A 58241-nucleotide genomic window follows, 5' to 3' on the forward strand; every position below is an offset into this window, starting at 1 on the left:
TCAGGCACCAATGGGATTTGGGGGCCTCTTGAGTGAGGCTGTAAGGAGAAACTTAATATTATGATTTTGGATCTAGAAATCTAGATTTTAGAAATATTTCAGAAATTTAGGAATAGAATTCATGTGTCCATCTTTTTATGTGGGTCTAGTCTTTGAAGTATATGTTACACCATCCTTTAGCCTGCCACGCTTCCACACAGAGCTGATGATATTTGCCTCCTAAAAATTACATTCAAGGGACCCTTTATGAACTGACTGTGGGTTTATGTGTTGTTTAGTATCCAATAATTCCTGAGATCTAAGCCCAGATCTGTCATCTATCTGTTCCATTGCTCTGAAAGGAGTTCATAAAAATAGCACCCAGGAGCTCTGTATCTATTGGAATTCAATATTTCAGTCTGGCAGCCTTGAAACTGAGAGTGAAGCATTGCTCTTTTAGCCAGTACATTGTCACCAGCTTCTGGGTCAGCAACAGGGAATGGGCACATTCCGCATAATTCAGGTGGTGACCTGACTCTCCTAGGTCAGTACTGCTTCAGCAATGCAAGGAGAAAGTGTTATTGAAATCAGTGGAATAATGTGCAAGAATAAGAATAAGCAACTTTGCAGGATTTTACAATTTTTTTCCCTTTCTTTTTCTTTCTTATTGTACAGTCAAACATCCAGGAGACTAGTCACCATCCTGCTGAAGGTTACAGCCTGTCTGGTCTTTAATGTCTGTTTTCAAAGATGACCCCATCCACCTGTTCATTTTCCTACAATCCTCATTCTTCACTCTGAGTGCATCCTAGTCTTTTCCTTATGTCCTATATGACGCAAGGCAATAAAACCAACAGTGAGGCAAACTGGTTTATGGATCGGCCGGTGCGGATTGTGCTACTTCCAGCAAGCGCTGCTAGGTGGCAATATGTTACCTGGAAAACCACGAGCTTCCAGCCGCCGTCGCCTTCCTCTGCTCCCGACCGAGCTGGGACGTGCCTGGGCATCGCTCCGCTCCAAAGAGGGGACTGGCCCTTGGAGCAGGACCTGGTGAGAGCAGCTTCACTCACACAGATCTTTATTGAGATTTTCCAGACACAACTGCAGGGCTGAATCCTACTGGAAAATTTCTTTGTGAACTCAAGAGGAAAAACAAGAGGCGAGCCTGCTTGTTGCAGATAGTGTTGTAAAAAGGAAATGGATCCTTCTATTGTATAAAGATAGCACTGCCTGGGACTAGACTGTCATATTCTCGAGTCTCTGAATAATACAAAGTTGAAAGCACTTGTTCAGCATGTAAAACTTTTGTTTTCCCCACATAAATGAATAATTGAAATCCCTACATATTCAGTCATAATTTTTAATGAACTGGGCCAATTTTGGAACATTTTACTGACAGCTGGGTTGAAAAACAGCTTTAATAAAGATGGAGAAGATATATTTCCAGTTACATATTTCAGCTATGCTACAAATACTTGCAACTGAGTTGTCTTAGTATATGTCTCAACAAGGACACAGAAAGACTGGCTCATATTTGCACAATGTTTTGAATTTGCAAAGCACTAAGCGATCTTCATTGAAACCATTTATTTCCCTTGATCTGGCTGCTGGCAAAACCGAGGGCAGGGCCGTGTGTGACAGTGCCATTTTATGCCAGCCTCAAGTTTACACAATTCCAGTTTGATGCCAGGATAGCTTGCGGCATGCTCAGCACTTTGGCCCAGCTGCCAGAGCTTGGTACAGGTGAGCGGCACCTGGAGCCGGAGAAGCACAGCGGCCAGGAGCAGGACAGCTGGAAAGAGCTCCCACTTAGGCTGACAGGTAAAAGAGATGGATGTGAAAATGGGGAGCCCAGGTCTCTCCTTGTGGCGACGTGGACAGGGAGCTGACATCTCTGCTGCCTGCTGCGCACCCCAGGCACAGCAGGCGGGGGCCCCGCCGCTCCAGGCTGGATGCTCCCGGCAGGACAAGGCGAGACCTTGTCCTGAGCCAGCGGAGAAACGAGGATCTCCAATTCCCCTGACTAGGACAGAAACACAGGGCTTGGTTTTCAGAGATTGAGGCGATCGGTGCAGAAAACAACAATAATGACGACCTGCTTATGTACTATTTAGCAATTTTGGAGCTGACAAGTATCGTCTGCTTCAAAACTGCTTAAATTCAGGCAGAGTTCTCGCTGTTAGGGGTCACGCCTCTATGGACGCGGTGTGAAGCCCTCTCCTACCGGCCCCAAGTCAGCCCCAGCTCCCGGGACTGCCGGGCGCGGGGCTGCTCCGACACCGCCGGGCCCGGGGCTGCACCGACAGGCGGCGGCGGGCCCGGCCCGGAGGCCGCGGCCGCGGTTCCCGGCGGGGCCCTTTCCCCGCAGCACCGCCCGCCTCCGCTGCTCCGCCGGCGCCGGGGCCGGTCAGAGCCGGGCCCAGGTCAGAGCCGGGCCCAGGTCAGTGCCGGCCGCAGGGCTCCGCTGCCCCGGCCGGCCGCGGCCCTCGGGGGGAAAAGGGGCATTGCGGGGGAACGGGGCCGCCGAGGCGGCGCGGGGCCCCGGCAGCGTCCGGGGCGGGGCAGGCGCGGGGCGTCCCGGTCCCCGCGAGGCTTCGGGGCGCCCGCGGCTGGGGCGCGGTGGCTCCTTCGGTGCGGGAGAGGCCGCCGGTGTTTCTGCTCAGCCCTGACGCCTCGGGTCCCGCTTTGGGAACCGCCGGTCACCGCCCACTTCGGCCCTGCTCGGCACTGAGCCCTGCCTTGGCGGTTGATTTAACATAAAGTCATTTTGTAAAAAGAAAAAGTATCAGAAAAGCTTCCCTAGGTCAGACCGCGTGAACTGATCCCTAGGTCAGACTGCGATCCCAAAATCCCGGGATTTTGGCATCGCACGTTAGCAGCAAGAAATGTCCGCTGGGGAAGTAGCTTCCACCCCTCCGTCTCTTGAATCTTGACATCTTCCCAGGGTGCAGGGAGGTTGCCATTGCTTCCCGGGATTCAGTGTGTGGAGCCAAGGAAGCCGGGGACAGGCGGTCCCGGTGTGGTGCTGCTGGTCACCACTGCTGTGACAGGGGGACAGGAGAATCGTGGCTGCGTGGCCGGCTCGCACCTCGGTATATGGTTGTTTTGGAGTTGGCAGGAGCATTTATGGGTGGTGGTGGTAAGGTGAGAATAGTAAAGAACAGTGAATTAAGTGGAATTCAGAATACTTCTTGACTATAAAAGCTACAATTTTCAAGGCAACCATTGGGAAAGCATCAGTATTTGCAGTTACGGCAAGAATTGGATTCATGCATTTATGGTTCAGGATTTGGTGACTGAAAGGCAAATGATGTGTTGGTTGTGGTTGTTTCCGTTTGTGTGAAGTTGTGCATCTGCCCTTCCTAAAGGTGTCTAAAACACACCTAGTGGGCAGTGAACTTAAAAGACTTTTCTGTCATTGTTTAAAAAGCTCCTTTGATGACACATGTGAAGAGAACCTCTTTGGATCAAAGCATTAAAAAATAAAGGGCCCAACTGCTTTTTGCAGAAGATAACAGGTTGCTCTCTGCTATGAAACTCAAAATCTTTCACTCACCATGGGACCAAAATCAAATGTTTTTATGTAGTGTCATCTGTATTTATGGGAAGGCTTTCTTTGTCAGTGGTTTTGCATCCTTAAATACCATTGTTTTTCAGTATGTATCTTTGTGATTTGTTTACTATTCTTCAAAATTATTAAGATGTAATTAAGAAAGAATGTAATTGTTTAGATATGGAAGGACAATTCACATCTAAACTCTAGCCTACAGGGATCATTAAAAAACTAAACGAAGAACACATCGTTTGGAAAGCCGTAGCTTACTATGCCCAGAATTGAGCTGCTCAGAAACGATGAAATAATAAGAAAAAAAGAGAGAGAAAAACAGAAACGAGGTGCAAATGGTCAGCCAGCTTAAAACTGAATCTACAGGCAAGGGGGTTTTTTTACTTACAGAGTTAAAAGTTTTTTCTTCCTCCAGTTAATTTTTATTTCCCTTGTACATTATTTGATGCTATTTCAGTTAGTTAATTTGGACATGGTCTCATTTCTTGTTTCTTCAGCTTCTGGATGGATAAACTTTGTTTCTAATGCTGACATCTAGAAAGTAGCAGGCCCAAATCTTTTGTTCTCTCAACAGTAATACAGAGGATACAAAATTGTTCTTGAAAATACCAGCCTGTTTTTAGAGGAGTCATAAGGCTTTTCAAGTAACTTGATGAACTGGAGGGATTGTTGATCCCATCTAATTTGTCTACAGTGCAGGTACCAGAGACAATGTACTAAAATTTTGAACAGGGCTCAGCAAGTTTGAGAGCCATGACATTTTGAGAAAGGCATGAGGGTTCTGTTCCCTTGTTGGGGAGGCAGAATCTCCTCAGCTCCCCAGCTTTGTTTAGTTTCTGTATTTGCAAATTATGTTTTGTCAGTAGGTTTTCTGTGCTGATCCTTTAGCATGCTTATGATCTGCTCACTGATTGCTTTCAGCAGTGAGGAAGCCAGCTTTAGAAGTGACTGCCCTCAGCTTGCTTCGTCTGGTAATTATTAGAGTGGGAGAACCTGTTGGACAAGGTGTTTAAGTTAACTTAACCCACACATCGTGGAAGGAAAGCAGAGAGGTGGATAAGTGGGTGAGGTAGGTGGAGGGCTCTGTAACCTTCAGGTGAGGGGTGGTGACAAGCCACTGACAACAGAGGAATCCTGTGTGTGAGTCCTCCCTACTACACCTTTCTTGTGTCTGAAGGCAGGGTCTACTGACTCCTTGTCACTGTGAGACCAAGCTGGCCTCTTTTTGTGTTTGAATCTCTTCTCTTTGTCCAACACCATAATTTATTTTCTTTTTTTTTTTTATTCCATATAATCACCCACCAGCCTACTTCCTAGGGTTACAGACAGTTGTTATTTTCAGTCATTTTCAACTCACTTTTTTTCCCCTACAAATGGGCTATTTTCATGCTTTGTTTCTCCATCGCTCTGCCTTTTCATCTGCTTTCATGCTGCAGGGTCAGTTGTGCCAGCCCTCGGTACTGGGCCACCACTTGCTTTTCATTAATTGGCCATTACAGGAACCTGTTGAAGCATCTGCCAGTCATGATGACTGCTCTCTAGCACAGGTGAATGCCTTTTAAATGACTGGTAAGCCACCCACAGGGCTGAATTGTGAGTCATCTCATAATTAACCTCAATTCACATCTTCTAACCTCTCTTCCCTTCTTTGCACTTCTGTGCTTGTTGCTGAAATTGCAACTTCCAAAGGTCTTCATCAAGTCAGGATTTCTTCTTGACCAAGTGCCCTTGATGCCTTTGGTAGTCTCACAAAAGTGCCTAATTGTTTTTTTAATGCCATTTGAATATTTTTTCCCCCCTGAGATTTATTTTGTGGATTTTGTCTGTTGAATCCCTTTATTTCTGTTATGCTTAATCTCAGTATACCTTCATCCAAACCCAGAAATTCAGTTGATGGGGTTCTTTTTCCAGGGTCTATATCTGCTCATCACACCTGTCACATCCTGCCCCAGATGAAAGGGCATGCTTGTTTCTCTGATGTATTGAAAACACATCCCTGCATCTTTTTTTCCCCATTTTCTTTTTCCCTGACTTGTGTCAATAATTCAGGCACCGTTTTTAAACTGGAATTTTCCTTGCTCTGGAATTTAAAACTGGAATTTAAAACTTGCTGATTTAGCTTGCTGTGTAGTGCAGTGTTTCTTGTTTGAGCATACAGCTCCTAAGATTCAGTTCTCTGGTTTGTATTAGCTCTTCTGCCCTTTCTTCTAGAAACTTGCTACATACAGTCCTTACCTCTTACTTTGGCCAGGTGTCTTAATGTTCAGTGATAATTGCAACTGGCAGCATTGCTGGAGGCTGCTGTTTGGTACATCATGTGTTAGGAGACATTTGGGTTGCAACAGAGTAGTTGTAATGACTGGGCAAATACCCTTGTTCAAGACTTACAAATTTCCCAAAGAATCTACTCAGAGAGTATTGATGTTGGCGTTATCCCTAGTATTACTGTGTTTTATTAACATTGTAAGTCTGCATTTTACCCAGACAGTTGCCAGAGGCTGTCAGAAGGCCTCTGATAATCTGCATGCACAAAAATACATAGATTGTGAGTGCTTGCATGTAGATACATGTGCTGCTCTTACATAATGTGTGTTGGTCCTTTGTACTGAAGTGCTGGCACTGGATGTGTTTATATTAACCCACAGTCTGGTGCCCCACAGGCAAGGGTGTTACAATATCACTTGAGTGTCAAATGGGATTTAAACTGTTGGTTTGTGTAAGAGGTACAATAACTATGGAATGAACAACTATTGATGGCCATACTGTTGGCTTCTCTCTTAGTTGTCACCAGTGATATATAAAGCTGTAGCACTTAAAACATATGAAAGATGCTAATTGACCACTGTTATTCCTATACTGTCAGGTTGGGCTGTTTTTCATTGTAGGAACTGTGAATAAATTAGTTTTGCTACAGAGGCTAATGGGTATAGCGTGTTGCCTTTTTAAAATTAGACTAAGACTCCATTTCTGTAAGTATGTATAAATAGATGTGATTATGCTAAACTGAAAATCTGAAAATTTTAGTGTTAAGAATATCTCCTGGCTGGTCCTACAACATTGTAAGTGTTTCTGCAACATCTTTCTTTTGCTGCTTTCATGCAAAATACAGAAATAATCAATCTCAGTCATGCAATGGATTGTGAGCGCTCTGTACTGATTGAAATTCTGGGTGTTGTTTGTCAGATACCAGCAGAAATCCCTTTAGACTGAGAGAGCTCTAGCTCTTCCTGTCATACTTTTCTTGAGTGGTTAGCTCAGTCAGACTGAACTATTAAAATAATCTCATTTTTATTAAAAAATTACATTGGTCACTGACCGGTACTGTAGGAGATGGTTGTAAAGAAAATAATTCAAAGATTAAACCTTGCATGAGTCATTAATCATGAGTCATGATCAGCAGGCAGTGGTATCCAATTTGTTTTCTAATCCTGCACTTGCTGCTGTTCTTTATTACCATAGTGATAATATTAAAGAGCTGTTAATGCATATAACCACGCAGTTGAAAATGACAGACTGTTTTTTCATTGGAATAAAATTTCCATATCTTAAGTTTGTTTTGCTCACTATATTTCTTGTCATGAGAATTTCAGTAGTGTATAAAAGCCATAAAATAGTTCATGTCAGTAAGTGGTTAAGTTAGCAGAACAGCCTTTTCCCCCCCCTCCTTTTTGCTTTCAAGCCAGTCATTGGGGCTTCCTAGAGAATTCGATCTAGTCTGTTTTAGTATGAGAGCTGGGGACACCTTGTATTCATGAAAAATTGGGAGTTGGTTGTTCAAAGTACACTTTACAAGGATTGGCTGCACTGTCCATGTATTTCATGTTTGTTCTTTCCTGAGCAAAAGCTAGCGGCTGGATGGAAAGTTTTATTGCTTTAATATGCGGAGGAATGACTGCTGAGGTTTTAGAGAAAAGGGGAAGGCTGTCTCTCTCTTGAGAGACTGAATATAAAAAGAACCAATTAGGAGAAATGAGCTTTAGAAACCCATTTTCACTCTTTAAATAAAATTTTAAAAGCTCTGAAAGATGGTAGCAGAAGTGTTGCTGACTATTAGAATGTGCATAGATGGAGAGTGTTTGGGTGCAGCAGCAGTCAGGGCATGTTGTTTTATGAAGTAATGAATCTTGTATTCAATTTGATTTTAAACTTGATTAAATTTTGTAATTAGTTTTATTAATTTACATTTTGGAAAGGTTCATTGTGACAGATTAAAGCCTTGTTTGCCAACAGATATTAAAAAATCATCCCTTTAAGTTTTCTTGTGCAATGATTTTATAATGCATAGATTTGTGTAGGCCTTACTAGTTTCTTTGTGTTGAGCTTGTGAGAGCCTGTGGTATTGCTGGCTGCAGCTTGGCAGGACAGGTATGAATCTGCTGGCATAGATGGCTCTTCACAGTTGCGTGGTATTGCTGCATGTTCCTTCACATCCCATAGTGTGATTGCTCTGCAAACTCCTCCTCCCTTTGAATGACAACTATACCTGCACCAAGAGAAGCATTTTCAAGTTTAGTGTAGAATGGTGCAGCTAGTGACAAGATAAGTGTTCACCTGACAGGGCTGTTCGCTTGTTTCATTAGGAGCTAATTGTCTGGTTTTTAATGTGCATTTCCTTGATCATGTGTAAATAATAAAGGTTTTCAAAAATGTTGAGTCTGTAAGATACCCTGAACAGAGCATACAATGTAGCTGTCACCAAATTCTGTCTCAGTGAATGTGTTTGTGTTCTGAGTTCACCTGAGAAAAACTTACCAACAGCTGCTTGCTAATTTTGAAAGTATCTTGTTTCTGCCAAATACAATTCTGGAAGAAAGAAGGTCTTTTCCCAGTTATCAAAAAATGAGCATCTATCATGTCTTCTGAGTGGCCAAGCCCATTAAAAAGTAAGTTGGGGCAAAGGTAGGACTACTCTATCAAATTGCAAAATAGCAAGCATTTTTTTGCCATGTCCTGTGGGGATTCTTTTGATTCCCATTCTGATTCGTGTCTAAGACGACTTTTATTTCCAGATCAGCTGTTTTCAATTCAGGCTTTACCCAGTTTCTTTCAAGTCACTTGTAAACTGCTTTCTCCAGTACACCCATTTCCAGAGTAAATAAATTAAGGCAGAGATGCAGATCCAGTGATAATTACTTTCTTGTTATTTCCTGATCTACAGGCATACACTGTAGAGTGGAAATAGCAGAGGAATGGGCCATGGGTACACTGGTACACAGAAATACTTTACAAGTATTGTTACCTGTATAAAAGGCAAGTATGGCGCTCAATGCATAATACTGCTGCACACTTCTCATCCTTGGGAGCACTGCACAGACTCTGTGCCCAAATGAGATTAACTCAAAGTGCTACTGGGATGACTGGGAAAAGCACATAGCAATCAAAGGCTAGGCAGACTAATTAGTTTTAAGATAAGGTGTGATAATTGTGTTAATGGAATTAGGTGACAGGGAGCAGACTTCGATATAAGAATGATCTTCAGTTCTTAATTTTTAAGTTCCTCAGGTATTTCTCTGGGGAAGGTCTTGCTCTAATAGTTGCTTACAGAAAAGCAGGACATCCAGATCTTGAAAGTTGTGGGATTTGATAGGATTTTTCCTCCATTATAGGTGTGTTTAAAAGTGTTGGTATTTTCTTTGAGGGAAGGATGAGAGAGGGTTTGGAAGAGTAATACAGAGTAAATTGATCTAGTGGAATATGTAGATTTTTCTGTAGTTTTTGAGCCTCTTTTGCTTTCTGCACACAATAACTTTTTTGGTAAATTTTAAAACGAAATATTTTAAAAGGTGCTAATACCTGGCTTAACTACTAAAATCACTCCATAAAACAACTTCTGTTTACTTGTGATGGTAGATTCAAATGGAGAATTTTGCTAATATAGTTTGCAGTGATTTCTGCCAACTGTTATGATTGTATCACCTGTATATTAGTTGCTGCTGTCATACTTCCCTCTTTCTCAGAGGACTGAAGTGGATTTCAAAAGAAGTTTCCTAATTTTTTTTTCTCCTCACTCCCTGTATTTCCAGAAATGGCCCTTGCTCTGTGGAAGAACTTTCTTCAGATTACAATGAAAAGGATACTACAGCAAAGAAGGTTGTCACTGCATAATGGTGCTCATGGCTATGAGGAAGAATTGATAAAGAAGAAACTTCAGCAGTTTTCTGGTGGATCTGTCAACCTTGTGAAAGAAGACAATGGCATTGCAATACTTACTTTGAATAACCCCAAGTTCATGAATGCCTTCACAGGTATTAATTAGTTGAGGGGATTGCTGTTTGATTTTGGTCTTTCTCTTGTTCAGTTACCTATTTTGACATTTTGCCTGAAGAAAGACAAACACTCTGCTTTACCACACCTTAGTTAGAAGAGTAAATGTGTTTATTCTGATGTGCAGCAAATGTGTCCAGTGTTTTGTAGTAACTTTGCTATGCATGTCAAAAGAATCTAAGAAATTCTCAATGACACAAGGACTGTCTTGCAGAAGGTGCTTCTCCCCATGTTGTTTAAGTGTTAGAACAATTTTGCCCCTGAGCTCTTTCTTGCATCTCCTCTCATTTTGTCATCACTGCTCTGGAAATATGGAAGGCATTTCTGTGGGCATGAGACAATGCCACCTCCCTTTTGTAGGTGATAGAGAAAGAAAGATTGAGTTTATTGCTTGGTTCTTTAGCTAAAGCCTTCCCTGTACATTAAACTTCTGTAGTTTGGTCTTTTCCACTTACCCAAACTGGCTTTCATTTGTTCTTCATTTGCCTTATGTCTTAAATATCAGTGACTGGTTAATTAAAGATCAGATGAGCTGGGTATTCTCAGCTGTTGCAGGTCAGTGATCTATTTAATATGCTTTTACACTGGGGAATGCTTAGCTATCAAAACCAAGTGCCCTATTTTATTAATCTTGTATTATGAGAGGGTTTTGTTCTCCAAGTTGAGTATATTTGCTGTCTCTTCTTAATTATCTAGATTATTCCAATTTATGTCACTCTCTTCAGATATGAGTGGCACAGGTCCAGGGTGTGAACCTGCTTGAGCTGGAGCTGTGCATAAGCCTTTACTGTAAGAATTATTTTATCTGTTAATATTTTGATGTGGATGCATTTGTGTCATTTTGCTAATTTCTTTGTTGCTGTTCTGTCTTCCTGCCCAGTTCTCACTGTTCCTTTGCTGTGAGCAAACATTTTGCAACATACTAGCAAAGTGTGCCCTTTAGATGCAGAATGCCCGTCTGTTCTTTCCACTAGTGATTGTTAGCTGAAAGCAACCTAGGAGAACAGCAGAATTGGTGGAAATGCACCCAGATGTTTCTGCATTCTCTTTTGTTTTGCTTAAAAAACTCCTGTATAAAATCATTACCGAACTTAAGAAATTGTAGCTAAAAGATGTTAGCATAGGGATTGTCCTTCTGCATGCCTCTCTGTCAGCATACATGCTGTTATACAATCATAATTACATGGTTGTTTCTCCTTTTTCTACAGACTGGTTTCTATTTTTGACTCAAAACAAAACTGTGCAAAGTACACCCTGTAGACTGAGTGCTTTTAGTTTATTTGTTGTGGAAGTTGAAAGGGGCATGCAAAGTGAGCTGTAACAGCAAAAGGAGAGAGCAGACTGGGTTTTTCTGCTCTTTGAAGATCAGGAGTAATAAAAGTAAAATTGCTTAACCCAAACTTTCATAGAAACTGGCAAATAGGCTCTCTGTTTTCTATGTGCTTGCCAGGAGGGGCTCAGAAGTGATTGGTAGCCATGCTGAGCAGATGCAGCTGCCATTTAGGCAACTGATAGCTGTTCTTTGCCTATACAAGGTTCTGTGTAATGTTAATGTGCTGAAATCATATCACACATCTGGTGATGAGCACCCAAAATTAGCAGACATTTTCTCTCTGGCTCAGTTAGTTGTCTGTAAAATAATCTCTTCTCTCCTTACAGGACTGCTGTGAAAATAACTTATTAGTGTATGTCAATTAGATGTTCTAGTAGCAGAGAGCTACAAAAACCACTGAGGAAATTAATAGCTCTGTCTTTGTTACAGATCCTCATTAGCATATAACAAATGAGCCATGGGATCAGGCAGTTCTGTTTTAAAGCAGTTTGTAGAGAGCTGTACTCCATTTTGCTAGGCAATACCCACAAAAAATTGCTCAGGCAGATCTTAATGTCAGTTCAAGAGATGCTGCTTCTGTCTGCTGTATACCTCTGCTAGAGACTTTTGTTTTCAAGGGAGGGAGAGTAGAAGCAAAATCAGGCTGACCCCTTTGCTGCTGCAGTGAATGGTATGGCATCCTAATTTATACTGATCTTAATTTCATTTTTAACATTATTATTTGTAAAATGCAGTTGCTAAGAAACTACTAGGAACTTAATCCTTTGCCTTCAGTTGTGTATCAAGTAATGCTCTTCAAGGGGCAGGATGGGGTGTGCTACCCCTGAATTGCCTCAGCAGAAGCTGGTTCACTTCATCAGCCAGAGCCTGCAGATACAGCTACCTCCCTGTCAAATTCTGTTGATTCTGTGTCTCAGAGCTTCTGAATAGTGGCAGATGTGAATTCGTATATCCATGCACGGTCCCTCTGGAAAGCTGCAAAACATTATTAAACTGTTGAGGGAAATTCTATTTTCCAGGCATTTACTTTACACAGCAGTTTTTTATCTCAAAGGAATTATGTTTATTCTAAGCTTGAGCAACTCCTGAAATCAAAACCAGAACAAAATTGTTGGCAAATGGCTAATGGGCGATATGGAGATTGTTATGCCTTTTTTCTCTTCTTAATTGGAATCTAATAGCCACCTGTTTGAAATGGTCTCTCTGGAAACAAATGCTAATAATGTCAGTTTAAGCCTGGTAGAGCCAATTTCAGCAGCCCAGCCTCTCACTGAACTAAACTTGAATGTAGTTTAAAAGAGAAGAAAGCTGGCCTGTAGGAACTAGAAAATAATGATGATAGTTTTTATTTTTTAGAATTTACTTGAAAATATTTATGCTCAGATTATAGTTAAAATGCAAACAAACTATTTATTATTAATTCTGTAAAAAGCATGAACTTAGTGGTATCACATACTGAAAGACTAAGATTGGCAGAATGAGGATTTGCTTTAGTGTTGTGCCTTCTTCATTATGTCAAATATCAGGAAATATACCTGTTGGTAAAATAATAGTTCGGTGTTGTCAGGAACGGAAAAGAGCCTCTCACAGGAGGGTAGGACAGGCTCTGGCCAGTGTCTTTTATCCCCTGCTATTGCATGTAACAAACTCATATGGATCCTGCATTTTTTCAGTTAACTTGATTTTTTTCTTGGAATACTCTGTGGAAAGACTCTTCAATACCTCACTGCTTTGCCCATTAAAAGAACCACAAACAATGGTTCTGCTGTATTTGACTCTAGCAATGCTTGGATGCCATCCCAAATACCCTTCTGTTAAGAAGATTTAAGAAGGGAAATATGCAAGAAGTTAAATCCACAGGGTTAATGCACACCTGTTTGAATGGCAACATTTGCAGAAAAGTTAAGTGTGCCATCAGGCTGGAAAAGCATTTCCAGTGAAGACCCACAAAAATCTCATCTAGGCTCAGTTCTGCTCAGTATTTTCATTCTTGGCTTGGATGATGAAGCAGAAAGTGAACTGCTGAAATGGCACATGACCCCATATTAGGAGAGCTTGCAAGATTATTTTTTGGAGTAGAGGAGAGGCATTCAGTGATCTTGATTAGCTGCTGCAAAGAGCTCAAGATCAACAGGGTGAAATTCAGTGAAAACAAATGTAATGTGCAACATACAAAAAGCACGACCAAATTATAAATACAGAGGGAAAAGCAACTGGCAAAACTGCTGGGATTTTTTAGAGGATTATAGTAGGGACTTGACAGTGGGTACAGAAAAACCCAACTCTATGCTGTTCTGGTATATAATATGTAATATATATAATATGTAATGTCCACTTGATTATTGGCTACCTCAGAAACATTGTCAAACTGTATTATTGCAGTGTCTGACACCAAGCCTAAGGGATAAATACTTGACTGAGTGCTCACCCTTACTTCATAGTGTACTGTAAGGAAAAAAACCATAAGAAAGAAAACATAAATGTCCCCTGGACTATCTGCTAATGGGAAATTTCAGAAGAGGATGAGTCATGTGCATGCATGCATAGGGTTAAAAAAGCAGCACTGTTGGCAGAGGAGAGAGTCCTTGAAAGTATTAATCAAAAGCACATGTCTGTCTGAAGAATGTAGCCATGTCCATCTAAATTCTTGTCAAAGAAGGGTAAAGCTGAGAGTGTCATCAGCCTGTATGTACTCTGCTTTCCGAAATTAGTTTCTGTACATGTTTTCTCTTATGTATGTAACTGGACTTAGTCATGGGCATTCAGAGAGGAAGAGCTTTGGATTAATGCAGGTACATTCCATTGCTGTGGAAGATGCTGCTGTCTAGGTTGAGCTCTAGAAACAGGAGTTTGTAGAGTTCCATGTCAGGAGTGGTACTTAAGCAAATATGATGTTTATGACATTTTATGATGAGTTGGGTGTTTAAACAAGAAATAAAAAGCTATTACTGTATGATGATATACCTTATAAAGAGAGTCTTTTTAGAAGGGAACCTTTGTTAACATTGACTGGTTGTGCCTTGAATTGACTGGTTGTCCCACCCTGGACATGATTCTTTTCTATTCTCTGTCAATTGTTTGGGCAGAGAAGAGTATCAGTAACTTCAATATGACTAGTTGGACAGATCTGGATGCATATATATAAATTCATCTGTCCTGAATGTATGCAATTGCAAGCAGAAATAAATCAGGCACAGGATTTTGTTTGTTGGTTTTGTTTGGTTTTGTTTTGGAGCTTTCTTGAGTATAACACAAATATCCTTCATATGGAATATCCTTTGGAATTTTGGGAAGTGCATCCTTGGAGAACAAATGTATGCCAATGATTGTGTGCAGGATTTGAGATTATACTTTCTGTTGTGATTTAAAACCTATCACTTATTAACTGTAACTTGGTTTTACTGATGGAAAATGTAACAAAAAACATGATGGTGATAATAATTTCCTGTTAAAAATTTTGTTTCTCCCCTCTTGTGGCAGGCACTATGATGGTAGAACTCCAGGAGAGGGTAACTGAACTGGAAAACTGGAAGGATGGCAAAGGTCTTATAATCCATGGTGCAGGAAATACTTTTTGCTCAGGATCTGATTTGAATGTTGTCAAAGAAATATCCAATTCCCAGGCAAGTATTAACACACATTAAGGTTTTGGAGAAAATTAATTTTTTGAGATACTTTTTAGACAGAAGTGTTACACTACACTTCTGCAATTTTACATACAGGTCACAGAATGGAGTTTTAATGGTCAAAAAAAAATGCTGTCAGCTCCTTCAAGCTGTGATTTAAATGTTATTCTAAATGATTCATAACTCTAAATTCCTACACTAGATATTCATTTTAGCCTTTTCTTTTAAAAGTGTCATTTCAGTTTCTCACAGCAGTATATGGTGAATTTTCATGTCAGATAAAATGTGCTTCTGTAGTTTGACCTTTAGAAACAGATAAAAGTAATAATTTCTCATATTCTAAAGTTAAAAAAAGAAATTTAAGTAGAATGGCTGCTATTACATAAAGGTTTCTATTTTATCAAAACTGTGCTTGGACCTGCATGAAATGGAAGAACAGATGCAATTCTTGCGCTGGACTTGAATCATGTGAGTCTTGTGTGTGTCTGTGAAGTTGCAGAGCTTGGGGTTTGATGGCAATTTTTTGCTCATGCCACCCATTGGACAACTTTCATGTGTGCTACAGTTCTTTCTGTGGGTTATTATGTGGATTTGGCAATGTGTGTAATAGGACTTTGCCAACTGCCAGGGAAGAGGGTCTTCCTGTGCTGCTCTTAGACCTGGTTTGCAGTTGTGGTAAGTGCCAATCCTGCTGCTTTTTTGTGGCCCCTTCAAGCTTCAGGATTTAACCATGTAAATGAAACATTTAATTGGCCCTTACAGTATGACTATCAACACAAAAACTGGTTAATCTGATATTTGTCTTTAATGATGATTTTTTTTTTCTGTTGATAAAACTAAATATCATAAACCCCACAATTTTTGTTTTTGGCCTTGTAAAATAAAAGGACAGTCCAGTTTTCAAAGGGTATAGGACACTTTGTTTCCTTTTGGGAACACCATAAGAGAGATGCTTTTCTTAATACAGAAATGTCATGCTTTATAGTATAAATGGATTTGGGGGACGTTTTCATCTGGATATTTTATCAAAACTGGCAATTTAAAAAATATACATGTAGATGTGATTTTTTCTAAATTGATTTTTTTTTTTGATCTGCAATTTTTAACTTCTTTGAGAATTATGCCAACAGAAAAGGAGGTGAAGCCAAGCAAGGTCAGTTCTTTCCTTATTTGCAGTCTAGGCTTTCCTTTAGAAATCTGCATTCAGTAAATCTCAGTGATTCTGCTTCCATACATTTCGTATTCTCTCTGTATGCTTATACAATTTACTTGGAGCCACTGCAGTGGGAGAGGGCTCTTGCAAGGACTGGGTTTGATAACAGATATACTGGACAGAATGAAATGTATACGTGTTATAACTTTGTTGAGAATTCTCTACACATAATCTAGATCTCATTCTAGTATTGAAATTAAAGCCTGGGTCACCAGAAATGCTCCAAGAAAAGTTTAACATAGTTGCTTTTCTATTTCCTTTGGAGAGTTAAAGCTATTTATCTTTTACTGAGAGTTTCTTTATAGTAGCTACTAAAGCATCTGTTTGGTGAGATTTAATAGTCTTTTATTTAATAAAGCTTTACTAGAATATGGAATAGCATTTGCTGTTATTCAGTCTTACAGAACTCTTCTCTCTAACTTCATGCAGATGAGAGTGTTTGTCTGGTTTCAGGTTAAGTTTTCTGTCCACAGGCATCTTCAAGGCAAAATCGAAAAAAAAAAGGTCAATAGCTTCATGCCTGAACTGGTATGTCTTTCACAGTATCACAGAATATTCTGAGTTGGAAGGGACCCACAGGGATGATCAAGTCCAACTTTTAAGTGAACGGATTGAACCCACAACCTGTCATTATTAGCACCATGCTCAAACAACTGAGCTGTCCTTTACAATTTTTTCCAAGGCTGCTTTAGCCCATATATTTTAGTAATTGCAGAAAACACTTTAATTTTATCCAACTGGTTGCTTGAGGGAGGACTGTATTTTTCATAATTTTAGGTACAGTTTGCTTTTCCCTGTGGTGCAGAATCGGCAGAATAATGGCCAAGAATGCTGAAGGATTTTCGTGCCCCCTAGTGGCACTTTGTCCTCCTCTCCCACTTCATTCCTTTCCTCTTTCTTTGTCCACCTTCTTCTCCCATGTTCTATTGTTCCTAACTCTGAAGCAAACCTAGGTCCCCTGCCTGTTTTTCTTTTCTGAGTGCTAACATTACATCACCAAATCACAAAAGGTAAATGAATAATGGAATTTAAATAAAAAATATTTTTTCCTTCTGTCTTTATAAGGCTTTGTAAGCTGTTCCCAGAGCAAGAACCTCATTCTGGAGTAAGACTTGAAAAGTTGCCTAGCTGAAAAGCAAGAATAGCTCTTAAAGCAACAGCTCAGAAGAAGAAGCACAAAGGATAATTTTGCTTTCCTTGTCCCTGTCTAGAAGCCCTAGGACAGAGATTCCCAAACATAAGCTGTGGAGGGAGGACTTTAGAGCAATTGGAGATAATATGTAAATTATGTTCTGTCTGTAGTGCAAATGGATTCAAATCTCTTGCAGCAATAAGAGTTAGCATTACAGTTTTCTACTTATGAAGGTGACTTTCTCCTTCCCTGCCTCTCCTAGGCCCACACCAAGTTATTAATCCTTTTCTTCCATATGTAATGCATTTTACTGCATTTTACCTCCCTTTCTGCTAGTTAGATATCTTCTTATTTCAAGGACAGCATTAGAGCTGCAAATATAATTATTCTACTAGAGTGTAGTGAACACCTCTTAGTCAGAGAATTTTATCTGAATAGTAGCCTTATTTTTCTTGTCAGGAGCGTTTGAAGGGTTTATTTGCTGGGACTCAAGCAATTGCTTCTTTTTTTTTCTTGGTTTGTTTTGTTTTTTTTTTTTTTAAGGAGTGTTTTCTGTGCTGTCATTTTTTCCATGGAATACATAGTAATCTCTCTACCACCTGAGAGAATGAAGACTTAATTTTTGTCTGCTCAGACATAAATACATTTTTCAAGTTTGTCTGTTCTGGAATTAATCTTTAATTACCATTTTGGATTTTGTCATGAGTTGAGAAGACCAGTTTGAATGCAAGGATTCTGCTGTGATGAAGTGAAAAATTGTGTTCTCTGAAGAGCTTTTGTGCAACTTCATCCTGACAGTTGTAATATGGGAATTGTGCAAGTCTTTAGCTGAGAACTGGTACCTTGGATGTTTGTGTGGGATTTGAACTTAGCTACTAAGGCAGCTATCACAAAGGGTTTGGGTGTTCTTTAATTTGGAATGGAAATATTGCAACTGTTCTTTAGGGGTGTAGGAGATGGCCACAGTGATAAGTAAAAGCCTTTTTATAAATCATCAGCTGCTAAAATTTTCAAGCAGTCCTATAGTGCAGTAAAACTAAATACACTGGTTCTTGTGTAACAATTGTCATGGCACTCACATCTGCCAGAGATGTGCACCTAAACATCATAATGCTGGTTGGCTTTGGGCAGAGTAGCTCTTGGGAATACACGACTAAATGGACAGTAAATCACCTGCAATTGACCTCCTGTTATTTCAAAGTTCTATTCCAAAGATGTACTGAAGACTTACTGCATATATTTTCTTTCCCTGAGTCAGAGGCTTTTAATTCAGGCAGGTTCTCTAAATTGCCACCTTTTGCAAAACTGTGTTTTAGAAATTATTAAATTCTGATAAAGAGATGTTTGGTTTGGTTTGTTTGGATTTTTTTTCTTTATTATCTGAAAGTTGTGCTGAAATTTTTACCTCCTGTTTTTTTATTTCTGCAGTGTCCAAGCATAATGTTTTCCTCTTATCTGGGATAAATAATATGTGTTGTTCAGTTCAGTACGTATATGAACATGGTGGTTCTAGATTATGTATCTCAGTTACTTGTCAAGTTCCTGATTAATTCTAGATGTCTGAAAAAGAGGATAATAACAGGGACGGCAGATAGATAATGATTTTGTCTCAAAATATTTTCTTATCTCCCAGCAACTTGTGACTAAGACTTCTAGAGCTAGAGGTGTTGCCTTCTATGTAATAACCATTTGTTGATGTTCCTGTTGTGAGTTTATGTAGTTGTTCTTGAAATCATGTAGAGGGTGCTGTCAAGTGTTCCACATTTTAACTACACGTTGTAAGAATAAATATTTGTTTTGAACGTATTTTATTTGGAGCCCTTTAGTTCTTGTACTAGATGAGAAGTAAATGATTGTATTTTTTTCACTGTTGATTGCAAGGAAGTGTAAAACATAAAGGATGTGAGACATAAGAAGAATCTTTCTGGTTTGGTTTTTAATTTGTTTTGGCATTTTGTGGTTTGGTGTTTTTAATTTCCTTTTTTTTAGCTGAAATGCTTTTGGCCCAAACAATAAAAGATTAAATTGGTAAAGTGTATCTTATCTAAAACTTTATGGATTTGGGACAGTGAAAAGTATGTAGCATACTGTGGCTTTGTACAGAATTTAAAAACTCAGATTTATGTGTTTTCAACTTGAAGTGAGAAGAGGAAATTAAGAGGAAACACAAAAGTTTCACAACATAGAAATTCAGTATTGCAATTACTTTAACAGTTGCTTAATTTTAACTGAAATTTATATAAGTCAATTGAGTTCTGATTTGTTTTTTAACCTGATTTATACTAGGTTTTCTATTTGTGCATAGCAGGGTTGGGCTAGAATTTGGGCAACATGAACCAGAGACAAAACCCAGCTGAAGTAAATATAAAGAATGCTTACTCCTCTTTACTTTGTCTGTGTGTTAAATTGCTTCACATTAAGATCACGTAACATTTTTTAATTTCCTATTCATTGTAGGATGGGATGAATATGTGCATGTTTATGCAAAACACCTTAACCAGGCTTATGAGGTAATATATTTTATTTACCCATCTATGAAGTAATTATAAGTATCAGAATGTATTTTGGCTAATTCTTTAATGAGATGCTTAAAGATAAATATGTATGTATGTATGTAAATATGTATGTTATATATGTAATTTTGAATCCCAGACCTTGTATTCACACATGTTAATCAGGTGGGTATTTATGGATTTAAATTAGACCTTAACATTTTGCAACTATTACACTTTCCAGAGATTGGAACAGGGAAAAAAACCCCAGGCTTATATGTGTAGAGCTAGGAGATATGAAGAATTAAGGAAATCTAAGACTTCAGATTTTCTGAAACTCAGCCTCTCTAACTCATTGGAAATTGGTAGCTCTTAAATAACAAGCAGTAACAGGTTATGCAGCCTACATAGGTAACATTTATTTGATATATTTATTTAATCTTCCCACTTCACAAGAGGAGTGTGTCAGTTCTACCATCTGGTAATTCTGAAAGCAACACCCTTTCCTTTAGACTTAGCTTCCCTTTAGAAGTCACGTTTCTATTAAATCCATTTGTGGTAGAGTCTATGTTTTTCTGCTTAGAGCTCTTTGAACATGAATATTCTTTGTTTTCAAATATTCATTGTTTTCAAATAATCTATATGAGAAAATGTTATGAATTAACATTTTTTCTGTAAAATTACCCAGGAGATTGGAAATTTACATTAGTAGTACTGTAAGGAATCCTCAGGATTGGAAGCCATTTGCATAAGCTTGTCTCCATATAATCGAAATTGATGGGACAAAGCTAAGAGGAGGAAGATGTGTGAAGATTAAGTCCCCACCTCAGGTGTGTAGACTTAGTGTGTCTTTAAGCCATGGTTCAGGGAGAGCACTGAGCTGCTGTCTGGGGACATCTGTTGTAGATAGGATTAGTCTCCCTCAGAGCTGAGGCTGACTGATCCTGAGAGAGGTGCCTCAAAAGGATTAGAGTGTGGATGTGGCCATCTTGGACCCACATCTTCTGCTTTCTCGTAAACACAGGAAAAATGACATTGCCCTCTTCCAGTGGGTTCTCTTGTGCCATGTATTGTATGAACTGTGCTGCAGCTTGTAAGGGAACTTGGGCTGTCAGAAAGTGTTCGTGCTTCTGTTGAAGGAGAACTAAAACCAAACGTGGTTATGATTAGGATACTGACTTCTTAATGTGGTTTGTAAACTGCTCAAAAAGCTAAATGTCTCTTCACAGTAAAAGATGAAACAGCTGTATTAATGTGCAAATTCTGTGACTAACCAGCTGCCTTCATTTCTTAAGGAACTTGCCTTATCCTAAGTCACTGTTCATTAGTATTCATTTCACATCAGCAGTGAGGAAACTTTTTCTTCCCTCTGTCCTTTGAATTACCTTGAACATGATTAAATACCTTGAACATGATTAAATACAACACCAACAAAGGTAAAAGATTGCTGCTTTCCTCAAAAGGTTTTGTCTGCAAAAAAAGTTTTGTTGATGACTGAGATAGTAGCACTCTGTTTGAAGAAGCTGCTGAAGCTGTCATGGTAAATCTCATTAATTTTAGATAACTCAGCCCTTCAGTTCTTTGTGTCTCTTTCTGCTGCTTTCTGTGGTGCAGTGGCTTAGAGTAGAATCTTGTGTTGCTATCCTGTCACTCCTCACAGGTAGTCTTTTTTAGATATATTCTATAGCAGGTATTTTTCATAACATGTCTTTTTCAGTACGTGATCTTTATTTTGATTCCATTTAAAATATCTGTGTTGCTGTTTCATTCTAGGATTCTGTATCAATTATGCAATTGTAATTTTGACATAAGTGGAATTGGTGTTGTGCCAATTGCCCACAAAGATGTAGTTATTTGATTAAATTGGAATACTGTTCCAATTTTTTTCAACTATTTTTCTCAACTTTCACTATATAAATGTTTTGGTTGAATTGTTTTTTTAATTTCTGAAAGGCTAAAAGCATGAATTTTGCTTACTGAAGTCTCTTGCGCAGGTTGCCTTTGATCAGTGTTGCACTAGTTCAAGGAAAAGCTTTTGGAGGAGGAGCAGAACTTACCACAGCATGTGATTTCAGGTAAGGCTGACATGTGTTATGTTGGGTCAATGATTTAATGACTGTACCATGAGGTAGCACTTCTACCAGGAGTAACCTTCCTGGGTTCCAAGGCATTTGCAACAAGATTTTGTCATCAGACTTCACAGGAAAAGTTGTGGTTTCTCCCAGGCTATGTGGTTTGAATCACTGCACAAAACAAGAGCAGTAAGGTTCTTTAGCAACTGACTGTTTTACACACCAAGTGGGTCCAACTCACCCCTGAATGAGAGGTAGGAGGCTTGCAAAATTGTCTGTCTCCCCATGCTGCTTTTTGTGAATGTCATAAATAAAAATAAATAAATATCTTCATTACTCTTGTATTTCTTGTTCTGTGTTTATTATTTTTAATGTAATTTTGTGCTGCACAGCTGTTTAAACAAGAATTTGAGGTGCAGAGTAAAACAAATGAGGTTTCATCCCTGGTTTTTTTACATGCAGGTGCAGGGATTTGCTAGCACAAAACAACTGGCAAAAAAAGGAGGGCTTTAATTAAACAGGCAGAACAGGAATGGGAAGACACTAAAGTAATAAAATGTCACTTTGTATAAACCATTGCTAATGTGTAAACAGCCTACAGATGTAGCAGGATAAGCACAGTGGGCAGCATCTCTGAAAATGAGAAGCTTTTAGTGAGATTTTCATCTAAGAAAAGGAAATGTGCTCTTGAAGAGGGCCTTAGTGGGAAAAGAATTGCCCCAAACAACTGAAAGAAGGCACACTCAAAAGTAAAGTGAACTAGAATATTACAGTGCTGTTCCAGGTATCAAGACCGGGCTTTGGATAGAGGAGATGGTATCTGCATTGTCTGAGCCACTTGGAAGCAATCTTTCTTTGCTTTGAAAGTAGATGTGGCTGGATCTTTCTTCATCTCTGCTCAGCACACAGTGAGCTGAAGCCCCAGCTGTGATGTGGGTCCAGACTGTGTTACAAATAGCAGAGAGGCTCTGTGTTTGACAGCTGCAGTGCTGGCAGGAGAATGCACCTGGGAGACTCAGCAGACCTTTCTGTATCTGTGAGCCTGTCGACAGAAAGTGTTTCTTGTTATCTCTAAATAGGCGTTTAGGGAATGGGAATATAATGAAATGGAAATCTTTTGGCTTTTTAAAATACGTTCTCTCTACTTACACTCCAGCTATGCTGTTTTGACATGCTGTGTAATTATAGGCATTATCAAGTAGCTCTTATTTGCATGAATTGAGCAGCTGCAATTCCTCTCATGCAGTGCCATAATTTTCATAATAACTACAGCTGTTGATCCATCTTCCATTAGTTTCTACACACCCATCCAGTGCAACTAAATAACTGCCATTCAGGAGCAGCAAATGGGACTTAATTAATAACAGCAACAAGACAGAGAAACATACTCTGTGCTGTTATTGCTCTTGAATTTGAGAATTTGATACTGGTGGACAAAATTCCAGGGTTTTTTTGAGGACTGTAAGTAGATATTAGTGGAATAGGTATTCTGTCCACAGTCACTAGATGACAAAAGATGAACATAAGACAGAAATCAGAGATTTGTTTTCTTCATTGAATAATCAGTTTGAACGTTTTATTTTTAAAAAACAAAATGAGTTTGTTGTGGTTGCTTTTAATTCTAGATTTTCAAATACAGTTCTGTTTTTCACAGTCTCTGTTTAAACTACCAAACTGCTTGGTTTTGGCCTGAAATATTTTCTTATTTTTATCTCTTTCACTTTGTGCTACATTAACTATACTGATATAGTTTGAGCAACTCACTTGAATCAAAATTATCAAGGTACCTCCTCTGAGATGTGGTCTGGCAGCATGATACGTATCTTTACTAAAGTAGAGGTGTGGACAAGTCCAGTTTTAAGATAGCTGAGGTGGTTTAAGATATTACTGATACGTTCTTCCTGTAGCGATCCTTGTGGCTAATTGTCTCACTCTGTTTTAAGCTGGCTCTTTTTCAATTTAATTGGGGCTTGTGTGAACTTCGGCATGTTTATTGCTGAAATAAGGACAGTGATAAAAAGTGAAAGCATCTGAGGTTAGTCCACCTTTAATCTGGAGGAAGATGTCTTCTCCAAACATCATCTTCTGTCTTAGCTGTTTTATGTGTTGCTGCAGTATGGCTCTCCAGAAAAGTAGTGTCCTTATAAAGATCATAAACATGTTACTGGAGGAAAAAAAATCAGACCAGTCCAGATAAGGGCAAGGTAATTAATTTCCTTTCAGACTTTTTCTGGTATGAAAATTGGAAAGATAAAGCTTCTGACACTAGAACTATTCATCTCAATTATTATTGCAAAACTGGGTAATGTAGAAGGGTGAAAGTATGAAACTTGCTCAGACAGCTAAGCATTTTAGTAATATTTTCAAGAAATACTGACTTTTTTCAATGTGCCATAGTTGAGCACATGAAGGTGGCTTGTGTTTTCTGCTGCCAGATATTAATGTATTTTATAGCTCTGCATGACTCTGCAGCCGTTTCAGTGAGGTGCAGAAGTGAATGTGATGTTGGATTTACTGATGGAATTTCACAAATAATTGAGGTGTCTGCTTTGGATTCCTTTATGCAGAAACTTGAAATGTGTCTTGTGCTTACACAATGTGTGAAGGCAAGGAGAGCAGATTTGGCAGGATTGGTTGAGGACTTCAGACAGGAAAACAGGAATGGTCTTGGATTGTTGGACAATAAGCTGAGAGATACAGGCAGGAGATAATAATGAATCTATTTGTGCAATTAGGAGATCACAATAATCTCTGAGTGCAGTCACTGCAATGCACCACCAGATAATAGCCAGAATAACTAACTTTGAATTCTGAGCTGTCTTGTCTTCTATTGCATGTTGATGCCTTTGAGAAATCTCACTGGGGCAATGTCTGTGTAGGTCTTCTACACACAAAAATTTGGTCCTACCTCGCCTGGCAAATGGACTTCCATTGTATCTGAGTGCTTCTGAAACACAGAGTCTCTTTCCCCCTACCTCCTTTTTCCTCTCTAATGCTGCTGCAGTCCAAGTAGATGTGTGTCTGTGTCTCTGCCATGTAAATCAAATTTAAAAGTTGGTGTCTTGAGGCAGAGGTTGAGAGTGCAGAGATGGAAAACTGCCCATTTCTCATATCATTGATCTCAGAATGGACTTGTAGATGGGGACAGCAGTGATTTCCTTTTCTTCTTTAGAAAATAAATTCATGAACTATAGTTTCTTCAGCTGTAGTTGATGTTGCACAGTTAAATTGCAAAGGGCCAGTTTCATTACTGTTATAAGTGCTGAGCTAACTATTAGCTTATGCTAATAATATTGCATTAATCAAATTGGCCTTCTTTCATTTTAGCAGTGTGTTTTCTGTATTTCTGTGAAATATGTAGGCATGCTTAGTATTACATTTTAAGGTGTTAAATATGTTCCGTGAAACACTTAGTAAGAGATGAAATGAAATGTTATTAAATAGCTTTCGGTGTATGTATTCCTGTGATAATTTATGTTTATTTGATTCTACAAGTTGTATTTAGAGCATTAAATGCAACATATAGGAAGTCAAAGCAACAGAAAATAATCTAGTCTCTGCATAGATGTAGCTACACTATGACCAACTTTTCAGTTGTTTCACCTTTCAAAAAGGAGAAGTGGAGGAAGCTGTAAAGACTTCAGTTTTCTGCAGTAAACTTTTTCAAAAATAGGTTTCAGAACATCAGAGCACAGCACATGAGGTTCTTTGGAAATCTTTTACTCTGTACAAGGATTTGGGCTTTAATTTTATCAGGAGGAACATTTAGGTGCACAAGATGCCTCTGTTTGAAATAAGGGTGCTTCAGGACATAGTAGCATTTTTTATTGGGTAGAGCCTGATAGGATGTAGCAACATGGGGTTCACATATTCATGAATTATTGCAGAGTCCAGGCTCACAAAGCACTTTTCATTCATATGACTGTAACATTGCTACACATCATGAGAGAAGAGTCAGTAGCCAAATCTGAGTGGGTTCTTTGTAGAAGCCTAAAAGATAAGGGATTAAAATGTTTGTGGTTCAAAAACTGATAGCTGGATATCCATGGAACCAACCAAGAATTGTTGGTAATAACAGACTATGAGAAAGAACAGGATGTGGGTGGAGTAGGGGCCCATATGGAGGTAGAGCAGCCCTTTTCTGGGACAGATGTCCTTGTTCTGACACAACAGAAAAAGCACAACACAGTACAGGGCAAGTGCAGCAATGAGATTGAGAAATGGCCATGCACTATAGATTATGACCATCAAAGACCCTTCAAGCCTCCACCTATTTCCAGAAAGATGGAGAAGAAAGAACTGTGCATAACTAATTTACATAGAAAGTGAGAAGCTTACCTCCAGAACAGGGTAAACATATCTATGAAAAGGTATTCCCCACAAAGCTTGGGCATATGTGCAGCCCAGGACCCTGGATACTCCAGCTGGATCAGTGCTGGGGCTAGAACAGGTGATCTCTCTAATTCTCTTTCTTCCTTTCTTTCTCTCTCACACTCTTTAATTCATGTCTCTCTCTTTCTTCCCTTCCACCCTACCCCTTATCCAAAACCCAGTGCTGTGGGCTCATGCTGGGAGGTTAGGGACTTGAATAACAATGTCCTTGCCAAGTGTGTAAATTATTAATAAAACTCTATAAGCTTTTGCCATTCTTTTCAACCACGAACGTCTACGAATCTTGGGTTCTCCCTTCTCCTTAAGGGTGGGACACCACATTTTCACAGCTTCAAGTGCTTGCTGTGTGGCATAGATCACTTTTCTAAACTGTATACATTTTGGTCTCATATGTATATGTGTGTGTATATATATATATGTGTGTGTGTGTGTGTATATTTAAAATCTCCTGCAAATCAGTTGGCTATTTTAGAATTCCAATGCAGTCCTACATCACTTCCCATTTTTAGAGCCCTGGGGGTTTGTTACTACAAGTTTCTGCTTATGATTTTAAAAGTCTCACATTGCCTGCCTTTAAGAAGGCTGTTCTTATTTTTGACATGGTACATTTGACATCTGGTTAAGTAAGCACTGCCAGAAATGGGCTCAAGATCTTGTGTTATTTGCCTTGTATTTATGGGCTGCTATTGGGGGTCTTTTACCAATTTTCATTTGGGATTGAATTTTGTGTGTTTACATTCTTTCAGGAAGAGAATTTGTAGATGTAGTCTACAATTCAAATTTACCACTGTTTGATTTTAGTAGAAATTTAAATAACATCAGCAAAGCATGAATTTGAGTTGATGCTTTCTTTCTGAAGTTGTCTTTTTGCAGGGATTTACTTCATTCTAGGTTTTTAAATTTGTTTTGTGTTTGGTTTGTTGTCTTTTTTTTGCCCTTGGGAGATAAAACTATCTTATCCTGGGTAAGTGAATTTTTTCTTATCAGCATGTGTCTATGTTTTAGACCACTTGTACCATGCGATTGCATCCTTTCTGTTGAACAGTCCTGTCTGCAGCTGATAAAATGTGCTGCATGATTATAAACAGAGATAGTCCAGATAATGGAAAACTTAGATAAGGCAGATTTTAGAGAATACAGGTCTAGACCCATTCTGATACTTGCTGATACCCTGAGCTGTTAATTCACCATAGAGAAGTATTTAAGTTTCAAAGAATTTGAGGAAAAGAGTATAAATGCACTGGAATTGTCCATCTCGCTTTCATCTGCAAAATGACTAATTCCCAGTTTGGATAGGCTGGCCTTTGTGGTTTTTGAGTTTGATGCATAATTTCTGATCTTCACTACTATATATATATATATATATATATATATATATATATATATGCACACACACATATATATACATACATATATATATATATATACACACACACATACACACACACACACACACACATATATATTATCAGATAGCTCCACAAATTTGATAATATAAGGTGTGAGAAGCACTTATATATTCCAGTCTGTTGGTTTTGAGATGAGGTTATACTGAGCTGTGGCTTCATGAGGACAGAGTGTCTGAACAGCTTCCTTGGATAAGGGAGGAGGGTGTCCCTGTTACATATTCTCAGCTCACTTCTTACCTCTGGTTTGCCAAGCACCAGTGAAGATGCCTGTATGAGTCAATTATCTCACTGAAAAGCAACAGGGAGCCTGGATTTTTCTGTTTTTACGGTTAACTAGAGTGACTTGTAAGGTCATATAATATTGGCTGGAGCCAGTGTAAGGGAGGAATTAAGTTTCTAGGAGATGCAAAGAACCGTAGGGGGTGAGAATACAATCTTCTCCTTTTGGCTCGAGGGAGATGTTAAATACCCTCAGTTTCCCTTAAAGCCACAGCTTTCAACCATCTAATTTTGCAGCTTCCAGAGAATGTCTTCCTGAGTCCTTGTTAGCTCTTTCATATTTCAGCCCTGTCATGTGCTACTGAAGGACTACAAGAAAGAACTCTTCCTCTCTGTATCACTCCAAGGAGCAGTATAGTTAACCTTGTAGATCTCTGAAGGGTAATCATCCACATCAGGGTTACTGTGCATTGGAATGACCCATGTTCCCTAAATAACTCCATTTCCCTGGGTGTAAGCAGGTGGTGTGTGGATCTCAACCTACTTTCACTGTAAACATTGCCTTCCAAATTGTGATTTCCAGTCTTCCTCTTTAGCCTCCGGTTTTATTTTTGTCTCTGATCCAAAGCAACCCAAGCTCTTAGTGAAGACTTGGAGCCCTGCAGGCTGTTCCTCTTCCTTCCAGATTTATGCAAAATTGTATGAAACAAGTCTGTAAACTGCTTGAACTTGTTAACCTTGGTGGCTTCAGCTTCCTACTTCCTGGATTCTGTAGTCAGTAAGAAATTAATTACTCTGTTGTGACTTGGCGGTCTCAGTAAGAATAAATCAAATAGTAAATTCTTATGTTAAATAGATAACAATTTTGCTTAAAGTTGTGTGCATAAGAACTTCTGCTGTGCCCATGGTCTGTTATTAGGTGTTATATTCCAGTCCTATTTTGTGTTCTGATGATTCATATTCATAAACAAAAAGCAAATATAGAGACTGGGGAAACCCCAATAATTTAAATTAGTATGGATTTGCATATGTGTGAAAGAGACAATAATTGTAAATAAAAGCATAGTAGGGGAAATTATACTTTTGGCAATAACTGGTCACACTCTTAGGCATATTTGTGGGATCTGTTACGGTTTGCTGAAAACGTGCCTGCTTCTAGTCCAGGTAGTCTAAACATGACATTAGTGATCTGAAGTTGGTTTGAGATCCCCATCAGTATAATTAATATTCTATATTAAAAAGTAAAGAGGAGAAACAGCAGGTTCCTGCATCAATAAATTATCTATCTCATTTATGCCTTTTTGAGTTCTATCACTGCGCTCTTCCCCTCCCTCCCAAACAAATCTCTGAAGACATTTATCATATCTGGAAAACTTAGGTCACAGTCACTGTGATAATTTAAAAAACCCAAACCATGACAGTATTTTTTAGTTTGAAATTAACATGGTATCCTGACAAAGTGGCAACATTCCATTATAATTGAATCACCAGTGATTTCAACTAAGTATGTGATCTCTCTTTGCTTTAGTCAGAAATTGTGTAGGAAGTGCAAATGCAGCATTGGTAGCACTGTGTGCAGAGACAGCTGAATTTCAAAGCGTGTCTTGTTACCCTGTGTCTTGTGAAGGGTTGCTAGTGTGATGTTACGTTGTATTTTAAGTTCTTTAGTGCTGTGAGTTGCAGAAACCTGATACATCAAATCCATCATAAAGTATTAGAACAGCTTGAATATTGCATCTCTCATGATTGATGTCAAGAAATGCTGTTCCTTTCCAGTCAGCTGAATTCAGGCAGCTGAGGTGTTCCTTGTGTTTTTTGATGTTTTAGATGCCAAGCTCAGCCACTGTTGGGAAGCCCCTCCTCCCCTTTGTGTATCAGCAGTAGAGATTAGCAGAAAACGTGATTGAAATGTTCCTGCCTTAAGAGACTCCTGAATTTGGTCTGGGAGAATTTTGTTCGGCATTCTATGTTGTTTTTAAACATACATGATGAAAATAAAGATGTAGGAAGCCAAAGTTATAAACCTGGTTTGCATATGCTACATGAAAGTGTGCACATAATTTTAAAAAATAATATTTCCTCTTTGAAAAAAGCTCCACTTTTTTAATTTCTAGAGGAATAGTGTCATTTAAATTTGACTAAAAATTTATAATCAAGCACCTTGCCTCCAGGTGGTCTTTTTCATCAGAGAATCTGGTAAAATATCACTGGATCTTTCCTGACAGAAATTTTTACTTTAGTCTAAAAGGCATATCTGTTGTTGAAAATGTTTGCTTGAACAGAATCCAAATAGCTCTAGTTTCTTTTTTAGGAAGGAAAGACTCATGTAACATTTCAGATTTCTAGCATGAGTAATATTTCTGTGAGCATTATTTTGGCATTCACTTGCTTGTGTACAGAGGCTTTGGCAGCCTCTAAGGAATAGCTTAAACCTGCTTCATGGGTAAGGCCCAACTGCTATGACAAGATGAAAATTGCTCTGAAAATAATTGTATGGTAACTGAGGTGCCTGGGACCCACTGACACCAGGGTAATTCAAATGTAGTCATAACTGGGAGAGTGTTAATAAGATATTGGTCATTAGCAGGGGAGGAGAAATAACGCAGTAGCCCATGGATTGCTGTTGTCATCTGCAGGTAGTAAGGAGGATCCAGGCACTGCCTCTTGAGTGATGGGACATCAGTCCAACTTTATGGCTCTGGGTGATTCATGCCATTTTTAGAGTTTATACTGCACACTTAGGGGAATTAGAGCTCCCCAGTGTAACTATCTGCTTTATTCTCTAGGCTCTATGTGTTCTTAAATTGTGATCTGAGCCCTGTGTGTGTTCAACAAGCCTTTGTCAAACCATGCTGCTCCTCGCCAGTGTGCACACAGCGGGTGTTTACCAGGTCCAAGGCAGCACCTGTGGACAGGGCAGTCTTTATTGCTGTCTGTGTAATTGTAAAGGTTTGTCTCTCCTGCCTAAGACCTTTTAATTTACTTTTTCTGCTGTTTTCTGAAACTACTCAGCTCACTTGGATGCTTAGGCACAAGATGGAAGCAGGGATTGATGTTTGGCCCACACAGCTTTTATGTCACACTGCAGATTGAGAAGGGGCCACCCAATGTGTGTGTGCAGCACACAGGGCCTGGCTGCATGAGCCCTCTGGCCAGCCCTATCCCCATCTCCGCCAAGTCCTCCTGCATGATGCTGCCCATCCCCAGCACCGTGGTGGGGATGTGGGCATTGCATGGCAGCCTAAAGAAGTGTCATCATAGAAAATGAGGCAGATTCACTTTGTGGTATGGCCAAATAATTTTCTTTCCTGTCAGTTTATTGAAAAATGACTGGGAAGGAGAAAACAAAATAAAAAAGCTCATCCTACTTCCTTTAATACTGCTAGTGGAGTTTAATCAGTCATGCTTCTTTTGTGCCCTTATTTCTTGCCTTGTGATCTGCTGTCTAATTCAATTTTTCATTCCTGCTGCAGAAAATGTCTTTCTACGGTTTCCAATACCCAGCTTCATTTATCCCTTTTAGAAGAAATGTGGCTTTTCATAGCATGCTTTTTTCTCTCTGGCTTCTGTGAAGCCATGGGTGAGAAAGTGTCAAGCCTGAGGTAACAAATTCGATTGAAACCCCCTAATCAAGGTCTGCTGTGTGAGCCTCCATCTGTAACTGACTCCTGGGAGATTTGGTCCAGAATGAGATTGAAAGTCTGTGTGGATGGCAGCTGGTGTGACAGCAGACATGACCTGCAGGAGACTTTGGGGGGACCTTACCTACCTTGTCTTGATTGAGAGTGTGCTACTCGCCTGGCAGGGTATTAGCAGCAGTCTTTCCCTGTGTTTCATTCTTTTTATTATCCCTCTCTCAAACTAATGATCTTTCTGGCCCTTTTTTAGCCCTTCTCCTTAGATCAGGGAAGTGTTTAAGAAATAGACCCTATTTTACTTCTCTGGTTGTTCTTACACAATCATGTCTAGACCAGTTTTAATCTGGGTCTTGCCAGGGCACTCTCCCAGAGGGTCTTCTCTGCTGCCTTTCTGAGCTCCTTCATGCTGCTGGTAGGCCTTTTCTTGATTTTTCTCAGTGCAGACTTTGCTTCTGATGAGATGCTCTTTTTTTGGGGACATGCAGTTCTCTGTGTCTGCCTATTATTGGTTATCCAAGGGATCTTTTTCTAGTAACAGTATTATTTTTGTGCTTCTTCCCTGGAATGGCTTCCTTTAATATTGGTAATCTTGCAGCCTTTTTGAGTTGACTTTGTTGATTTTGGAGGTTCCTCTTACATTGAATATCCCAATATTTGGGCAGTAGGTGGTGATTATCCACACTTTAAGTTCCTGTTTATTCCTAGAGACCACATTCCTCTTAAAATGACTCATGTCCATTTAGCAATTTCTGCACTGATGTCTCAGTGTTCCAACTATCCCTCTAACCCTTGTTGTTGCTACATATTTCATTTTTTAGATTCAAGACTCACTTTTCAGAACTTTATCATCAGCCAAATGTTTTGGGCTTATAGATGAAAGTGTGAGTTTGTCATTCGTTCTTCCGCATTTCATTTGACTCTGGGTGATGTGAGAAAGCGTGATAGTGTCACATTAAAAATGGCTATTTTAAGGCCTCCTTTGAGGAATACAATTCTCATTGTTTAGGTCCCCTTGCTGCCCTTTGGGAAGTGCCCTCAGGTTTCCCAGGCAACTCAGAAGAATGTTAACTCTTATTTTAAAAACATACTTCTGTAATTAGGAGTCTATTTACTTGATCTGATTTTTACCCTGATCCTTTTTACCCTGATCCTGGAAAGTCTGACTGGAGGACAGGAAAGGTAGAGGGTAAAGGCAATATGTGCTAGGGAGACATGAGAGATTTTTCTGGGCTACTTTATGTAAAGTTTGATTCTTAGCTTTTGTGGTAAGTGGGGGGAAAATGGATGCACTAAGAGTGTTACAAAATAATTCAGTAACTATAAATAAAAGTCCATATAGTCTCTGTAAAGCAATTTGAGAAGAGCTGTGAGAAAAGCAAGCTTTTGTGTTAGTGAAATATCTTAGGATGGCAGCAAGCCTACTCCTTTGACACTGTGATTTAGTGTGCCTGGAACACTCTGTGCTTGGGAGTCTTGATAGGATTTTTTGTTATTTTGCTTCTTGGGGATCATTTTAATTTATTCAAACCTCAAATAAAGAAGGTACACTGTTTTGTGTTTTTAATTGGTGGAGTGTTTTGAGTGTTTTTAAATCAAGGGAAAGAATTCGAGTGGGTAGACTTTCTGATGGGCTTGTTAAAATAGGACCTACTTCTTTCCGTTGCTTTCTTGTAGAAAAGCTTATGGATTAAAGCTGATAAACAGGAAAGATTATTAGTGTGCACAGTCTTCTTTTTGCCTATTGAAACTTGGAATTGCAGAGCATCTTTTAGCAACCGTATCTAAGATAAGCATAAGGCATACAGTTCCCCCAGACTATCTTCAAACTATTTTGTCTTCATTTTTATGTTCTTTAGTAGTTGCCATTTAGTCATCTGTCAAGTGAATATCTGTGACTAAAGGATTTTCAAAAAGAGCAAACATTTGGGAGGGTTTGCTTTTATGATGCCATAGTGGTCTGCATAGACCATCCCCACAGTTATGTAATACAAATCCATACTTTCATTGTTTTTACAGCATTTTCACTTTGGAAGTCTCGCTTTGTGCTGTTGAAGGTCTGAAGTAGCAACTGCTGCAATATCTAATTGCCTTATTATTTCTCTGCATAGGGCAGGAACATGAGAAGCTCTCAGTGAGAAAGAAGATATGGGAGAGATGCAGAGGGAATTAAGACTAGCAAGCTGTGTTGGGAAAGCATGTAACTTTTATGGCTTGCCAATATTCAGTGCATTGCTCCAGTTCAAAAATCTGCTAAATAGAATTAGCAAGGAGTTGTTGATTAAATGTTTAATCTGTGTCTTTTTGGTTCTTTAAAACCTATCTAATTAATCAAGTGAGATTGAAAGATAAGTGAAGTAATTACTAACTCTTCTCAGGATTAATCCACTTGTTAACATTTTTAGAGAACTAGGGTGGGTTTTTGGTAAGAGAGGGTGTAGTAATATGACTTCCAGAAAAATCTGTAGCCATTTTGTGTAGATAATCCCCTCACAGAGTATCTAGGTAATTATTTGATGGTGTAGTGATAAAGAGGCTGCCGAGACACTCCACTGGATAGGCAGAGAGGGATCATTTAGTCCCAGCTTGGTTTTTGGAGGAGGCTGTCTTATTCTTAAGGGTCTAATTCTAAAAATATCTGTCATGAAAACTGAAGTAAGGACTGGAAGCTGCTAATCAGCAACTTTGCTGACTGACTAAATTATTTTAGTGTAGTACTGCATATTTCTTCTGCAGAATATTCTTCCCACAGTACCTTGCTGTTTCAAAATTTATTTTTACTGCAAAGATGACTGCTTCATACATTTGTTGTTTTAAATTTCTGTAGTAACTGTGGAGTTTCTGTAATAACTGTGGAAGGCTTGTGTATTGGAATATTGAACAAAGCTTACAGAAGACAAGATGTCACTATCAAAACACAATGTTGTTATGTAATTAACTTTTTGGTGTTTAGGTTTCCAGGTCAGGTCTCTGCAGGCACAGACTGTAGCCTTACTTTTAGTCATTTCAGGCTTTTTGTGGCTTTATGAAAATATCAAGGCAGTAGTTCATATTCAGATTGTGTTTTCAAGGTTGTACTCAGGAATTACTTCTGTTATTAAACATTCTGGAGAAGGTAGGGATTAGTTTTGCAGCAATTACCAAGGAGCATTCATTTATAATGCCTGAAGAATTTGTATCTTTTTGTTAAGGAAGTTCTGTAGTTTCTTACTCATGCTTTAATATCTGTCTTTCCATGGTGGGGACAACAGGTATAGGACATATTAAATGGGAAGGTGCATGATATCTGGTGTATCTTTCTGACTCTGAGATTTGGAATACAGATACCAGAGGTGGATTGAGCACCAGGTACAAGTTAAACCTTGCAAATCCAAATGACATGCTAAAGAAAACTGGGAGAAGGCAGTGAGCTTGCAGGATTCCAAACCCCTTGATATGTGCTACATGAACTATTTAAAGTAGTGTGAAGTTCCACAGTGCTTGACTGCTTATCTTTGTGATTATCTTTGCCCAAACCTCAGGCTGACAGCGTTTGCAGTCCCAATTAATTGCTCCTTATGGTCCAGCTTTCAGAGCTGCCACTTGCCTGTGGCATCAACCCTTAGTATCCCTGCCTGAGCCGAGGAACTGAAGCTACAGAATTATCTGGGTGCATTTGCAGCAAACGTGATGTTTCTCTCTTATGGAATTGCTTTTATATCCAACTACCCACTTCTGCCTTATCCAAATATTTATTTCATTTCAGCCATTCACTTTAAAGCTGCTTTTTTTTTCTATTTAAGAAGCTTAAAATGCAGCCTAGAAAAGATTACTTGATTTATGTGGTGCACTGAACCAACCTGAAATAAAGGACTTCTGTTTAATCCAAAATCAAGGCTTTTGCCGTACAGATAAAAGAACAGGTAGTTTATTTCTTGCTCTGATGCTACAAATTCAACAATCACAACTCTCTCTTGCTTTGTTTTAATGTACTGTAACAGTTTAATTGACTAAAAACAGACCATCACTGCATATGTTCAGCAGCACTTTGTATGTAAGAGCAGCACTTTATTTTTCCTGGATTTTGTGTGCCTCAGCAAGAGAAATGAGATCAGATTTCAGATAGTACCTGTGTAACTGCTGCCTGAGTCCCATTCACTTGCTTCAGGAACCACCATCAATACTAGGACCTGCTGTGTCTGTGCCCTGGCATGCTGAGGACAATGGAATGAGATTGAGGTGCAATTTGCTTGTGAAGTGGTGGGACAGGGATTGTATTTTTAGTGTTGAGAAGGTGCAACTGGAAAACAAGGAAGTGGACAGTGGACTGGCTTTCTTGCTCACTTAAGGTCCAGCACGCATGTGAGAGCTGCTGCAGTTGTGAATTGTCCTAGTAGCACTCACCAAGAAGAGTTGCAAAATCATAAACCAGTTACACATGAGCTTTTCTCCACTTGCCAGCAAGATCATTAAATTTTAAGGTCCACCTGGCAAAGGAAGTTCAATTTGTATGATAAACACCATCTGCAGATAATGTCATACCTGACCTCTCAACAAACTCTTGAACTTGCACTCCCCAGCAGTGTGTATTTTAGAAAGCTCTTTTGGCCATGTGTCAGCATAACACTGTTACTTAATTTAAAAAGAGTTAATTAAGCTGATGCCATATTGATGAGTGTATTAGAAAGGCATACATGTTGGGCAGAGTATGGCAGCATTGTACATCAACTTTGTTCTTCTGTTCTTTGCTGGTTCAAACAAGTGTTTGACTCTTGATAACCTTCCTTCTGTTACCATTTTCCTGCTAGTTTCATTTTTTTCTTTAATAGCTCTCTTTTCCTGTGTCTGCAATAGTTGTGCATGTGGTTTGGGTGATATTTTGGTTTTGGTAGCAGGGGGGCTACAGGGGTAGCTGTAGGTAACAACTTCTGTGAGAAGCTGCCAGAAGCTTTCCCCATGTTGGGTAGAGCCAATGCCAGCTGGCTGCAAGATGGACATGTTGCTGGCCAAGGCTGAGCCAAACAGGAATGATAGTAATGCCTCTGTGATAGCATATCTGAAAAGGAGAGGAAAGTTACTGCACAGTTGTAATGGGGGCCAGAGAAGAGCAGGGTGAGAACACGTCAGAGGAACTGCCCTGCAGACACCAAGGTCAGTGCAGAAGGAGGAGGAAGAGGGAAGGAGATGCTTCAGGTGCCAGAGCTGAGAATGTCCTGCAGACCATGGTGAGGCAGCTGTGCCCCTGTAGCCCATGGAGGACCATGGGGATGCAAAGCTCAACCTGCAGCCCCTGGAGAAGACCCAGACCAGAGCAGGTGAATCCCTAAGAGAGGGCTGTGAACCTGTGAGAGGCTCATGCTGGAGCAGGGTCCTGCAGGCACCTGTACACCTGTGGAGAGAGGAGCCCATGCTGGAGCAGGTTTTCTGGTAGGACTTGTGGACCCACACTGGAACAGGCTGCTCTTGAAGATCGGCATCATGTGGAAGAGTGAATCACACTGGAGAAGTTTGCAGAGAACTCTCTGTGTGTGAGGGGCCCCACCCTGGAGCAGAGGAAGGACTCCTCTCTCTGAGCAGTGGCAGAAGCAGCACTTGATGAACTGACCATAACCCCCACTTCCCATCTCCCTGTGCCAAGGTGTGGCTGAACATAAACATTACTTTTTATCTGCCTGGGGGTGTCCTGCATCTATGTTTTGCAAAATATGTAGTTCTACTTGAAGATTTATTATTATTTCTGTAACTTTTATGTACAGCATGATAAAATCATGGATGTCTTTTAATTGTATCCCAAGGCCTTTGACTCTTCTTTTTGGAGAAGTGTCCACTTTGTGTTGATTCAATCACCTTGCAGATAGGCATAACTGAAATGTATAGAAGGTAGCAGATTTGGTGAAGGAACTTACTGTGACCCAAAGACATAAGCTCTGTTTGTTATTTATATTAATATTTGTGGTTTGAGAGCAGAGGATGCCAAAGTATTTGTGGGGGAGATAAAAGTAATCTCCTGCAGTTCTGGCTGCCGTGTCAGGGCACAGCCATAGCTGGGGACCAGGTGCTGCAGCACTGTGTGATGCCAGCTGCCTCCCTCCGTGGAGTGCCAGTCCACGCCAGCTAAAAGGGGAGGATGGGAAGTCAGGAGCTGTGTCCTTATGTGACACTGGGAGTCAAGCAGGGAATGGGAGCAAAATTCAGGTTGCTGGCAACACATATAATGTTTTAGGTGTCTTTTTTCCCTATAGTGGCTTTCAAAAGCATAGATGTAGGAGCTTTTAAAAAGCATAAAATAGAGGGTGGTATCTGTCCCTCCCTAGTAAACTTGACTAATACCTTTGCCTTGTCAAAATGCTGAATATAACTCAAACCTTGAAGTCCAGGAAATGATGAGGTAAGGGCCAGCACAGATCTTAATATAATCTTAGTTATGCCAAGGAACTGATTATACCCATTGGAACAGCTCAGTAACATTACTATTTATAATAAGCAGGTATGAAAAATTGAGAAAGTATATTTTTGCTTGCATTTTCAGCTTTTATTGTATATGCTCTGGCTTCAAGTAGCTGGGAAATACTTTCGCAAAGCACAGCATAGCTGCTAGCTCACAGCAAGTGCTGCCTTTGAGGAGCAAGTGCACCTTTATAAGGGTGGGATTTGTTAGGCTGCAGTGTTAATGACAAGGTTTCTTCTCACGTGCATTGCCAGTGATGTGATGAGATGCGATGTGACAGTCAGTTGTTTGTGGGTGCGATGAAATGTCACAGAATGGAGGAATCATCAGATCAAAGGGGGAGGATTTGTAGCATTTAGTGCAGCTGAGAACATTTTAAAATGTACAGCAGCAACAAGCTCGTTTGCTTTAGATGACTAACACAAAATTGGATGTGGCCCATGTACTTTCTTCCTAGGGGGCTTGTAGGGTTTGTAACATGGAAATAAAAGGTTCTCAAAGAAGATTTCAGCTGCACTTTGGGGGTTGTATTACCTTAACCTCTTATTTCCAATTTAAATTGTGAGGATTTTCCTACCCTTCACATTTCTGAAGGATGTTCCCCTGCTTACTGTAAGGTCTTCTGCCACTTTGTACATTAATTACATTGAATAAATATTTTTTTCAGTACTGTCATGCAACAGATTTTCTTTATTAGGGCAGGGAAGGCATATGTGTAGGAGTTTAGCAATGTGACCTTCCCCTGTGATACAGGGAATCCAGATTTTAATTCCTTCAATATGAAAGACAAAAACAGGCATAGTGTTGAAATCAGGGTTAATTTTGTATTCATCTACTACTCTGTCTCAGGCAGGGCCAGTACTAGTTGAATAAGGTAAAAACAGCTCAGCAATAGTGCTTTGGTCTTTCCAGCTTTTTCCTGTCTGCCTCTTTATGTTAAGTAATGCTTGATGTGCTTTTCTTACATAAATTCTTTTAATGGGAGATCAGATCTGTCATGTCTCAGAAGGTAGACTCAATTCCTTTCATACAATAAAAGGGGAAATATGTATGCGAGGCTGCAGCTGGTGGTGTTCAGAGGCTGATCACAGGCTGGCTTGGCAGCTGCTTCCTCCTCTTCAGACATGAGCTCAGGTCTCCATTGCTTCCTGAGGATGGCAAGTGAGTGATAAATCTAACAGAGAGTATGATGGGTGGTTTCTGTAGTGGTGTGACTTCAGGAGAGGATTCATAGTTGAACAGTCTGAAAAAACAAAAATACCTTTCATAAGCCTGAAGGCAGTCCAATACTGCAGTTGCACCTTCCACTGACTACCACTTATCTCAGTATTTTCTGTGGAGCTTGTTCAAAGGAGCCTTGTGGGAAGAGGTGAATCCCAGTGAGGTTCTGGAAGCTGCAGCCTCAGTCTCCCTGTGAATTAAGCTGTCAGTGGTTTATTTTACTTTCGTTGTGTTTGGTTCAGTTTTCTCTGAGGGGGGTGAAGACTCTGCAGGGAAACAGAGCCCTTCCCACATACTAAAGGTTGTCTGAAGCAATCTCAGATTCAATGTACAAGTGCAACTTGGCCTCCCTGACCTGTGGTGGCTGTCCTACAGGTTGTCTAGCATCAGATGCCCACCTGCCTATGACCCTTTCTTTTCTAGTGCCTGACATTGCTCAGCACAGCTAGAATTAAACCCTTAATAATGCTTTCATTAGTGCTTTTCCAGTGGGACACTGGGTGTGAGCAAATTGCAGAGTAAGCTGAGCCAGTAAAGGAGTTCTGGAATACTTGCAAAATCATTCTTTTGAGAGAAGAGACCTGAGCTCCCTGGGATTTGCTGGGTCTGGAAGCACTTGATAATGTTAGCTTAAAGCCTTTCCTCCCCTGCAATACTTTGCTTTCTTCCTTTTGTCACACAACCTTCCCCTGCTATCTCTACAAAAAGGCTTTCATGCAATCTGGCCCGTCAGCTGTTGCTTTTGTGCATTGTGCTGGATCTGGGATAAAGCGTAAGCTCTTCAGTTCTGATGCTGTACAGTGTGGCATGAATGCTGATGGTGCTCTGGTTAACAATGAGGCAACCAAGCAAACGTACAATTAACAATAACTAAGCAGATGTGAGAACAGTGAGTTCCTAGAAGTAATTGCATTTTCCTTTTCTTTCCCCTTTCAAAGCTGCGCACCTCGGTATTTTCACTATCAAAAACTGTATGGTTAGGAAACAGACTTGTGTGTAGACATCAGTATTACAAGATTTGTCTTCAAAAAGCCAATTAGTGCTTGAAGTAGAAGCTAATCTACTTCACAAATGTAATTCCCATCCTTTGCCTTACAATCTGCAGCAAGCAACCACACTGCTGAACATCTTTTTGAGAAAGAGCAAGCATTGGTCTGTTTCTGTACATCTTTTCTATGTGTTTCTATTTCTAGAGGTTTTTTCCATTAACCTAACGTGTGTCAGTGTGACCACTGTGTGAAGAAAGAACAATCTGCTGCAGCAGAGCTCCTCCAGGGAGATAGCTTAATGAGCCCTAGGATGAGTTCTTAAGTAAAGGAGGTGAGAAGCTGTAGAAAAGAAGCATAGAAAAGAAAGATGTGACATCTTCGGAAGGAAGAATATTACTTACCTTGTAGAGGGGAGCAATTCTATTACACACTGCAGACATAAATAGAAAGCCATTCTATTGTGCATTGTGAGACACAAGTTGAGCATCCATCCTGATTTCCCTTTCTGTAATGAATGAGCAATTAGAAATCGAACTCACATGGATCTCTAAAATACAGAACCAAAAAGCCCCACCCATGCTTTAATCACCATGGTGCTGACAGAACCTCCCCAGTTCAGATCAGCACTAAGACCACATCTATCCTCTTGAGAAATGTTTTGTACGTTAGTTTGCTTGGGTTTTACCAATACCCATTTGGTTTATGGATGAATTAGCAAGGCCGTGTGGCGCTGTGAATAAATGTAACATGTCCTCTGCAGCTCTGTTTTCAACACTTTTTAGAACTGACTAGATGTATCAGTATGGGCACTAAGAATCTTTACTTGTAGCAGCATCTGTGTCTAATTTTGAGAAGGGCCAAAAGCTGCAGTTAGGACACCATGTGATGTAAAAATTGAGATACTCCAGCTCCGGCTGTAATGAGCACGCTGTCAAGTTGTATCCACCTCTGGAAGCAGAGGGGAGGAGAAGATAGAAAATTAGGGGCTATCGAGCTGAAAACAAAAGGCAGTGCATGCATGGACTGACCTCTCTGTGTTCTTCCCTGACAGGTTGATGACGCCTGGAAGTGAGATTCGGTTCGTGCACAAGCGCATGGGGCTGGTGCCGGGCTGGGGGGGCGGTGCGCGGCTGGTGCGGCTCGTGGGCGGCGGGGCCGCGCTGCGGCTGCTGGCCGGGGCTGAGCGGGTGGGCCCCGAGAGAGCGCTGGGGCTGGGGCTCGCCGAGCTCACCCTGCCCGCCGCCGATGAAGCCGCCGCGCTGGCAGAGGCCCGCGCCTGGCTCAGTCAGTACACGGACGGTCCGGCCGCCGTCGTTCGGGCCGTGAAAAAGGTCGTGACAGCAGCAAGAGAGCTCCCGCTGGAAGATGCCCTAAGGACAGAGAAGGACATTTTTGGAACTGTGTGGGGTGGGCCTGCCAACTTGGAAGCATTGGTGAGAAGACCAAAACATAAATGATGGTTTATGCATAAGAAATGGGCTTGACTTTTTTGCAAACAAAGCTTTCAGTAAAGCAGCCGTTAAGCTGAATCATTTAAGGACTTGTCTATTTAAAATGGCATTAACATTCCTGCCATTTAGGTCAGGCAGGCATATTTGGTGTGCAACCACAGAGAAATCCCGGGCAGATTCTCTGCTGTCCTAATCACCCACTGAATCGAGATTAGTGAAATTACTATGTAAAGGTAAATACTGTGCTGAAAATAGAACTATAATTCATTTGGAATGAGGCTGAAGATTATTTTATTTGGTGTTTTGTTTTGGTTTTTAACTAGTATGGAGATTAATTACTTCAAAGATATGAGGTTTATTCATTTGCAGAACAGGTGCATCTAAAGCTGCAAAATATGAGTTCCCCAACCAATGTCTTTAAGCAGGTTGGAAAAGATGATTACTAGTGGAAGGATAGCTTTTATTTTTTCATTCTAGTTAGTTCTTTGTGCAATTGCTGAGAAAGTATCCTTCAATTTTAATGGTGCTTTTACAGGAGAAGCTTTGAGTTACTGAGAAAATTTTAGCAATCATTCGCTATCACTGATTCAGGCTTTAAAATGTATTTTGGTGTCTTCTCGCTGCTCAAGGAATCAACTACCCACATATGCATCTGCACATTCCCATATCTTGTACCTGTGCAAAGCTGCTGGCCTGGTTCTTTACACAGAATCTGGCTGAAATCTTGGAAGGCAATGATGTATCATGTCCCAAAAAGGTTTGTCCTTAGGTGACTTCAGCATTCTGGTAAGATGTGAGTGGATATGTCTATGTCTTTCTTCAATGCATTTTTACTGGTAGGGTATACTTGGGCTTACTAGAAGGTTTGGAACTCAGTCTCTCCTTCATGCCAGTGACTATACAAGTAATTGGATAACTCAGTGGGGAAAGTTTTCCCTTTAGAAATTAGAAACTGACAGAGTGCCTGCTTTAAAAATAACATCTGTAAGAGCAAAACCATACAGACATATCTGTGACTGAGAGTTTCCTGTACTGTTGGTTAGGATGCACTTGTCTCTAAATCCAGCAGGGACTGAGATCTGAGCCAAGGACCTGAGTACTCTATGGAAGCATGTAGAGAAGGAAGCTCTGGGCTTTGTGCCACTGACATGCCTTCTTGCTCTGACCAGACATAACTAGCTCAAGATCATGGAACGAGCTCCCTTAAGAAAATAAGGCAGTATCTTGGATGGAAATCCATGTTATGATTTCTAGTGTGGCAGGAGTCCTGAGTTTTAGACAGTGAGGTAACTGCATATGTTTGAGGACTTGGGGACAAATCAGTGTTGGGAATTCGGGTTGGATTGCCTGTTAAGATTCTGTAAGTTTCGAGCAGATTCTGTGATCTGCTGGGGATGTTTTACTGTGTGCTTCTGAAAGCAATGAATATAGCATGAAGCAACCAAGAGAAATGCTGAGGAAAGGGATGTGTTTTGAGTTAGCATCTCAGAGAGGATATGGAACTTACCTCCCCCCTGTTGATCCTGCATCTTTGCCTTAGTATCTGGAGCGCTAATGGACGAAGATTTAAAATCTCTCTTCCCCAAAAATAAAGTTCAAATTTTTCTTTCAGGTTAGAGAAGACACAGGAATGAGAACATGGGGAATAGAGTAGTGTTTTAGTTTGTGCCTTTCTCCCCCTGGCTCCTTTTTATCCAGTAGCCCAGTGGTTACTTCTCTGTAGCTGGATTCTCTCCCATGCCCTAAAGAACTTCAAAACTATTACCTCAGAAGAGCAAATGCTTTAATATAATCAGGCAGCACTTGACTGTTAAGTAGTGAAGCTGTTCTGCTTTTCATGAAGTTTCTCAAGACTCATGAGGGATTCCAGACAGCAGCATCACTGAACCTTCAAGGCACACTCCAGTCCATACTTTTTGAAGCAATAGCACATAATGCTGTTGTGAGTCAAAAAAAAAGTTTTAAAGGGCAACTGATTATGTCTTTGCTTTTAGTGAGAACAAATGTGCCATTACTAATACTGTTATTGTTTTTAAAATTGATATGAAAATTACTTAGAACCTGAGTAAGACCTTTGAATCTTTTTTTTCTCTGGCATATTAGGCTCCTAAGTGTATTCTGTGTACCGGGTTATAGAAATTTGAGAGGGAAGAAATTGTAGGACAAAGGCAGAATCTGGTTTCTTTCACATTTTGAACCAGATCTGTGCTGGCAGTTAGTGAATGGTAAGTACACCTCTGGGGGATCTCTTTCCATTTTGATTTATAGACAATGAGCTTAATTCTCATTTCAGCAAATGTATTTTCCCAGCCACCCTCTCTGATTTGTATCAAAGGCCAATGTTTGCTTCTAAGAAAACAGGACAAATAACTAACTATTACACACCAAGACAGATTCAGAACTGTTCCAGAGAGGGTTATGGAAACCCATATTGCTGGTGTCATAAATATACCAAGCATAGGTACAGGACATTCTGAAGAACATTACAGGCTGTGATCAAGGATTTTGTGGGTAGTCTTATACCATATTCTCTTACTATAAAAGTAGAGCCCTTCATACAAAAACCAGCCCAGCTATATTACCATGAGTGCTAGGATGAAAGTTCCAGACTGAGATGAAATGGAATCCCATTTTACCCATTTGAAACCTAAATGCGTTATTTTACAGAATACTTTCTTATCATCTTAAAGTGGCAAATATCTTTAACCAGCAGTTTTTAAATGTTTGTATTTTCTTTACAACTGTTAAAGATGTCAAGCTTCATCTCAGGGGTGTTTTTCCCTTTTGAAATGGTTTAAAAACAAGCACTAAATGCGCAAAATAAATTAGAAACATCAAAATTGATAGTCCCAGTCCCCTAATTAAATAGCATGCCAGCTTTTGTATTTCCTAGGGGCCAGTTTGCCAGCTTCCTCCTCAGCAAACTAAGTTTCCTATTACATTGTGAAATGTCTGTCTTGTTTTTCTTCTGTGTACTGGGCCAACCCAAGGGTTTAATGGGAGTGTGGATTCTGTACCAAGCCTGTAAAGGTTGGATACTGGAGATCACTTTTTGCAATACACATATTTCTATCTTATTTGCTGCTGATAAAAATATATTTACCCGATGGTCAGTCTAGATAAGCAAGGTGTTCTTGCAGAATGCTTGGGTCTCTATCTGATTTATATTTTTTTTAGCCATGAAATAGGATTCCTGTATCTGTGGTTATCTGTTCTGGAAATGATGAAATGCTGTAGATTTTATAGTATTTAAATTTCCTTTCTCATTTTCCCTTCTGCTCCACTATGCATTTCTCTGGCTATGCTGCACAACTTGAAAATCATTTAGTGCCTGGAATTACAGTCAACCACATAATGCAGTGTGGCTGTGGCTTTGCTAAAATGGACAGAGAACACATTTCCTACTGAAAGTAATGATTTAACTATAAGATGGGAATTATCAGTTGCTACTTTTCCCTAGCTTGATCTGGGGAGTGCATTTGCTACTCTGATGTCTGGCTATTAAGGTCTTACCAGCCTTACTTTAACTAATTTTAGTGTTTCACAGCTGCAGTCAGCCAGCAGGAGCCAAAAGTAGTATCATGGGTGTGAGGCTGAACTCTTTACTTGGGTCAAAAACCCCAAGGATAATCACCGATAGAATAATTTGTAGACTGTTTGGGCTGTAAATCCTAAAGCATATAGTGAGTCCTGTTCCTCTATTTTCTTTCTTGCTTTTTTCAACCCATACTCTCATATGAAGCATGTGCACATAGCTGAAGTGTTCTTCATGAAGGCTTTTGTAGTACAAAGTCATACTTTGGTTAGAGCCACTGCATACTAACTCAAATCAGAGAAATAAGACAGCTAGCAACTAACAGCGATAAAAGCATTCCATCCAGTTTCTTTCCTGAAGTCCATGTAATTGGCATATTTCCTTATGGGACTGGAAGATTATAGTGAAAATCTGTGATCAAGAGCATTTATTCCTAACTGAGAATGGAGGAAATCTTCCTTATTCCATCCTAGTCTCACCTGCCATTTTGTGACCCACTGATCTCACCTGTAGGCAGCAGAGGAGGGGCACAACTTTGTCCAAGATCAGACACATCATCCATCATTACACTAAGAAGAACGTTACAGATGTTTAAGTCTACCATTTTTAAAAGTCAGCCTTTTAATTCCCTTCAAACAGTTGTTTCCTTAAAGCAACTTCTGTCTTAAGATCAGTAGTACCTATGTATCAGCTACTGTTCCTTTCTATTCCGAGATACAGATACTAAGAATTGGAGTTTAATTAGCTTTATTTTAAAATAAAGTCCAGAATCAACTAATGCTGTTTCTCAGTCTGAAAAAAATGTTAAAAAACTGTTAAAGAACAGAGAGATAAAAGACAAGCTGTGTTTCTCAAGATTTGGCTTCTAACATTCAGAAGTCTGTTGAAATGCTACACTGCTAATACAAGCACAAAACTACAATTCCTGTGCTGCTGCCATGCTGTTTTTGTATGAACAGAAGAACAGCTGTAATATCCATGTCCTTTGTTATAGGGTCAACTTTGATAACTTACCCTCTTTTATCAACATTTCTGCTGTTAAAATAAGGCTTGTGTGTGGTAATTCTGCCTGCCATCAACAGTGAAGTGAGTTAATCAGCTCTTCAGATGTCTGTGTGAGTATTAAGCTTGCAACTCAAGATTGTTCAGTAAAAGATGAGACGCCTACAGCCGATGTGTTTGAGAGACAGCCAGTCAAGGATGCCACTCAGAACTAGTCCTCCCTTGTGGTAAACAGGGGAAGCTGCTTTATGATCATTTTCTTTGAAATTCCTTCAGTCAAGTTCAATTAAACTGGAAACGTATCTGAGATTGTTACTGATAAAATGTAGTTTTATTAAATTATAAATTCTGTAACAAAAACAAGACAGATCAAGAAAGATCTCAATAAACAAAACTACAAGGACTAGATGGCAAAGCCAGTGAAAAAGCCATGGAGAGTGTAAAGGTAAGGATTTCCAACACAAGTTAACAGCATTTTTACATTTCCATTGAAAGAAGGTAAATGATTGCTCTTGTCTAGTAAAAACACATTTTAACTCCAAACTCACATCTATTTTCTCACGTTAAATTAAGCATCCTGCTCACACCCAACACCTTGCCTGATTCCACACAGCTTTAGTGTTCTTTTCATACATCAATCCATGCAGAAAGTAGTAAGACACTTAATGCAACAGTCAGATAATGAAGACAATTCAAGTTGTACAGTAGATATACATTGGCCAAAAAGGGATAGAGTATCTTCAAGGGGAAAATGCTACAAAATAAACACAAGACATTTTCAAGAAAACTGGGCATTGCTAAACAGCTTTCAAACCATTAACAGGACAACCCAGTTTCCTAGAGTTAAGAGTCTTCCAGCTGAGACATGTTAAGAGACTTAAGTTAAAACAGGCCAAATCTGTTTTCTCCCCTTCACCCCACCCTCCCACCAAACACGCTGCTAGGTTTGAGTGCAATGCCAATGTGGACAGAAAATTTACAGAAAATTACAACTGAGTATTTTTTTTCGCATGGCTCTAGATTTAAACTTCAGTGACTGTGCACTGTCCATCTGGCCTTCTAGATCTTACACTTGTGTTTGCCACCCCACCCCCTGCCCCTGGTCTATCTGCTCCTGCCTGGCTTGCAGCAGCACTCAAGTGTCTCTGCTGACCAGAGGACAGGTGTTGCTGAAGGTGGGCAGACACATCCTCGCTGTCGCTGCTGGCATCCGATTCGGTCTCCTCCACAGAGGTGTCAGGGGCTGGCACCCTACCAGAAGATGATGATTCGTGGTCTTCTTCTCCCTCTCCCCTGTGACTCCTTTCAGCCATACTGTCTCCATTTATTTGCAACTGGGCAAAAGAGTTCTCTAGAGAATTGCTTGCATCAGGTGACGGCGTCGAAGGGCTGACGAGCTGGCCATCCAGTGCAGGTAGGGGCCTCACAGAAATGGCTGCTAGAGGCTGCACAGCTGCAGCCCCTGGAGTCAGTGTGCTGTCCGCACCGTCAGCGGAGCTCTCTCGTGCCAGGTTGACAGTGTTGGTGTCACAGTCCAGCCTCAGCCCAGCCACTCCCTTCTTTGGTATATCTATTATGTCCCGTTTTATTTTTCTGCGGCGTCCATGCTCATTTCTCCTATACTGAACCATATTCTCAAGGTCGGCCACGTATAAAAAACCAGCAATTAGCATTTCAGTGCTCTTTTTACCCTTGGAAAAGGCATCTTCCAGCTCTCTGCTGGTACGTTCATCGTACTGCCACCAGCCATTTCTACCTTCATAGTACCAAGCATATTCTCCATTGCCTCTGCTTGCTGCTTTGAGTTCTTCAGGTGACAATAAGGTTGGCTTGTCAAGGAAATCCTCAGGAATCTCCTGCCGGCAGAGTGCACATCGTTTCCCAAGCCAAGAAGCGCCCTTAACACACAGATAGCAGAAAACATGTTTACAGGGCAGACTTACTGGATGGACACACGTTTGCAGACAGATAGCACATTCAGGGACTTGCAGGGAAGGTGCTGCATTGGTACATGACTCATTTGTCTTCCTGTTTGTGGGAAGCATGTTGATCGAATGATCTATTTCGCCACAGCCAGCCATCCTGCAGAGGATCAAAGAAATTTAAATCAGTTTATTCTGGCAACTTAAACTAGCACCTTGCATCACATTTCACCTCAACAATCCACACAATGAGATGTTTACTTCAAATTAAACAAGTTACTGTTTCCTGAGATGATGGACTACACTGAGATTTCTTTTGCTGATCACCAATCTTTTATCTGTTTAATTTGCAGCATGTTAACATACCAAGTCAGAAAACAAACTTTGGAATTCCCTCTGTTCACTCCCTGAAGTAGAGTTGAATGGACCTTCAGCCAACCAGTTACTTTGGTACCTCCTTAAAGAAATTTTGGTTCTTTCCTCAAGAGGTGACATAGCTGCAAATTGAACTTAAACAATCTCTCTTCAGACTATAGGTGATCATCTGTTTGATTAAGGGACTCCCTGAACAGTATCTCAGACTAGGTTTACACAACAGAAAATAAGCCTGACAGCAGCATCCAGCTGAAGAGTTCCCCCACTCTGTTTCTCAGTTCCCTTCCACCATGGTACACTACCCTCAAACTGAATTCAGAGCAACCACAGGGATGCAAAAAGAACCAGATCTGAAAACTGAGGTGGCCTTTTCAGAAGATACCCTGGACTCCTTTTCCTTAAACATCAAGTGAACTCCCTGAGATACGAGTACCTCTCGAAAGGAATCACTGCAGACCAGCAGAAGCAGCAGTGTATTGTAGAAGACACACAACTCTGATCTGACTGGCTTGTGAAGTAATTGCCTTTACTTTTTCTGGCCATATCTTATTTCTGTTATTAAAGATGATTTTGTAACTGTAAGAGAATGGGGAATGCAAAACTGCATCACTTTGGCATTGTGTAGGATTTAAGCAGTTGAAAAATTCTAGCCTAAATATGCAAATGCCTTCTCAACTACATTTTTGCCATGGCAATCTTTCACGGTCTGTTTCATGGTAATTTTTCTTTTATTTATTAACAATCAAAACCAAATACCAGATATCAAATGAGGGAGGAGAATAGGCTTTGGGGAATGGGGCCTAAAAAGGTGCCTTTTTTAATTTAAAATCCCCAAGAAACTTCAAGACTGATATTCAACAAAACAGCCTTTCAGTGGAAGTAGTCTTTGTTGTATGGGCAGCCAGCTAGGAGTAGTTCATGTTAAACTACCACAAGCATGTGGGCCAGAAGGGACCTTCAGAGTCACCTAGTCCAGTCTCCTGCTCCACGTGGCACCAACAGCAATGCTACATGAGACCAGCTATGGCTTTGTCTAGCTGGGTTTTTTTGAAATCTGCAAGGATGGAAATACCACAGGCTCCCTGGACAGCCTGTTCTAATGTTATACACATTTCTAACAAAATGTGTAACCTCAAGAGAAAATGCCTAGTATTACTGTAAAAGCTTCCACTGATATATGCTGGGATTAAACAAAAACCTATGCCTCAGTATCTATATTTATCTTTGCAATAATGTATCGTGTGCTATTTACTTAAAACATTTTTCTGTATGCTGTCTGTTTCCTTCTATCACTAAAATTTCCTCTTCAAAGACCAGTGCCTCTTTAATCCTTTTTTTATCAAATAATTATTTTAAAAGCTCTACAGCTCAAATACTTTTTCCTGAAGCAGCACAAAATTGTATCCATCTACATTTCAGTTTCATATCTGAATTTCTTTTTCTGAGATTAATGACCAATCTGCATAACAGTTCTTAAATCAGCATGCCAGATACACACACAGCATTACCTTCCAGCTGGCAACTGTGATTTTACTGCACAGCACACATCTGTGAGATCCACTCTAACAATGTTGTGAACAAGTTGCTTTTTGGAAGCTGCACACTTCTGAGGATGTATTTTACAACAGATTTTTATAGCAAATGTTGGGGTTTACACGAAGAAACTTATTAGAAAAAGGGAGAACAAACTCTGTTGAGATTTCAGACTACCACAAACACAACCCAACCATCATTTCACAACAGAAGAGCTGAAAGAGAAATCCATTTATTGACTGATTTTTGCTAACCATGGCTGAGGGAAAGGATCTTAATTGTCAAGTGCCCCCACAATGAGATAGTACAATGCAAAAAAGCACAGCAGCAGAGCTTTTGACTTCCATGCTACAGTTTTACAAAAGGATGCTTCTCCCTGAATATGCTTTATAAAATTATCTTTTCAGAGTGAAAGAAAAGATTAAAACAACCTGTAGGTAAGTAACTTCTACACAAGTCACCTACATAATTAAGATTTTGGAGGTGATTAAAATTCAATAAAGGGATCAAAAGGCAATGCACTATGACAAACCAAATTGTGATACCATGAGCTAAACTAAAGAGTTTACCCTGAGGTAAACTAAAAGAAGGATTAAAAGTTCTCACCTGTTTACTGAAAGCAAAAAATGCTAACATTTGAACTGTGCTCAATAGGTCACCCATTAATTTGAGGGATCTTTGGGGTCCCTTACTAGATCAAGATAATAATGCAGGATATGAAAATGAGTAAATGCTTTTTCTCGAAATTCTTATTTGATTTTTAATGACTCTAAGGAAAATGTTATGTATAAAATGAATAGAGCGGGAGGAGCAAACCCTTATCTCTAAAAGTGCTCTGCAGGAACATAAAACTCTGATACGATAAGCACAACTGCAGTTGCATGTGCTCAGAATGCAGGACAATTATGCACTCGAAGATTTATATCAACTACATGGATTCTGTCTCACTTTTTGTTTTTAAGGCATGATGCTATTTTTTCTTTAATTTACCTTCTTAATACCAAATCTAGGTCATGGGGTTTGTTTACAAGCTGGTAAGGGACGTACATGTAGGTTTTTACTGAAGAGGTAATCCTTCAGAACCGAGGACAAACATCTTGGACTGCTATTCTGCTATGTTATGGCTGTGGAAGCACTTCCACTGCAACTTCATGGTACTAAGAACTAAACAAAACTGACCACACAGTGTTTTTCCTGAAATTAAAAGTAATATTTTGTAACAAGGTTCAATCAAAACAGGCTTTATATAAGAACTGTTATCAAATAAGAAAGCTCTATTTTTGGGGGGACTGGGTTTCCTTTAAAACCCTCCTGGCATCGTAGAAAATCATATTCTTGATTACTGACTACTTGACTAAGAATTAACTAAACACAAAGAATAATTCTAAAAATAATTTTATTTTAAGTATTTCGATCCTCAATTCAGGTATAAATAAGGGACCAAAAAGAACCTGAACTCTGCATTTTAACAAGTACAGCCTAAAACTGACGGAAACAGTATGGAATTAGGCCAAAATCTTACAAGATCCCACGTCTTGTGGTTTTTATTGGCAATATTAAATAATACAGGTAATTTCTAAGCTATGGGTCCTTCATCAATACATGAAGTATGGAAGAGGTGATGTATAACAATTACATGAAAAGACCCCAGGCCTTCTTAGACTCTAATGGAAGAAAATGTAAATTCCCACAAAACCACTTCAAATTCCAGGTCCAATTATAACTCCAACTAAACAGTCCATCAAGGAGCTGACATGTTTAAGTTCATTAACAAAACAACAGCTTACTTTTTCTTAGTAATTTCTACTGAAGCATGAAGATTGAAATGTCCTCTCTTCAGACGTCTCCAGCTAGGATGGCAGGTGCTCCTTCCCAAGGCTGGCTCATTCCTGACTTGTCCTGCTCAGTGGTACACTACAGCGTTTCAGCTTCCCTGCAAACTAACAGAAAGCAAATAACAGCACCATTACAATGCTGTCCAGAGGTACGAGCAAGCCAAGTACAATGCCACGGTTCTGTTACAAAAAGGAAATTACAATGCTTTTATTTACTTGATGTATGTTATTTTCAAAAAAATTATCACTGGACTTCTGTTTAAGTTTTTGTAGCCATCAATTTTGATCTACAGTTTTTATTTTGATGTCTGTCTCAAAAAAATCATCTTTTTTTTAAGCACTATAAAAGGAAATTATTTTTTACTATAGTAAGTTAATTGCTCATTTCCAAACAGTGACCTCACAAAAGGAGTAAAAGATCAAAGTTTGGAGCACATTACATTTATGCAAATTTAACCTCTAATAAATGATCCCTTCTATTTAGGAAATTTAGAAAGTCACAATGGCGTCCTAAAGCTTTTTATAAAACTATCTGTTTGATACCATCCCAAAGGACCAGCTAGCTCTGTGTGTTATCCTGACACAGACTAGTATCAGATGCTTAAGGAAAAGCAGTGTGCACGAACAGCTGATTTCCCCCAATTCTCCCCCATATTTCAATCAGAAATTTGCCTCTTCATATTTCAAGGCTCAGAGCTTTAAATCCTCATCCTCTTTTACAGAGATCATTGCATCATTAATGAATGAACCTCAGAGCATTCAGCACTTTCTTCTTTATAAACCTACAATTGTATGTCCTCATACCAGCTTATGAACATAAACAAACTCTATGACCTATATTTGATACCTGCCAAGGTAAATAAACAACAAAAATTAATTAGGACCTTCCTCTACTTATTTCTTTAAAATGTCCTGATGGGCTCCAAGGTTCAACAATGCAAAGAGTTTCTAAAAAAGAGGACAAGGATGCAACTCAGCCTCCACACCTCACAGGTAATATAACCCTCTTCAGGCTAGCAGATGATGTCAGTCATATATTTGGTGAATGCCACCAACCACTTCACACAAACCTAATAATCACTAAGTGCCTAACAAATACCTTAAAAGTTCCTACAGGAGGAATCTGCAAACTGCAGAAGGGGAAGAGAGACCATCACTGCAATCAGAAGGGGAAGAAAGACCATCACTTTTGCATTCTCACAACCTAATCATCAAAGTCTTGACCTAAGAGAACCACCTTCAGCGAATCTTCTGTAAAATGACAGATGAGCTATGGAATCACCTCTTCCTTTTGGTCTGTAGCTTTCTGGATGATTGTCAAACATCTTGAACTACAGTTTCCAGTTGCTGCAGAACATTATATATAGGAATGATTTGAAGCAGACCTGAGAATGTCACCTTTGACTTCAATTTGTTCAAGGAAAGAATCATTTCAGCATAAATACAGTGCAGAGCAGACATGTAAGAGTCAAGTAAAATCAGGAAGTGAGAAGTCCCTGAAAGAAGATGGAGCACAACAGTGCTCTGTGCTATAGCCCTTTATCAAATGATCGAATATCTATCATTAATATCAGAGTGTTCAGATGACTTCAGTGCATGAAGCATTACTCAAATATGTTATTTTCTTTATAGCTGAGCTCCGTGTAACATTTTGTACAGCTATTTTTAGAATGAGCTCCAAAGGAAAAATGCAAAAATTAACAAGCCCGTCCACACCTTTTCTCCCCTCATAGTTCTAGCAGATTTCCTTTCTTCACACATCAATCTGAAACCAAGAGCAGCAATCGTGTTAGAATTGTGGCTCTACTAATCCACTGAGACAAGATACTATATTTTCTATGATCAAAGAGACAGCTGCAACAAGCTTGATGCTCTGGGTGTGGTATTCAGTCCTTCATCTTGGAGCTGGCTTTCTGTTACTTCAATAGGTATCACCTGAAGCCTTTTATCTGCTCCCTCTCATAATGCACTACTAGAGGTAGCACATCATAAAGCCAAATGCTATGTGGAGATGGCAGAAAAAGGCTGGGTCAGTTCTCAGAGATTTCTTAGTAAAAAAAAATGCATACACATATTCAAGATATGTAATTATACCTAGAAGAATCTAAGGAAGGCATAATTACAGGATTGTGATAAGGCAACCTTCCAACTGCAGCAAAGGTCTTGAAAAGAACTAATTCACACAATGACATCAAATAACCTCTATATTTCATGTCATTGCTACTTATTTAATAAGCCAGAACTGAAAATTCTACTAAATGGACTGACAAACCCTTGTGGTTACACACACGCCCCTTTTTGGATTATGACTCCTCCTTTAAAGTCACCTGGGCAAGGGCTGTGTTCTATACTTAGCATTAATTTTCTCTTTTTCCTGTACCATGAGGAGTTATGCTATCTGCAGCAATCCCTTCCTAAACGCCTGCATCCTACCACATACTGATTTGGAAACTTTAAAGATGCAACAGACAGAAGGACGGTGTCACTGGTCAGGACCATCCCCATCCAAACCAAGGCTCAGCCAGCATGGAACTGTTCTCTTTGTCCCCTTGAAAGTCTCTCAGGATGCTTACTGGGAGGAGTCATGTCCACTTCTTCCACGCTCAAAGAATTTGAAGTGGTGGACTTCCTACCAGACCTATGTCCCAAAATTACTTCAGGCTCTCCTTAAGAACAATATTAAGCTTTTACTAGGTCAAGATAGAATGAAACCATTTCTAGTCAGTTCAGCCAACTGTGCTCGTTAAATTATGAGACCCAGTAAATTATCAGCAACAGCACAATTTTTCCACCCTTATTCTTTTAGGAAAAAAAAATCAACAATTACAAACCCTCACCCCAACTAACAACTAACCAACCCACTGAAACCAAAATCAGAAGCATACATATTTAGGAAGCCAGCTCCTATATATTGATGAAGAGTTACCCACAGTCTTAAGCTTTGTCTGCAAGTAAAATCTTAGCTTTCTAAAAACACACAAGTGCAACACTGGTGAATTCAACAAACATCAGCCTATTAATGAGTCTTACTTCAAATATCAGAAATCTAGGAATACTGCAACTCCATACACATTATTTTAAAATAGCTCTCACAAATTTATCAATTCCTCCCTTGAAAACTCAGCAGAGTAACAGCGTTCTTTGACAAGAATAAATGCTCTTCTGTAATTGAACACTTGGATTTTTTTTCCATCAAGCTCCCCAGTTTTTAACTCATTTGGTGGGTAGGAGGGGAAAATAATCCCCTGAATTTTGCCCTTCCCCACAAGTAACCATGAGCCAGACAGTGTGGGAAGAAAGAAGGCAGCTGTTTTATCTAATAAGAAAAATCACTCTCCTGTCTGATGGTCTGCTAGTGTCAATACACTACCAGCTCAAGGTACTGAGTCTCATCAGATATGTTTAAAACTGTCCCTGGTACTGGATAGCACAACAGATAAATAACTTCACTGTTTCCCCTGCTTGCCTACTTTTTTCTACCTGTTTCTTAAACTCATAATATTCTCAGAAATTGCTGGTTGTGATGAGGCTTCAGGTTGCCTGTCATTCCTTATCACTGGCTACTGCATATTAGTAAACCCCAACACTTATATCTACACTTGGAACTGAATCATAGAAGAATAGTCAAGTGCAGAACAGTCAGCCATTTCAGTATTAAAATGCTACATGTACTGAAAATGAGGTTGTTCCCTATGCTACAATTGGAACACTGACCTTGGATTTTGAGCATATATCCTGTTTCAATCTATTTAACTAAGAAAAATGTTAATTTCTCACTGAAAAGCAAAAGCGTGCAAAAATGCAGCAGAAACCGGTTCATCTTAAGTTACCAATGCTTCAGAAAATCAAATAAATATAGGGACATCTCTTCATGTATATATAAAGACTTGATTAACACGCACAGAAGAGAGGAAAAAAAATCAATTTCAATATGAAGACTTTTCCAGGGGCTCACTACTCAATAGGCTATAAAAATACTGCAGTTCCATCTCTTTAAATAAATGACAATTCAATTACATCTAAATTGATGCAATATATTTTGAAGGAAACAAGAACAAACTTTTTTTTCCACTCACCACAGATTTTGTATTATAGCAATTTAAACAACTGGCACTTCATCAGACTTGGAAAGAAACTACACTATTAAACACACAAGACTATAAAGCAAGTTCTTGCAAAAGGGTTCAATATTTAAGATTTATTCAAAATTACCAAACGAAGATTCAGATTTCAGCATGTCTTCAATACTATTTCACGCTGTAATTTTTGGTACCGCATTTCTAGAGATGCTTCAGAATCTATTTTTGAGTAGCCCACCGTCCAGAGGCAGCAGCTAACAAAGCAAGAAGGATCGGATTTTTAGTATTACAAACCTGACAGAGGCAAAACGTTGTAAAGCTCTGCACCCTACACCTCCTTGTAATTGCTAATACATAACTGCATATTATACCCCGGTGACAAACCCTACAGCGTTTCTCAGGCATATCACTGAAAAGCTGTACTAAGATTAAAATCCCCCACAGTTTCAGCTTAACTATTTCACCATTCCGATCGTCTTATTCGTACAAAACCCTCGTATTCAGTTAATGTTTTTCAGTGGCGGCAACACGTTCCGCGCCGAAAGCGGGACCCGCTTTCACATTTCACGTCCCCTTTCAACATTCCGAAGGGATGCAAAGCAAACACTTGAGCCGAGGCGGTCAAGCACAAAGCAACAAAAGCACTTCCATCAGGAACCCTTAGCTACTTCTGTCCGGGTGCTGCGCGGCGCGCTGCCGGCGGCGGCAGTGACCGAGGCCGGCCGGGCACAGCGGGGACACCGAGGGGCCAAGCCACGCACACCGGAGCGCTGCGCCGGCTCGGCCAGGGCATTCCGCCACGCGTGACGCCGCCACGGCTCATGCTCCTGGCCTATTTTACTGCCCAGCACAACGAAACCCCCGACTCACAGAACCGATACGGTTGGAAGAGACCTCCGGCCATCGAGTCCAGCCTAAGCCCGGGCCCGGTCAGGCACTCTGCGCGCACCTCGCTCCGCACCGGCGTGGTTGCGCCGCCTCCTGCAGGGACACGGCTCCGCGGAAGGGGGCCTGGCCGGCAGGAGGGACCGGGAGGCTCTGCCGGCGGTCCCGGCTCTCCCTGCCAGCCTCTCGGAGCGGGGCCTTGGGAAGGGCTCCCGACGGGGCTCCGCAGCCCCGACACCCGGCACGTGACCCCGCGGGCGGGGCGGCGCCGGGCGACACCCCCCGCCCGCCCCGCCGCCAAAACAATACCGGGCAGGGCTCTGCCCGCCGGGCGGCCGCCCCTCGCTCCGCTCGGCTCAGCCCAGCTCAGCCGGCCTTTTGTTCAGGGCACTCACCCGCACGGGAAGGCCGCGGCGCCCGCTCCAGCTCGGCCGGCGGCGGAGGGGCGAGGGGAGGCAGCACCGCCTCGGCCCCGGGCGGCCGTGCAGGGGGCGCTGTCGGAGCGGCCTTTGGTGGCCGAGACCTCCGCCGCCGCCACCGCCTTCCCCCGACCGCTCCAGCTCGGGCGCGCCCGCGGCGGCGCGGGGACTCACCCGCCGGGCCGGCCCGCGCCGCTCGGCTCGGCTCCGCTCGGGCCCGCTGCGCTCCGCCCGCCGCCACCTGCCGCTCCCTCCGGCCCCGCCGCCGGGACCGCGGGACGCGCCGACGTCACGCGCGGGCCAGGGCGGCCGAACGCGCCACTGTGACGCCGCCGCGGCGGGGGCGGGGCCAGGGGCGGGGCCGGGCGCGTGAGGCCGCGCCCCGGCCCGCGGCGGTGCCACGGCGGTGTCATGGCGGCCCCGCGCGGTTCGGGCCGCACCCGCGCTGAGGGGAAGTGGAAGGGCCCGGCCTGTACCCTGTGGGGGAAGGTGCCGGGCGGTCGGGAGGGCCCCGCCTCCATACATGGTGTCCTTTTCCCGGCCCCCCTGCCCAAGTCGTGCCGCCTTCTGGCGGGCAGACCCTGGCTGGACGCCAGGCGCCCTCTAAAGCCGCCCTGGCACTGCCCTCCGCAGCTGGGCAGGGGAGGGGGCTGTACAACGAGAGGCTCGTGGGTCGAGATCAGGACAGGATGAGATCACTCACGAATTGCCGTCGTGGGCAAAGGAATCTTGACGTGGGAAAATGAATTTAATACCAGTCAAATCGGAGCAGGATCATGAGACATAAAACCAAATCTAAAAACACTACCCTTGCCTTCCTTTTTTCCAAGCTGATTTTTGGCTTCCCACTCTTGGTTTTTTGGGATGCAGTTCTTCAGGAACAGCCTGCTCCAGTGGGTGCCCCCTCAGGGTCACAAGTCCTGCCAGCAACCCTGCTCTGGTGTGGGCTCCTCTCTCCTTGGGGCCACAGATCCTTACAGGAGCCTGATCCAGCACGGGCTCCCCACAGAGTCACAGCCTCCTTTGGGCACCCACCTGCTCTGCCTGGGGTCCTGCATGGGCTGGGGTGGATCTTTGCTCCCCCATGGCCTTCCCTGGGCTGCAGGGACACAGCTCCTCACCACGGTCTGCACCAGGGGCTGCAGGGGGATCTCTGTTCAGTGCCTGGAGCAGCTCCTCATCCTCCTTCATTGGTCTTGGGGTCTGCAGAGTTGTTGCTCTCACTCCCATTCCACTC

At 40.7% G+C, this 58241-nt stretch overlaps 2 protein-coding genes across 11 annotated transcripts; one reads left to right on the forward strand and one right to left on the reverse strand.

Moving 5' to 3' along the window:
* The first annotated feature begins 2355 nt into the window (after positions 1-2355).
* Positions 2356-51555, forward strand: ECHDC1 (ethylmalonyl-CoA decarboxylase 1). Of its 3 annotated transcripts, XR_009114239.1 has the most exons (7): positions 2356-2402; positions 9568-9789; positions 14622-14764; positions 19570-19622; positions 21599-21679; positions 41020-46069; positions 48232-51555. XR_009114239.1 is itself a non-coding variant. In XM_058019892.1 (6 exons), the coding sequence occupies exons 2-6, from the start codon at positions 9570-9572 to the stop codon at positions 41423-41425; spliced, it is 903 nt and encodes a 300-aa protein (XP_057875875.1). In that variant the 5' UTR covers positions 2356-2402; positions 9568-9569; the 3' UTR covers positions 41426-46209. The 3 variants fall into 3 exon arrangements, 2 of the variants coding, with proteins under 2 accessions (XP_057875875.1, XP_057875876.1); XM_058019892.1 differs by lacking the exon at positions 48232-51555 and having other exon boundaries at positions 41020-46209; XM_058019893.1 differs by lacking the exons at positions 2356-2402; positions 48232-51555 and adding an exon at positions 2409-2419 and having other exon boundaries at positions 41020-46209.
* On the reverse strand, positions 46261-57237 carry RNF146 (ring finger protein 146). Of its 8 annotated transcripts, XM_058019884.1 has the most exons (4): positions 56571-56626; positions 55834-55954; positions 51574-51726; positions 46261-48038 (listed from the first exon to the last, which is right to left on the reverse strand). In XM_058019884.1, exon 4 carries the CDS (start codon positions 48035-48037, stop codon positions 46979-46981), a length of 1059 nt encoding a protein of 352 aa, XP_057875867.1. In that variant the 5' UTR covers position 48038; positions 51574-51726; positions 55834-55954; positions 56571-56626; the 3' UTR covers positions 46261-46978. The 8 variants fall into 8 exon arrangements, with proteins under 8 accessions (XP_057875867.1, XP_057875871.1, XP_057875870.1 ...); XM_058019888.1 differs by lacking the exons at positions 55834-55954; positions 56571-56626 and adding an exon at positions 57179-57237; XM_058019887.1 differs by lacking the exons at positions 55834-55954; positions 56571-56626 and adding an exon at positions 56981-57082.
* Between the last annotated feature and the right edge of the window lie 1004 nt (positions 57238-58241).

The sequence above is a fragment of the Melospiza georgiana genome, chromosome 3, assembly GCF_028018845.1.
Source record: "Melospiza georgiana isolate bMelGeo1 chromosome 3, bMelGeo1.pri, whole genome shotgun sequence".
NCBI lineage: Eukaryota > Metazoa > Chordata > Aves > Passeriformes > Passerellidae > Melospiza > Melospiza georgiana.

Excerpts from the sequence above, each read along its gene's own strand:
- RNF146 (XM_058019888.1), bottom strand. The coding sequence starts at position 48,037 with ATGGCTGGCTGTGGCGAAATAGATCATTCGATCAACATGCTTCCCACA.
- ECHDC1 (XM_058019892.1), top strand. The coding sequence starts at position 9,570 with ATGGCCCTTGCTCTGTGGAAGAACTTTCTTCAGATTACAATGAAAAGG. Across the intron at positions 9,790-14,621 it reads GTTCATGAATGCCTTCACAG|GCACTATGATGGTAGAACTC; the intron begins GTATTAATTAGT and ends CTCTTGTGGCAG. Across the intron at positions 14,765-19,569 it reads AAGAAATATCCAATTCCCAG|GATGGGATGAATATGTGCAT; the intron begins GCAAGTATTAAC and ends TATTCATTGTAG.